Here is a 55,395-nt window from a genome sequence, read left to right as displayed (position 1 = left end):
CCAGCTTGAAGGTGGTAGAAACACAGTGCCCTCCCCAAGGCTATCAGCAGGTGGGGCCAGGAGCCCTGGCCCACCCAGAAGCTCTGTGGACGGAGAAACACCCTTTGCCACCACCACCATGTTCCACTTCCCTGGTCCCCAACTGCCACTGGATGTCACCTAGTGGGTCTCCCTGCTGCCTTTCACTCTCACCATGGTCTTTGAGCTGTTTATCCAACAGGCCCTCCGTTGCTGATGTGGTCCTGCAGGTGAGAGGTGGCCTGGGCCAGGGGCATGGGAAGAAGTGACAGAACTTGCTGCCACATTGGATGAAGAAGGTGGGGACCAAGACTCTCCACGGCTTGAACGATGAATTGCCAAAACTGAGAAAGATAGTAAAGGAGAAGACTTCTGTCTTAGCCAGTAGAGCAGCTAAAACTAAGAGGAAAAGAAATGGAAGCCTTGGGGATAGAAATGGTATTTAAAGCCATATGGAATGTACAGGGTCTCAACAGAGAGAGGTAGGAAAATGGCTCCCATCACGTGTGTGAGAAGGTACCTGTCAGCACTTACCCCTCATATAGCCACGTGTGACCTTCGGTCAGTGACAGGGCCCCTCTGAGCCTGCTTCTTAATCTGGAATGGGGATAAAGGTGCCTTATATAAAATATTAAATGAATATTAGGTACTATTCTGGTCTATTGAGTTTTCATGTACTCCATACACTATTTACCAGTCTGCATGGTGTTAGAATACAATTAAAATAATCCGATTTAAACAGATACATACACTTGCATTATTCAAATGACCTAGTGTCTCTTGATCACTGAGGAAACTGGTTAGCTTTCCATCTTGGAGGGGTGACAGGTGTGTTGACACTTTAATCCTAGTCTAGGCTCTCACACCAAGTGACTTCCGTGGAGAGTGAGCAGGCTCTTTACCATAAGCCTAGACCAGTCCTGTGTCCTGACATTTTCCTGTACACGCTGACGGACTTGCTACAAAGGGGGGATAATGGGGAAGTCCATATAGAGGTTCCCCACATCTGTGTGTCTGAGGATGTCTGGGCAGCCCCTCCACTGCCACAGTTCCTCTGAGGGAGGACCCAGCCAGGGTGCCTTACCGGGGTGACCTCCCAGAGCCCTTAGGGCCTTGGAGCCATTCTTAACAGGTCAACTTCGGCCAATTAGGGCGGTTTTGCAACCCACACTGAGCTGAATGCTCATAACAGAAGCATGAAGTGTCCCCAGTACAGGGCACACGGGCCTACAAGAGGCCCTGAACTTGATCTTGAGGTTACTCAACTGGAATAGCTTCTACCTAATGGATACTTAACATTTTGGTTGCTTAACGCCAAAGTACCAACCTCTAACCCGATTCTGCAAACAAACGATGGCATTTTTTCCTATACTTTTGATTTTTTTTCCCATGATAAATGTTACTACCTCTGCCCTCTTTTACTTCAGCTGCTTGTTTTGAGGGAAAGGGTAACTGTACACTGCGAAGCTACCCTGTCAGTCATTTGAGGGCCTATTTTATTGTTCAGTCTCTTGGATCAAAAGACTCGATGGGCCAAACTCCCAGCCTATTTTTAAATAGAGACCAGTGTCGTTTAAGCTACTTGGCCCGCTCAGTCCCCAGACAGGAGAGGGACAGGAGCCAGACCAGGCAAAGGGCAAGAGCAGACGAGCACAGCATTCCAAGATTCTCCATCCACTGGGCCAAGGGGGAAACAAGGGCCGCGGTGTCACTGATGAAGTAGCTGAATCACTGCTTGAATGACCCTGTCTCAGATGAGCAGAGAAATGGGCTGGTAGTAATGGACGGGTGGCCCTGGCCTTTGTCCTCAGCCTGACCCTCTCTTGATAATGTGGCTGAGGACGTGACTGCCAGGCTTAGCAGACTGGAGGAGGTCATGAAGCCAGGAGAAGGAATGGAACCAGGATCCATAGAGAGCTTAGACGGCTCGGACAGGGAGGCACATCAGACATGGGGAAACTGGACGCGGAGGCCTCAGCAAATGATAGCCAGACTTCGTAACCCATCACAAGAGTCCTTCAAGGGATGCCATCACCAGTTTTACAGAAGAACTCACAAGCCCCTGAGATCACCAACTGGTAGGTGGGAGAATAAGCTCTGAACACAGGCCAATGCCCTTAACCAGTGTACTTCCTCCCATCACAGAATTGCAGATAGAGCGCACCCTCAGAAAACAGATAAGGCATTAAACACTCCAGGATGGATCGATCCCTACTAGCGCCAGAACATTTTAAATCCAGCCACTGCCCACAGCAAATAAGATAGTTGCAGTCTGGCTGTATGTTCCACCTTGTGGGCTAAAATGGTGGTCCGTCATTTCAGATTTTTAGTAAAACCTCATGATATGATACAGGCAGGGCAGATTTTATCACCCCATTTTATAGACCAGAAAACAAAGTTTCAAGGTCAGCTAAGTTGGTTCAAGTCTTCCTGCCTCCAGAGCCTGAGCTCATTGTCCAGGTAATCACACCCAGGTTTTGTAGACATGACTTGTTTGGCTTAAACAAAAGTGAGGGAGTTTGTGTCAACAGGGATGGACTGTGTAAACAACGTCCTTGGAAGTGGGGTTACCAACCCTATTAAGAGGCAGGGAAGAGCTGGAGTTTGGCTGCCTGCGCCCTGTGCTGGCCCCGAGGGGTCATGCAGAGACCTTCCTCCCAGTAATGCTGCAGCAACGTGGACTTCCCACTAACAGGACACTGCCTCACACTGATTAGGACGGAGGGACCAGGACACATGCCTCCTAGCAAGCCAGGACCAAACAATCCCTCCGAGGAATTCAAAGCAACCAGCTTTCAATATTAAAATGATGACGTCCCCCACTGCTGTCATTAAAACAACAAACCATGAAAACAACTGTCAACTGCTGTCCTGAGCTCTAGTAATGGTGGGCTGTAAATCAAACCAATCCTCCTGCTAAAAATAACTTTTTAAAATATAGATGAAGTAGCTTTTTGAAAAGCAGTGGACAGGGTTCTTCTGCTAATGGTAGAGGAACTCCTATTCGCCAACCCTCCCACAAATGCCTACTATAAATTCTCAACAAAATACAGAAAACAACTATTTTGAAAGAGCAGCCAAATGGGAGAAACGAGGGGAGCTGATGGAAGGGAATGGCACTGGGTGTCCCCAGTCACAGCATTTTGCCTGAGGACAGGCCCCATTTGGAACCACGTGACATACTGCAATCTTACTGGCTTCAGTAACCAAAGGAAAGGGTTCAGAATGACCCTAGCACCTAAAAAGTGAAGGAATAAATCCCAGAAAGGAGATGGGGTGGGCTCCACCTTCTGTGTATAAGCCTGCCCAAATCTGTGATCCCTGAATACACACTCATACGGCAGACTCCAGTCATTTAAAAGAACTAAAGAGAAATTTCAGCTACCACCCACCACAGGGAATTCAATGTTTTAAGTCTGAGTTCAGCCAAATTAACTGCTTGCTTTAAAAACATTCTTCAGAGTTTTTACAATATGTTATTCATAATATCCAGGATATACTTCAAAATTACTATATATATATATATATAAATAAAATAAAATGTGATCCATACTCAAAAGAAAAGGCAGTTAATGGAAACTGACTTTGAAATGACCCAGATATTAGAATTCAAGATTTTTAAAGCAACTATTATAACCATATCCAAGAATGTAAAGGAAAAATGCTTATAATGAATGAACAAATAAGAATTGTCAGGTGGCCGGTTGGCTTACTGGTTGGAGCACAGTGCTCATAACCACCAAGATCGCCAGTTCGATTCCCACATGGGCCAATGAGCCGCGCCCTCCACAACTAGATTGAAAACAACTTGACATGGAGCTGATGGGTCCTGGAAAAAACATACTGTTCCCCAATATTCCCCAATAAAAATTTTTTAAAAAGTTGTCAGCACAGAATAGTAACAAAAAGAACCAAACTGTATTTTCTAGAACTGAAAAATACATAATACCTGAAGTAAATTAAGTTGATGGGATTAATAGCACATTGAAGATTAATGATGAAGCTTGAAAAAGCAGTATTTAGGGCCGGACCGCTGGCTCAGGCGGTTAGAGCTCCATGCTCCTAACTCCGAAGGCTGCCGGTTCGATTCCCACATGGGCCAGTGGGCTCTCAACCACAAGGTTGCCAGTTCAATTCCTCGAATCCTGCAAGGGATGGTGGGCAGCGCCCCCTGCAACTAAAATTGAACACGGCACCTTTCGCTGAGCTGCCGCTGAGCTCCCGGATGGCTCAGTTGGTTGGAGTGCGTCCTCTCAACCACAAGGTTGCCGGTTCAACCCACAAGGGATGGTGGGCTGCGCCCCCTGCAACTTCTAACGGCATCTGGACCTGGAGCTGAGCTGTGCCCTCCACAACTAAGATTAAAAGGGCAACAACTTGACTTGGAAAAAAAAAAAAAAGTCCTGGAAGTACACACTGTTCCCCAATAAAGTCCTGTTCCCCTTCCCCAATAAAATCTTTAAAAAAAAAAAAAAAAAGGCGGGCTTTATAAGCCTTTTCTGTAAAGGATCAGACTTTATGGGTCTATGGTCTCCATTACAACTCATCTCTGCCATTACAGTGTAAAAGCAGCCATAGAAAATGCATGAGGATAAACAGATTGGACCTGGGGTTGTCCATAGTTTTTTAAGCCCTGAAATAGAGCAGAAGACATGTAATTTGAAGAATAGAGAGGGGAGAAAAAAGATGGAAAAAATATGAGACAACATTAAACAGTCTAACATATATATAAATTGAAATCCCAGAATGAAGAGAGAGAAAGAATTAGTCAGGGAAAAAAACTTAAAAAAAAGTAATGGCCAAATTTGGGAAAAGTTCAAGAATCACAGCAGACCCCAAGCAGAATAAATACCACACAGAAGAAAACCACACCGGTAATTTCATAGTCAAACTGCTGGAAACTAAAAATAGAAAATCTTGAAAGCAGCAAGATAAAAATGACACATGACATAGGATAATGAAAATACAATTGTATGAAATACTGCAACCTTCTCATCAGAAAGAAAGAAGATAATGTAATGATATCTTTAAAGCTATGAAAGTAAAACATGTCAAGACAGAATTCTATATCCAGTGAAAACATTCTTCAAAAATGGTGAAATATTGACATTTTCAGATAAACTATAATTAAAAGATTCATTGCTCACAGACCTGCAGGACAAGAATTACTGAAACAAGTTTTTGAGGCTCAAGGGAAATGATACCAGGTGGAAACTCAGACTTACAGGAAGTAATAAGACAACCAGTCAAGTAATTTCAAAGTGGTCCCCAGTGTTCCCTCCTGATATTTATGTTCTGTATATTGTCCCCTGCCACATTGATCTGTGTGACCACCAGAATATGAAGTGATAGTGTGTGATTTCCAAGACTAGGTTATAAAAGACATTGCCATCGGTATAAATCTTCATAACCATGGACTATGCAAAAGTTTCTTAGATGTAACACCTAAAGCACAAACCACCACAGAAAAAAATAGATAACTAGGCTTCATCAAAATTGAAACCATCTGTGATTTAAACGACACAACAAAGTACAAGACAGCCCAAAGAATAGGAGAAATTATTCATAAATCTGATAAGGATTTGGTATCCAGAATATATAAAGAACTCTTATAACTCAACTATAATTCAATTAAATAGGCAAAAGGTTTGAATAGATATTTTCCCAAAGATATGTAAATGGTCAATAAATACATGAAAACATGCTAATACCATTAGTCACCAGAGAAATGCAAATCAAAACCACAATAAGATACCACTTCACACCCACTAGGATGACTAATTTAAAAAAAAAAAAAAAACAATAATAAGGATTAGCAAGGATGTGGAGAAAATGGAACTCTCACACATTGCTAGTGGGATTATAAAGTGGTGAGTGTCCATCAATGGAATATTACTCAGCCATAAAAAGGAATACACTACTGACACATGCAACATGGATGAACCTTGAAAACATAAATAAAAGATGCTAGACACAAATGGCCATGTGAAATATTACCTTTATATGAAATGTCAAAAACAGGCAGATCCATGGAGACAGGAGATTAGTGGTTGCCAGAAGCAATAGGAAGGGTAAAATGTCAGTTGCGGTACACGATTTCTTTGGGGGGGTGATGAAAGTATTCTGGGATTAGATCATAGTATTGTTTCCACAACTTTGTGAATAGACTAAAAAACCACTGAACTGTATACTTTAAAAGGGTGATTTTTATATGTGAATTATATCTCAATTTACAAAAAAAAAAAAATGCCACTTCCATCTTAACTTACTGGATCATTCACACTGGGAGAAATCAGATGTCATGAACACACTCAAGCTGCTGTATGGAGAGAAATACATGTGGTGAGAAATAGGTCTGTTGCCAACAGCCAGTATCAAATTGCTGCAATGTGAGTTCTTGGAAGCAGATCTCCCAGGTCAAGCCTTCAAATGACTGGAATCCTGGCCAATATTTTGACTAATCTCATAAGAAACCACAAGCCAGGATCACCCAGCTAAGCTTACAATTCCAATTTCTGACTCACAGAAACTGTGGAAAGTAATAAATGTTTATCGTTCTTTTAAGACACTGAGTTAGGTATGTATGGGCTAATTTGTTATGTAGAAATAGATAACTGACACAACTGGCAATGGTAAATATGTAGATGAAATAGAAAAGATTTTTCTCTTAATTTCTTTAATATACATATAATTTAACATTGTACAGTGGGGTTTATAATGTATGAAGCTGTAATACCTATAACAATGACTACATTATATATTGTTGGGCAAATGGACCCATACGGTTGCAATGTTTTTATATTTTTTGTGAAGTGATAAAATGTTAACTCTAAGTAGGTTGTGAAAAGTTAAGACTGTATATTTTAATCCCTAGGGCAAATACTTTAAAAATATAAAATGCAAAATGTATAGCTAAAAAAGCCAATAGAGGAATTTAAGTGAAATACTAAAAAGTATTTTATTAAAAGAAGCCAGGAAAAGAGAAATAGAGAAACAAAAACACAGGTGGATAAATAGGAAACATAGCAAAATAACCAATGTAAATCCAACCAGATAAATAATATTAATGGATTGATAACCCATTTCTGACCCAAATGGAGTAAAAGGGATCATATTTACCCTTCCACCTTAAACAGTGAAAACACAACATATGTAAAACAACAGATTTCAGACAAACAGCAGGCATCACAGGACAGAGAAGAGAAGCTAACGAAGTAAACCCTACAACTGTCCCAACTTAATATGTGTAGAGGGTTTCCAGGCCATGGAGAAGAGAAGACAATCCAAAACAGAGCCCAGAAGTTTCTTTGGATTGAGGAAAAGAGTATGCAGAGGTCAGAGAGGCCAAGATGCCTAAATTATGGTAAAAGGTAAGAGAGAAAAGAGAATTTCAGAGAGAGAGATATCATCAGAGATCTGAAAAAGTTTGTCTTTAGCGCATGTGCGGGAGAAACCATAAAGGCCAAGGAAAGAAGCAGCAGAAAGGAGCAGGCTGAACAAGCCACCGAGTTCGGACATGACCAGGAATATCTCATACTCCCAACACCACAATAAAAAGACCTCCTGGCACATGAGGCATCAAGTAAAGTTCTCAGAAAAGTATGGCTTCAATAGTGGGAGCCAATTAGTCATAAATGAAATGATGTTCTGGAGCCATCTAATAAAGCTTAAAAGTAATCCTTGAAAAAAAATCCAACTATTTCCAAGTAACTGTCACAGAGCAAAGCTGAAAAATATTTAAAGCAATATAAGTGATATAAAACATCCAACAATGTAAAATTTACAACGTCTGGTATCCAATCAAAAACTACCAGGCATGTAGAGAAGCAGGAAAATATCTCCCATAAGTGAGAGGAAAATCCATTAATAGAAACAGATTCCAAAATGATTCAGATGATAGAATTAGTAGGTAAGAATGTTTAAAGATTATAAATATAGTCAAAAAAGGTTTTAAAAATGAGCACATTGAGGAGAGAAAAAAATGGAAGATATATAAAGAAGATCTAAGTCAAAATTATAGAAATTAAAAATACTGTGAGGTGAAAAAATACAGTGAATGGGATGAACAGCACATTGGACATTGCAGGAAAAAAGATCAGTGAACTTGAAGACACAGCAACAGAAACTATACAAAATGAAACACGGGAAAAAGAGACTGGGGAAAAAATAAAGACAGCATCAATGAGCTATAGGTCAATATTGAGTAGCTTAACATATGCAATTAGAGTGTCAGAAGGAAAGGGGGGGATAGAAAAAGTATTTAAAGAAATAATGACCAAATTTTTCTCCAAAACTTTTTCAATTTTTGAGAAAAATATAAACCCCAAAACCCAAGAAGTTCAAAAAATTCCAAGTATAATAAATATGAGGAAAACCGCACTAAAGTACATCTTAATCAAATTGTTGATCAAATAAATGATAAAAAAATATATATATATAAGTAGCCAGGAGGGAACTCTTAACAAACTCATTTTACAAGGTCAGCATTACCCTGATACCAAAACCAGACGAGGATGCCACAAGAAAGTTAGAGACCACTATCCCTGATGAACACAGATGGAAAAATCCTCAACAAAATATTAGCAAACAAAATTCAACAATACATTATTAAAAGGCTCATACACCATGATCGAGTGGGATTTATTCCAGGGATGCAAGGATGAGTCAACACCTGCAAATCAAGTCAATGTGATCCACCACATTAATAAAAGGGATGGGGGAATCATATAATCACCGCAGTAAATGCACAAAAAGCACTTGACAAAGTTCAACATCCATATTTCCCTGAAATATTATACCATATTTCCCTGAAAATATTAATATAAGACTGGGTCTTACAGTAATTTTTGCTCCAAAAGACGCGTTAGAGCTGATTGTCCGGCTAGGGTCTTATTTTCGGGGAAACACAGTAATAGAAACACTCAACAAAGCAGGTATAGAAGGAATGTACCTCAACATAATAAAGGTGATATATGACAAGCCCATAGCTTAACATCACACTCAATGGTGAAAAGCTGAAAGCTTTTCCTCTAATATCAGGAGCAAGACAAGGATGCCCATTCTGCCCACTTTTATTAAACATAGTATTGGAAGTCCTAGCCACAGCAATCAGATGAAACTAAAGAAATTAAAGGCATCTGAATTGGAAAAGAAGTAAAACTCACTATTTGCAGATGCCATGACATTATATATACAAAAACCCTAAAAACTCCATCAAAAAAACTGTTAGAACTAATCAATTCAGTAAAGTTGCAAGACAAGATCAATACACAAAAATCTGTTGCATTTCTATACACTAATAATGAACTATCAGGAGAAATTAAGAAAATCCCATTTATAATTGCATCAGAAAGAATAAAATACCTAGGAATAAATTTAACCCAAGGAGGTAAAAGACCTGTATATTGAACCCTACATAACATTAATCAAAGAAAGATGACACAAATAAAAGGAAAGATATTCTGTGCTTACAGATGGAAAGAATTAATGTTGTTAAAATGTCCATACTACCCAAAGCAATATGCAGATTCCATGCCATCCCTATCAAAATTCCAATGGTTTTTATCATAGAAATAGAACAAACAATCCTAAAATTTGTATGGAACCATAAAAGATCTCAAATAGACAAAGCAATCTTGAGAAAGAAGAATAAACCTGGAGGCATCACACTCCCTGATTTCACACTACATTAAAACAATATGGTATTTGCATAAAAACAAACACATAGAGCTATGGAAAAGAATAGAGAGTCCAGAAATAAACCCATACATGTATGGCCAACTTAAAATAAAGGAGCCAAGAATAAACAATGTGGGAAAGGACAGTCTTTTCAACAGATGGTGTTGGGAAAACTGGACAGCCACATGCAAAAGAATGAAACTGGACCACTATCTTACACCACACGAAAAATTAATTCAAAATTAATTACAGACTTAAATGTAGGACCCGAAACCATAAAACTCCTAGAAGAAAATACAGGCTCTTTGACATAGGTCTTAATGATTTTGGAACGTGACACCAAAAGCAACACAAGTATAAATAAACAAGGGGTACTACATCAAACTAAAAAGTTTTGCACAGCAAAGGAAACTATCAACAAAAGGAAAAGGCAACCTATTCAATGGGATAAATATTTGCAAAATCATATCTGATAAGGAATATCAAAATATATAAAGAATTCATACAACTTAATAGCAAAAAGTCAAACAATCTGATGTTTAAAATAGGCAGAAGACCTAAATACACATTTTTCCAAAGACGACAAAACAGATGGCCAACAGGTACATGAAAAGATGCTCTACATAATTACTCATCAGGGAAACGCAAATCAAAACTACAATGAGGAATCACCTTACACCGTTTAGCAGGGCTATCACCAAAAAGACTAGAAATAACAAGTGTTGGTGAGGATGTGGAGAAAAGGGAACCCTGGTGCACATTAGGTGGGAATGTAAATTGATGCAGCCACTCTGCAAAACAGTACAGAGATTCCTCAAAACCTTCCAAACAAAACAAAACAAAACTACCATATGATCAAGCAATTCCACTTATGGGTATTAATCCAAAGCAAAAACACTAACTTAAAAAGATCTCTGCACCCCCATGTTCACTTCTAAATAACCCATGGATTCAAAAAGGAGAAAACAATGACAGAAAAAACTAGAAAAAACATTTTGAATGAAAAGAAAATGAAAACATGACGTGTCACACTTGTGGGGTACTGTCAAAGCACTGCCTAGAGGGAATTGATAACATTAAATGCTCATATTTCAAGTGAAGACAACTCACAAATAAATTACCTAAGTTTCTACCTTAACAAATAGAAGACCTAATTAAAGTCAAAGTAAGCACAAGAGGAAATAATAAAGATAAAAGGAGCAATATCACTGAAATCAAATATAGAAATATAATAGAGAAAAGTTAATTAAGCCAAAAGCTGATTCTTTGAGAAGAGCAATAAAATTCATAAACAACCATACTGATTAGAAGGGGAAAGACACAAATTATCAATATCAGGAGTGAGAGTGGGCATATCCCTACTGATTCTACAGATATTAACAGGATATTAGTATAATATTACAAACAAGTATATGCCAATACATTTGAGAATTTAATTGAAATGGAAAAATGCTTTGAAAGACAATAACTACTAAAGCTCAGTGAAGAGGTCACACATAACCTGAATAGCCCTGTATCTATTAAATTGAATTTATAGTTTAAAATCTTCCCACAATGCAAACTCCAGATCTAGATGTCTTCAATGGTGAATTCTACCAAATATTTAAGGAAATATTACTAATTCTACAAAATTCTGCAAGAAAGATGAAGAGAATAAAATAGTGCCTCTATGGGGGCATTTCTCTGATACTAAAACTAGAAAGACATTATAAGAAAACTACAGACCAGTATCCCTTATGAACTTTAGATATAAAAATTTTTAACAAAATTTTAGCAAATTGAACCCAACAACATATTTAAAAAAGATAATATATCATAACCAAGTGGGGTTTATTCCATGAATTCAAGATTGGCTTAGCTTTCAAAGAATAATCAGTGTCATTCACATCAACAGACTGAAAAAGCGGAAAAAAGATGCAGAAAAAGCATTTAACGGGGCAGCCGGATGGCTCTGTTGGTTAGAGCGAAGCTCTTAACAACAAGGTCGCCGGTTCAATTCCCACATGGGATGGTGGGCTGGGTCCCCTGCAACTAGGATTGAAAACGGCGACTGGACTTGGAGCTGAGCTGTGCCCTCCACAACTAGATTGAAGGACAACGACTTGGAGCTGATGGGCCCTGGAGAAACCCACTGTTCTCCAATATTCTTCAATTGAAAAAAAAAACAACAAAAAAAAAACATTTAACAAAATCTGACATCCATTCATAATAAAAACCTTCAGCAAATGAGCAATAGAAAGGAACTAACTCAATTGGATAAAGGGCACCTACAAAACAAACCTAAAACCAACATCATACTTCATATTGAAAGAAATCAGCATAAGATAGGAGGATGAGAAAAAACCGTTCATTCAGAAATCCGTATTTCGGGTTGTGCAGGGATGAATTTTGCTCATGATCCCCCTAAGTATTGTTTTAATCAACTATCACTGACATTGTCAGATTTTTTTTTATCTTGTATGTGCTTATGCTTGTAAGTATCCTTAAAATCCTTTAGATATGAAAATAAATGTACAAATTCTAAAGTACCCACAACAAAAGAATATAACGGATGGACTAAATAAACAGAGACTGAATTACTAAACCTAGAGAGAGCTGAGGAAATTATCCAGATTGTAGCACAGAGATGGAAGTATGAAAAGAGATTAAGAAACAGAGAAGACAGAATGAGAAGGTCTGAGCTGCATCTACTAGGAATTCCAGATGGAAATAACAGCGCCTGCCACCGAGGCTTGTTCTGAGCATTAGAAGAGAAGGATAAAAGCTAACACGTAATGTCACCACGTGCCAAGGACGCTCTGTGCGGTCATCGCTGTAGGATATAAGAACTGATAAAAATGTCCTCAAGTCAGTAGACTGAAATCATGGTACATCCATAAAAACGAATACGAGGAAGCTCCTACAAAGCACGAGGCAGATCTGACAAGTGCTAACATCAGGGGATCTTCGAGATACGTTGTTCACTGGACAAAGCAAGGTGCAGGCCAGTGTGGGCCTGTTTCTGAAAGTGATACGGACAGAAGCCTCACCCTTGCTCAGACGTCTCTGGGAAGCCGTAAAGATGGTAATAGACACTGCTCAGCAGGGAAGCGGGGAGGAAAGAGACAGACTTCACTGTGGGCGCTTTCGTTCTGTTTTTAAAGTCATGCCTACATCAAGTAATAAAAATCTGTATTACAAGAAAATTTTGCCAGGCAGTGGGAATAGCCAGTGCAAGGCCTGGAGGCAGGAAAGAGCAAGTATACACCAGGTGGGGTCCATGTCCCCAAGAAAGCCCTGCTGTTGACCACAAACTCCAGGCCACAGGCCAGGCTCTTGGCCCGTGCTTTCTGGGGGCTGGACGAGGCTGCCCAACTCGTCCCAGACACCCTCCTCTCGGGGCAAAGGTGCCTCAGGCCAGTGCTGCTACTCCTGTGAAGACAGACCCACCTCCTCCTTTTTTCCATGGAAGGAAATTAAGGTAAAAAAAATGTCATTTGTCATCATTCCTGAAGTAGATGACACATGATGTGGTAAAATCGACTGGGGCAAAGACCCAGGGCTGCACTAGCAAACGTGTGAGGTGGAAGGCAAAGGAGGAAGCAGAAATGCACGGTTATTTCCTTCTGGGAGTAGTATATCCTGTCAATATCCAAAATAACATTTTTGAAGGCAAGAAACTGGAAATACAGGCCTAAGTCTATTAGTTAAAGCTGAAGATCACAACTAGAAGAACTAAAAACGCCTTAATTTTCCAAATTACCCAGGGGAAGATAATGATAGCAAAAAATGAAAAGCAAAGAAAACAAGATGGAAGCATAAGAAAGGGGATAATATGAAAAAGGTGAAAGTTAAGATCAAGAATCTGGAATTAATGTAAGTGGGATAAATTTAATTAGAAGAAGAAAAAATATTTGACCAAAAAGATAAATCCAACAACCACTTATACGAGTAAGTGACTCACAAAGTTCCAAAGTAAAGTTCGAGCAAAGATGGACCAAGAAAATACGCATGAAGAGAAAGCAGGGGCATGATATTCACATCCAACCAAGCCAAATTTTGGTAAAAAGCATTAAGCACAACAAAAGTGTTTCATAAAGGTGAACCCATCATCCACACTGAATATTTCATTATCCAACCCAAGTCGTGAATCGGGGTTACTTTTAGAGAGGGGAACGCGGCGGGGGGTCCTCCACAGGGACTGCCCATAATTGTGTATGCTTGACGACAGTGTTTTCAGTTACCATTTCAATAATTCAAAGTTATGAACCTTTACTGTCAAACATATCAAGCCATATAAGCAAAAACTCAAGACAAGAATAGATAGAAATAAAAATGTAGTTGCAGAACTCCACCATCTCTTTCCGTCTTTGACAATGCAAGCAGGAAGAAACACGTGGAGAGAGAAAGGCCAACACCGATCTTGCGCTTTCCCAATACCACCTCTAACAGCGGCGTCTCTCCTGCAGGAACGAACGACGCCACCAAGTGTCCAGTAGACCAGACCCGCTACCTCCATCCCTGGCTCCTGTCCTTTTAACCTACATACCCTCAGGATCCATCCATTTCTCTCCATCACCTCTGTCTCCACCCTGATCCAAGATAACTACCATTGTGGGCTGGGCGGTTAGCTCAGTTGGTTAGAGTGTGGTGCTGATAACACCAAGGTTGCCGGTTCGATCCCCATATGGGCCACTGTGAGCTGCGCCCTCCTTAAAAAAATAAAAAGATACTACCATCTCGCCCCTAGATTATTGCAGGAGCCTCCTAACTCACTCGAACCCACCTTCCCCTTCCACCTCTCATCACCTGCTCTGCACATCACGGGTAGAATGATCTTTTCGACATAGAAATATTCTTGTACCACCCCCTCTGAATGGAGTGGACCAAGGCTTCCTGTTGCTCTCCAGATAAGGCAGAAATTTGTGCAAGCTATTTCCTAGACCTGGACTATTCACTTCCAGGCTCTCTGTCTCATTAATGCCAACTCTGCTCAACTGGCACCTTGTCAGGGAAGCTTTCTGTGACCCACCGCTTTAGCTCAGATTCCTCTATTCTATGCTCTCAGAGAACCCCATTCCTTTCCTGCATAGTATCTATGCCATTAGGGCTATTATTTGATTAATGTCTGCTCCTTGACATTTCGCCTTTTCACAAGCTCTCCCCTCACAGCTTGGCAGCTTAATTCTTCAAAGGCACAAAACAAGTGTCTGAGAACTCCAGAGCATGTTTAAAAGGGCTCACCTGATTAGGTCAGGCCCACCCAGGATAAACTCCCTTCTGATTAATCCAAAATGAACTGGCTTGGGGCTGTAGTTACATCTGCAGAATCCTTTATCTTTGCCAGATAATGTAACCTAATTGTGAAGCACTATCTGATCATATTCATAGGTCCTGGCCACAGTCAAGGGGGCTATACAGAGCATGTGCACTGGGGGCAGGAATCTTAGGGACCGGTTTAGCATTACACCTCCTAAAATGAGAACCAGGTGGCACGTACCAGCAGGAGCCAGGGGAGGGGCCCTGGAGGGACTTTGAAAGTTCTGGATCAAGGAGACTGGGCTGTAAGGTCAGATACGCAATAATTCATTGACTTGTGGGGCACTTTCTGGGGATGTGAGGCTTAACACCCAAAAAAGGACCCAGGACATAGGGCAACCCTATTGCTCCAGTAGCTCTTTGAACCTGGAAAAACTAGAAAGGATCGAGTAGAAGAATAAAGAGGCTGAGTGAAGCAGGCATGCTGATTTGGCTCTTTTGTGTAAGGCCAGAAGACTCACCAGAGCCTTCTGTGCTCCAGGGGGACCCAGAAGACAACCCACTCTCCACGGTCATCAGGAATGCCCTGAAGAGAAAGCCAAGCACTGCTAAAAAGTTCAGTGGTGGCTATCCTCTGCGGGCCAGGGCTGACAGAAGGAGAGGTGGTCCCAGAGCTGGACTTGTTACCTGTCGTGTCATCTGGGGGTGGCACCTCACTGCAAGAACCAGGAAAGCATAGTTGCTTAAGGCCAGCCAGGTCGGAGAGGGGGACAGGGGAGCTTGGAGTTGTGAGGCAGCTAAGAGAATACAATGCCTCCATTATGTTTCTATTTTTGCTACAACGAATGACCATAAAATCAGCGGCTTAAGACAATACAAATCTATTATTTTCCATTTCTGGAGGTCAGAGTGCAACACTAGCCTCATTGGACTAAAAGCATAGTGTCAGCAGTGCTGGGTTCCTTTCTGGAAGCTCGAAGGGAGAATCCAGTTCTTGTCTTTCTGACTCGTAGACGCTATCCACACTGGCCCCATCCACCATCGTCACAGCTAGTAAGGTTACAACTCTGACCATTCTTCCAAAGTCACATCTCCCTTTCTCTGACCACAGCACGGAAAGGCATTCTACTTTTAAGGATTTATGCGGTTAGTTTGGGCCCACCAGGATAATCCAGGACATGCCCCCATTCTCCAGGTCCATACACTTAATCACACTTGCCAAGTCCATTTTTCCATGTAAGGTACACACATAGTCACGGTACCAGGAATTAGGAGGTGGACATCTTTGGGGAGCCATTACGCTGCTCTGCCATAATCACCCCTGGCCCCAAAAGATTCACACCCATCCACGTGCAAAATACATCCACCCATCTGAAGGTCCCCACAGGTCTCAACCCAATAAGGCATCAACTCAAAAGTCCAGAATTGCATCTAAATCTTGGCAACTTAAAAGTCCCAAATCTCCTCATCTCCAACTTTCACATGAGTCAGGCTCTTAGGAGGTTCTGTCCTGGGGCACGATTTCTCGCCAAGGGTGGAGCTGTGAAACTAGAAAAACAGTTTATCTTCTCTCAAAATACAATGGTGGGACAGGTGTAGGATGACAAGTAGAGACATTCAAAAGGGAAGAAAGTGGAAGGGGAAAAGGAGTCACGGTCCCAAGCAATTCTGAAATCCAGCCGGGCCGATTCCATTAGGTTTCAAGGCCTGGGACTAAGCCTCCACCTGCCGGGCTCACCACTCCACACCCCACGTCATCCTTTCCTTTTTCTGAACGGTAGCGAGTTTGCAGCTAAGCAATTTTGTCAGTCTGTTTCCTGCCTGCAGACTTTTGGAAGGGGGTCCAATGCTCGCTTTCACTTTGTACTCTGCCCCTTTCAGTCCAGCTAGCAGTGGGTCACCATGTATGTCACAGGGATGCCAGCCAGGAGAGAGGAGGCTCCTTCACAGACAGTCCTTTCCTAGGTAATCACGTCTCTATTTTTAGCTTCTGCTGAGACAACTGAAGGGAGCTGAGCCACACGTTTAATCTCTTCAAAGAGGCTTTTATGTGATAACTACTCTGACCTGAGCCAATTTTCAGACCTGGGACCCACACTGGTTGAAAAAGGGGCCGGGTCCCCAGGAGGAAGCCCCTGTATAACATCACAGCAGATATGCAAACTATGCGAATTCTCCCCAGTCCTTCCCCAGAGGAAGCCTAGCCATTTACTTGGGGGACTGTACCCTGGGGGAGGGGATACAGGGTCTGAGTTGACAGTGATATCAGGGGCCTCCTGTCATCACAATATCCCTTGTTCAAGTGGGGCTCACAGGGTCAGGCACCACACAGAGCCCCCACGAAGCCCAGCTCAGTGGGCGCACTGGGTCTGTGAAGTCCCCTAAAGGTCACTGCTCCAGTCGCTGCATGTGTAATTGGTGTCGATATACTTGGCAGTTGAAGTGCCCCCCACGTTGGGTCCCTGGGTGTGGAATAAGTGCTATCATGGTGGGAAGACCAAACGGAAACCTCTGAAACACACACACACACACACGCACAGACCATCCACCGAGGCACAGGCACTGAACAACAAGCAGACAAATGGCCTCAGCAGGTCAACACTAGCCAGCATTCACATCGGCCACCCTAGAACTGGCACAACAGGTACACGAACAAAACTGCCATAGTGGCAGAGGACACATATGCCCCAACAGAACAGACGCCCACTTATCAGGACCGATCTAGCTGCCGCTGACTGTCCAACTGGTCAGCAACCGAGACCACTACTGAGCTCCCAGTATAGCACTGGTCCCTCAGAAGACCAGCATGGATCCCTTCCCATCCTCGAATGTCCAGTGGGTCGTCCTCATGGGGACAGATGCCAACAGAGCCTCCACCAGCACCACCTCCCAGGGGCTCATAGAGCGCATGGTACCAGGCCTGGAGTCCCGCACAGCTTAGCATGTGACTGTGGAGGAGGTGCAAGTACATCCACCATTGTGGGAGCCACCGGCCGCGGCGGGTACCGTGCCACCCGGAAGCAGCCTCCCAGAAAGCTGGACTGGCCTTCTAAAGGCACAGCTGAAATTCCAGCTGAGGAGACACTCTCAAAAGAGAGGTGCTATCCATCAGGATGCTGTTTTTGTTAAGTCAGAGACTTCTGTCTAGTTCTGAGTCCTCATAGGAAGGATACATGGCTCTTGATTGAAACAACGACTGGCAACGTTGCCCCACTTGCCATTTTGTGCTTGCCATGCCCCAGCTCTGGGCTCTACAGGGTTAGAGGTCCCGGTCACCAAAGGGGTGACCAGGAAGATTCCTACCACAGTGCAAGTTCCAGCTGCTGCCAGGACAGCGTGGGCTCCTTCTGCCCAAGGACCAGCAGGAGAAGAAGGGACTCGCCCTGTCAGTAGAAGTAATTGCTCAGCAGGAGGAGGCTGTTTTTACACAATGGGGACCGGAACAATGTGTATGGACCCAGGGGATCCACTTGGACACTTCAGGTATCCCCCCCGCCCCTCTGCAACTGTAACCAGTCGTGTGCAGCAACCGCAGGCTGAAAAGGGTCTGACTCTCAGAACATGTTCTGACCCTTCAGAAGTGAAGGTTTGGGCCACTCCACCACGCAGGCCACCGACACATGGCAAGGTGATTGCTGGGGCTACGACGAATGTAGAACGGACAGGGGAGGAAGGCGCACGCGCGCGCGCGGATGAGCACAATTTTCAATCCCAACGTCAACGGCAGCAAAGGGAGCAATAGTTCACCTCACAGACTTCCTCCTTCTGTGTTTCCCCTAAGAAAGGCCCACAGAAACCACAGAATTGCTGCTCCCCAAACGTGTGCAGGGAAGCAGAACTGAAAACGTGCCTCACTGACCTCCAGCTATAACTGTATAACAGACTGACAGCCCCAGCTGCTGAGCTTGGAAACCCACCCTCCGTTTTGAGCTGAGGCCATGCCTGCCATGGGCCTCTCCCAGCCAAGGACATAGGACAACAGGAACACCGAGGCAGGCCGGTTCCTGGGAGACCCGGACTCCTGCCAGCCAGCACAGCCTGGAGGAGCCCAGACAGCGTTGCAGAAATTTCCTTAGGCGGCGCAGCAACCTAGGGCGCTCCCAGCCAACTTTGTCTTCCGCTCTCCTTCACCGGTTTAACTACATCTAGGTCGAAGGCTCTCCCAGCCTGGACCAGCTCCCTCATTTTCTCTCACACAGGTATTTCCCTGCAAAAACCCTTGGACATTTAATCCCATCTTGGGATGTTACTTCTTGAAGGTCCTGGACCAACACATGGAGCCTTATGAAGGGATGGCACCAAGAAAAACAGGGAACGTACAGGACATGTGATGTGTGTGAACATGTAGAAAATATAATCAGAAGAGGTTTTATTTCACTCTTTTGGAAAGATTGGAAAAATTAGTGATAGATACATAGAACTGAGCAAGCAGAAAATGAGGCAATTACCAACTCCAGAAAAAAACCAGTATTTTAAAAAGAAAAAAAAAATCACTACCTGGCTCAGCTGTGATAATAGTGGCACAGTCATAATAAGGTCAATACAGAATACTGACTGAGCCACAAATGGAGACACAATTAGATGGAGAATGCGGAGGGAGGCGAAGTGGGAGGGTCAATTAGGGAAGAACGCTACAATTTCAACCTTTATAACTGGGACATGAACATTTAAAATCCAAAAATTATAGATCAAGAAATAGAATAGTGTAAATAAACATCAGCATTCATTTATTTTTTAAAAAGTACAAATGTGTAAATACTGGAAGAGTCTGGGGAAATGAGACGGGTGAGGCAGGAAACTGAGGGTTTTCTTACAGCCTGGAAATACTATTTAATCTTTGAACATTTTACTTGAAGGAAAAAAATTAATATAAAATGAAAACATTACATACCAAAACCTATTATAGTTGTGCTGATGAAATTTAAAATCTACATACATCATCTGTTTTCTGGGTGACATACATTAACAATATTGATCCTAGAGGAGGCAGGGGGAAAAAAAAACAGAATGGACCAGTAAGTTAGAAAAAATTGAAAAAGAAGTTAAAAATCTGCTGAGTGAAAATACTCTGTATGATACTATAAAGGTGGGTACACGTCATTACACATTTGTCCAAACCCATAGAATGGACACCAAGAGTGATCCCCTAATGTAAACTATGGACTTGGGGTGACAAAGATGTGTCCGTGTAGGTTCATCCATTGTAACAAATGTACCCTCTGGTGGGAGAAATAGATAATGCAGGCGGCTACGCCTGTCTGGGGGCAAGGGGTACAAGGGATATCTCTGTGTTTTCTTCCCCATTTTTCTGTGAATCTAAAGCCACACTAAAAAAAAAAAAATAGCCTTACAACCGATTATCTGCCTCCTGTCCTTAAAAAAGACATCTTACAACAAATGTCAGTGAGAATGTGGAGCAACTAGAACTCGTCTCTCACTGGGTGTGGGAGGGTAAATTGGTACAAACGCTGTGGAGAAATGTTGAGCAGTAGCTATTAAGCAAATGCATATCCTGTGACCAGCAATTCCCTCCCCTGGCATACAACCAACAGAATCGAGTGCTTATGTCCACCCAAAGACATGGGCAACAATGTTCAGCTTGATTTGTAATAGGCAAAAACTGGAAACAGCCCCCAAATCCATCAACAGGAGAACGGGCAAATAAATGGTGGTATGTTCATAAAGTGAATATACAGCTATAAAGAAAGCTCCCGGATGGCTCAGTTGGTTGGAGTGCGTCCTCTCAACCTCAAGGTTGCCGGTTCGACTCCCGCAAGGGGTGGTACGCTGTGCCCCCTGCAACTAGCAACGGCAACTAGACCTGGAGCTGAGCTGCGCCCTCCACAACTAAGACTGAAAGGACAACAACTTGACATGGAAAAAGTCCTGGAAGTACACACTGTTCCCCAATAAAGTCCTGTTCCCCCTCCCCAATAAAATCTTAAAAAAAAATTAAAAATAGAATTACTATATGATCCAGCAATTTCACTATTTCACTTCTGGGTATATATACAAAGAATTGAAAGCAGGGATTCAAACAGATATGTGTACATCCATGTTCATAGCAGCATTATTCACAATAGCCAAAAGGTAGAAACAATCCAAAAATCCATCAATGATGAATAAACAAAATGTGGTGTATACATATAATGAAATATTATTCAGCCCTAAAAAAGAAGGAAGTTCTGACACATGCAACAACATGAATGAACTTTGAAGTTATTATACTAAGTGAAATGAGTCAGTCACAAAAGGATAAATATTGTAAGATTCACTTACATGAAGTTTCCAAAGTTTCCAAGTGCATAGAGATGGAAAGTAGGGTGGTGGTTTCCAAAACCTAGGGAGAGGGAGGAATGGGGGGGCTCCCGTTAAATGGGTAGAGAGTTTCAGTTTGGGAAAAAGATCAAGTTCTGGAGATGGGTGGTGGTATGGTTGCTCAACCATGTGACTGTCCTTAATGTCACTGAACTGTACACTTAAAAATGGTGAAAATGATCAATTTCATGTCATGCATATTTTAGCACAATCTTTGAAAAATGAGGAATCTGTGTAGAAAGGCTGGCTGGCCCACAAGCAATCTCTCCTCTCTAGTGTTGGGTAACTCTTGGAGGGGGGATATAGGGAGGAAATCTTTCTGCTAAAGTGAGGTACAGAGAGGGTCACTTGATTGGAAGGCAGAAACTGAAGCTCTGCTCTGAAACAAGCCGTCTGTTGTGGCTGAAGCTGTTCAAGTCGGGTTACATTGCCTCTGAGCTCGTGTTACCCCTTGTAGCGAACCTCTCTTCTTCTTTAAACCCAGCAGGAGCAATATACCCTCTCTCACAATCGCTGATACCCTCTGGGAAAAATGGGTTTATGGTCTTTTATAACCAGACATGTGAGTGGGTCCATAAAAAAGAGACAACAAGCAGAACGAGAGATACAGGATGACCCAGGATTAATGAAATAGATCAAGAACTCAAAATACGCATTACAAATGTCCACAAAGAAATAAGAAAGGATGGTGGTCACATGGCAATTATAGTGAAGAACGAGGTGAAAATACAGAATTTGGGAAGCTACAATAGTCGGAATAAAGCAACAGATGGAATAAATAGTGTAACAGGACAACTGAAGGGGAAAAATTAGTAAAATAGAAGATTCAGGTTGAGAAAGTCTCCCAGAAGGCAATGGGAGGAAACAGAAGAAAAAACAAAAGGTTGGAAACAGAAGAAAAAAGTAAGACATATGGCAGCCAAAAGTTGAATGTCAACATCCATACAATAGTGTCTGGAAGGAAAAAATACAAACAAAAAAGCAAACATATTTCAAGAAATAATATCCAAGAATGTTGCAAAATTAAAGAAAGATAAAGACAAAGGCTCACTGAGTGCCTTTGGGCACTCCCACCTCTGGGCAGTTACGGTAAAACTTTGGAACATCAAAGGTAAACAGAAACACAATTTAAAGCTTTCTAGAAATTAAGAGCAGTTTACCTACAATGGAAAAGGAGAAAGTAGGGTCAACATCAGACTTCTCAACAGCGACACCAGAAGCAAGAAGACAAAGATATTCTGAGCTCTCAGAACATTTACTATGCAAAGGACCTCAATGAAACAATGTTGGATAAAGTACTTCAGTAAGGACATAAATCAATCCAGGAGAATGTGAAGCTATATGGGAAACAGTTTGAGAAAATACCTGGGTTGAGTGACCGGATGGCTCAGTTGGTTAGAACGCGAGCTCTCAATAACAAGAGCTCTCAAAAGGTTGCCAGTTCAATTCCATGAGATGGTGGGCTGTGCCCCCTGCAACTAAAAATTGAAAACGGCGACTGGACTTGGAGCTGAGCTGCACCCTTCACAACTACATTGAAGGACAACGACTTGGAGCTGATGGGCCCTGGAGAAGCACACTGTGCCCTAATATTCCCCAATAAAATTAAAAAAAGAAAAAGAAAATACCTGGGTAGTCTCTGTGACTAAGAGGGAGGAAAAGAAGGGAGGTGGGGCACATATCTATAACAACCTTGAACCAAAACACTGGAAATGAACATGGCTGGAGAGCAGGAGATGGAAGAGTAGGGCGGGGAGGGGAGACCAGAAGAAGAGAGAATGCACAAGGGTTCTTTTCCTGCCTTTGGAAAAGATATAGATATAAATTAAATAAACTGATAGAAAAAAATCAAACATAAGCCCTGGCCTAAGTTAGAGGCAACCAGCAGAAGAATAAAATTCGAATGCATGAACTTAAAAAAACAAAATTCAATGTATGCAATTAAAGGCAGAAATGGGAGAAAAAGAAAAGCCAAAGAAAATGGAAGGTGGAAAATATAAAACAAGAGGCAGAAATATGTCCAAATATAAAATAACTACAATAGTTACAAATATGTTAAAGTCTCCAAAGTTAAGACTCTTGGATTTGGGTAAAGGGGAAGAGGAGATCCAATGATATGTCTTCCTAAAGAAACATACTTACAGCAAAAAGATAAAGACTGAAAAAAAGAATGAAATTCTACATATGAGAAATATCTGTTACAAAACGTAACGTGGGGCGATGAAGGTAGTCTCAACAAATTTCAAAGGATTTAAATAATGCAAACAAGGTTTTGAGATGACAGTGCAATTAAGGTAAAAATCAGTAACAATGGAAAAGGAGGTCCCTTTTCGGGTGATGAAAATGTTCTGGAACTAGATAGAGGTGATAGTTGCACAACACTGTAAATGTACTAAATGCCACAGAGTTGTACATTTAAAAAAAATAGTTAAAATGGCAAATTTTATGGTTTTTATGTGTATTTTACAATTTTTAAAAACTCAATAGCAAAAAATACCGAGGAAACCCCATGTTAATAAAATAATACTCTTCTCAATAACTGATAAGTCAAAGGAGAAAGCACAAAAGAACTCAGAAAACTGAGTGATAATGAAAATACAACATATCAAAATTTATGAAATGAAGCTAAAGTCATCCTTGGAAGGAAATGTATAACTTTAAATTCATTTATGAGAAAATAGACTGGAAAAAAAAAATCAATGAATATTCATCCCAGGAAGTTGGAAAAAGGACAGTGCACTGAATCCCAAAAAGTAGAAGGAAACAATACAACTATCAAATAAAATTAATTTGAACACAATACTGGGGATGTAATTGTACAGCATGGCGACTATAATACTGTATTGATATTTGAAAGTTGCTAAGAGAGTAGATCTTAAAAGTTATCACAAGAAAAAAAAATCTGTAACTATGTATGGTGAAGGATGTTAACTAGACTTATTGTGGTAATTATTTCACAATACTATGCCAATAAAGCCAGTGGTGATCTTTTTGCTAGTAGATAGGGTTGTGCCTTCAATTTGTAAAAAACACAACATCTGTGAAGCACAATAATGGGAGGTATACCTTTATTGAATCACTGCGCTGTACACCTGAAACTAATGTTGTATGTCAATTACACCTCAATTTAAAAATATAAAAACACAATGCTGAATGTCAATAAAGCCAAAAGTTGGTTCATGAGAAAGCCGAAAATAATTGATAAACCTCAGATTAAGAAAAAGATCAAATACCAATAATTGAAGTCAGGAATAAAATAGGGCCTTCATTGCACTATCACTGCCCAAAATACACGCCATGAAACCTAATCATAAAGAAACCATCAGATTAATCTAGACTGAGGGACAGTCTACAAAATAACCCGCCTGGATGCTTCAAAACACCAATGTTATCACAAACAAATTCTGTCTGAGAAACTGTCTTCCAGGAAAGGAGTCAGAGACCTCTCAATGAAACACAATGCGTGATCCCGGACCCTGAAAAAATTGCTGTGAAAGACCTTGAGGCCACTGGCATAATGTCAGTGAGTTCTGTAGACAGTTTTACCTTGGGTAAGCTTCCCAATTTGGTAACTCGTGTTGTTGTGTGACTGCCCTTGGTCTTAAGGAAATACATACCGGATGCAAAGAGACATGATGTCTGCCACCTATTCAAATAGTTCAGGTTCAAACGGACCCCAGGGTATTTACCGTGTTTCCCCGAAAATAAGATCCAGCCAGACAATCAGCTCAAATGCATCTTTTAGAGCAAAAATTAAGACCCAGTCTTATTTTACTATAAGACCCACCAGTCTTATATCAATTTTTGCTCCAAAAGACGCATTCCAGCTGATGGTCCGACTAGGTCTTATTTTGGGAGAAACACAGTAGTTCTAGCTGGAGGAGCCTCACCTCACAGAGGCCCAAAGCCAACGGTATGTCTTGACTTTCTCCTGCCAGAGTCAGACTTCCAAGCCAAAGAGTCCACAGGCCCTTGGCTCAGAGCGTGGAGCCCCTCGCTATGAAATGGAGGACAGTCTGGTCCGAGGCTGTGAGGTTCTTTCCAGGCGGCTGAGCGGGGCCCACCTGAGAAGTGGAAGCCCAGCTGGGACGCCACTTGAAAAACAGGGCTGTTCCTTGGCCTGGGCACTCCCCTGTACCCAGCATTTGCTCTGGAGGAACAGAGTGGCTCCAGCTGGCTGCCATTGGCCCTTCAAGGCTCAGGTGCTTTTCAGCAGGTAAGACAGGTGGGCCTGAACTCCAAGCCAGGAGAGGCCCTGAGCAGGGAGAGCTGGGTTCCCAGCCTGGCTATCCCCGGTTTGGGATCCCTCTGTCCCCCTCCACACTACCCGGAGGAATGGCCAAGACAACTTCAACCACGCGCCTGCTCCCTCACTTTCCTGTGGGTCAGCAGGGGTCATGGAGCCACCTGAACATCCCTTCTCTGCTGTTCACCGGGGTCAGTGACTCAGTGACAGACCTTCACTTGTCCCCAGGTGGGGTGGGTCAAACTTGGCTGCTTCTGGGGAGAAGCCCTGAACCCCACCAGACCCCCTAAACATTGGCTTGCGACTGATCCCAGGGCAGGCTCAGGGGCCCCCAGGAGCCACACCGAAAAGGCGTCAGCGAGGCGCTTACCTGAAGCAGGAGGCACAGCTCGCTGGCCTTCGGACCTGCGGCCCTGGTGCTGCCCGACCTCCGCAGACACAAGGCAGGACGTCCATTCCGCCTCTGGCGGTGGGGGCGTCTCTTAACTGGAGGACCTCACCCATGAGCCCCGCCCCTCCCCCGCCCTCTCGCGTGGGCGTCCATCTGCCCGCAGGTGGTGGAAATCAGCCGTAATTAGCGCCAGTAACACCTGTCCTGCCCTGCGGGGCCCTTGACTCCATGCTCCCCTCCTGGACACCCAATGCCGGGTGGGGGCGGCCACAGGGATGCAGGTAAGCCAGAGCGAGGCTCTCCCTTCGAGTGGGAGGCTGGAGGCTGCTTCCTTGGGGGCGGGAAGGGGATGCAATGCCGGTCTAGCACTGAAATCCACACACTGCGATGGACGTGTGGGTCATCTTTGTCCCCTGCTCCCCAGAGACCTCACAGCAATGACAAGTCAGCTTCCCTGCCCTTCCTGCTCTGCAGAGGGCTGTCCCCATCTCTTTCGAAATCTCTTTGCTTTTTATCCTTTTTTCTCTTCCAGCAGCTTCACTCACCTCATTGGGCCAGAGTGACAAGCTTGGCTCCGACTCCAGGCACCTTGGCCCAAAGCCAGCCTCTGGGCACCAGTACCCTCTCCCTCGCGGGCTCAGTGCTGGCCCACTGTGAGCACTCCAATAGTAAGCGAAAAAGATGCTTTAAAAATCTCCATTCCCGGCCAGCCCGGTGGCTCAGGCAGTTGGAGCTCCATGCCCCTAACGCCAAAGGCTGCCGGTTCCATTTCCACATGGGCTAGTGGGCTCTCAACCGGTTGGATTCCAGCAAGGGAAGGTGGGCTGCGCCCCCTGCAACTAACAAGGGCAACTGGACCTGGAGCTGAGCTGCGCCCTCCACAACTACGATTAAAGGACAACTTGACTTGGAAAAAATCCTGGAAGTACACACTGTTCCCAGTAAAGTCCTGTTCCCCTTCCCCAATAAAAAAAATCTCAAAAAAAAACTTTTAAAAAGTCTCCGTTTCCTGACACCAGGCCCTCCACAGCTTTGCTCCTTCCCCCTCCCCACCCCCACCCCCACTTCACCCATCGGGACTCAGTGGTCACTCACCCAGGCCCATTGGACCCAGCGCCTCCTGCTCTGGAGCTGTCCCAGGACAGATAGACCCTCCCTACAGTCACACACAAACTCTCTCTCCCCCCCACCTTCCCCGCTCCCCCTCACAGGGTGGGTTTGTCAGAAAGCAGGCTAAAGGACCACCTTCCCTCCCCAGCAGCACTCAGGTAAGGACACGAGATTGGGGGACAGGTATGCTTTATTAGTCAGTTCCCACATCTGACTGTCTCAAAGCAGAATCAGACCACCCACCTGTACTCATTTCTACAAAGAACAGGTTAATGGTGCTTCTAATAATGACCCAGCCCCACAGCCTTCCCAAGACCGCCCTGGAGCCTGAGACAGCACAACTGCTGCTACCGTGATTCCCCCAAAAATCAGCCCTAGCATGATTTTCAGGATGACATCCTCTGAACATAAGCCCTAATGCGTCTCTTTTGGAGCAAAAATTAATTTAAGACCGGGTCTTATTTTCGGGGAAACAGTATTCTGAGGCCTGGTCATTCTGGCCCCCACCCACTCCTCTTGACCCCTCACCTGGTGGGGGGCTGAAAAGAGCAGACACTGTCAAGATGGAGTCTCACCTGGTCTTCTGCTGAGCACTAGGCCCCACAGGAACAGAACAGGGAGCCCTGAAGTGGTAACTTAGCCCTTCCCACGGCCCTGCCTTCAGGAGGCCACATCCTCTCGGATGAAGAAAATAAGGCACGGTTGTGAAAGGGGAGCAAAGCCAAGAAACTGGGCCGAAGATGGGTGTCCTCAGATGCAGGTCACAGGCCCCTCACCTGTCCTTTCTCTGAGACTTGCCCCTAGGCATTTTGGTCTGGGGTGGGTAGAGGTGAAGGCGGTAGGAGAGCCACTTCCAACCAGCCCACACCAGAAGGGCTGGGGCTGGGGGCCCCGCGCGAGAGGAAGCCTGGCCCCGGCCCGTGCGCCCCACGGTCTCTGGGTGTCAGAGTGATGGCCACGTGGCTCCCACTCCCTTTCCCAAGGTCCTCAGGCCCGCCCGGCTCCGGGAGGTGTGGTGCTCAGACGACGGCGGGGCTCAGCTCCGGTAGCTCTTGAGCAGGTGCCCGGCGATGACCAGCCTCTGGATCTCACTGGTGCCTTCATAAATCTCGGTGATGCGGGCGTCACGGTAGTGCCGCTCAGCCGGCATCTCTGTCACGTAGCCCATGCCACCCAGGATCTGAATGGCCTGAGGTGGAAAGCAGGGGCTCAGGAGGGAGGAGACCCCTCCCCCCACTGTGGGGAAAGACGGGGGCAGGGTCAGCCTCACAAAAGGACCAGCTGGGGGAGGGGCAGCTGGCACACACGGGCTACACAACCCCTGGGCCCAGAAAGCACATCCGATCCGGGAGGGAAACTCACCTGGTGGCTGATGGCAGTTGCGGCCTCTGATGCAGCCAGCTTGGCCATCGCTGCCTCCTAACCATGGGGAGGGGAGGCGTGTCAGAAACTTTACTTTGCGGGGAGCCCCTAGCACATGGCCCCTCAGCAGGGAAGGGCCTGATGAGGCTTCCCTTGGAGCAACAGGCCCACAGGCCTAAAGAACTGGGACCCCACTCGGACTTCTCCCTCAGTCCCTCCGCCCAGCAAAGGGCCAACTCCTGGGGAGACCCCTTCCCCACAGGCACCTTGGTGAAAGGCTTCTTATTATCCTTCAACATGGCAGCGCGCCACGTCAGCAGCCGGGCGCTCTCCAGGGCCACCGCCATGTCCGCCAACTTGAACTGCAACAACCAGGCCAGCCCGCCAGTCACCAGACAGTCACCAGACACTGCCCCTCCCCTCCAAGCACAGGAGGGAAGAGAAGGGGCCGTGGAGCAGGTGAAAGCTTGCCCCCCTCCAGCATCCAGGCTGGGCTCCAGAAGTCTCCACCTCCTTACCTGGATGGCCTGGAGCTTGGTGAGGGGCCCCCCAAAGGCCCTGCGACTCTCGGCATAGTTCACAGCACAGTCGAGGGCAGCCTGGGCGATGCCCAGAGCCTGGGCGGCAATGCCAATACGGCCCATGTCCAGGGTTTGCTGTGGGGACACCCCTGTCAGCGGCTGGCCCGCTGGGGCCCAGCGTCCCCAACCCCACTGCCGGGCTCACCATGGCTATCCTGAAGCCCATCCCTGGCTCCCCCAGCAGATTGTCCTTGGGGATGCGACAGTCCTCAAAGATGAGGTTGCCCGTGGATGAGGCCCGGATGCCCAGCTTGTCTTCCTTCTTCCCCAACGAGAGCCCGGGTGTCGGCATGGGAACCAGGAAGGCACTGATGCCCTGAAAGGCAGACAAACCCAGTCAGTGACTTTCCCAGAGGCTGCCCTCAGCCACGCCCCTTACACAAACCACACCACACACAAACCAGTCCCTTCCCTACACTCCCCTCAGGACCTCGGGCAGTGACACCCTCTGTTGGCTCCTCAGGCCAGGGAGGAAAAAGGACAGTCCCAACGTGCCCCAAAGCAGAAACAGATCCATCGGGCCAAGGAGATTCGGATCTAGAAACGACGAAATGACTGTAGGCCAGAGGTCTCACTGGCCCTCCCTCTGGGGTCCCCACCTTGTTTTGCAAGGATCTGTCGGTGCTGGCAAAGACCACGGTGGCTGAGGCCTCCCAGCAATTGGTGATCCAGGCTTTGGTGCCATTCAGGACCCATGAGTCACCCTCTGCCCGGGCAGTGGTGGAGGCGGCTCCCGCGTCGCTGCCATTCCCTGTTCCATACACAGACTCAGAATTCACCTCCACCACCACCCCACCACCCCAAAATACTGCTGCCAACTCAGCAGGGAGCCCAGCCTCATCCCCCAGCTGGTGAGCATGACCAGGCTCCAAAGAGTCAGGGGCTGGGCCCTGAGAGAAAGCTCCAAGGTCACGCCGGCTCCCAAAGCTTTCAGAGCAAAGCAGGGTGTGCAGCAGCTGGGCAGCTTCAGGCCAAAGGGACCTCAGTGCTAAGCATCCCTCCCAGCGCAGCTGAAGTGACCATGGGCTCCTCGGCAAATCCCAGGCAGTCAGAACCCAACCACCAGCGGCTCACACTGAAAGCCCGGAGCGATGAACAAGTGACCCAAGTCAGCAGAGGCCCCAGCTCCTGCCTGTTCCCGGGACAGCCCAGCTTGTCTGAGCCTGTCACCCTGATTCTGAGGTGGGGGGACGGGGAGACCGCTGACCCACTGTGGTACCTGGTTCACTGAGGGCAAAGCAGCCAATTTTGTCACCCTTGGTAAAAGGCGTGATCCACTGCTGCTTCTGCTCCTTGGAGCCAAACTTCAGGATGGGCCCCAAGTAGAGGGACTGGGGACAAAGGGGAGTCGTCAGAGACCTTCAAGCCCAGGCGCACCTGCCCCCCTTGGGGTGGACCCCACCCCAAGGCCTGTTCTCTCCAGAGCCCCACGTGCAGGGCCAAGTCCAGAGGAGGTCAGGGGCTGGGAGCCAAGGCCTGGCTATGCCCCAGATGTGGGGCCACATGGCTGAGTGCCGGCCCACCCACAGGAGTCCCAGGGTCCTGGGGGGAGAACTTACGTTGTTGACACTCATGATGACTCCGGTGGAGGCACAGCCCCGGCTGATCTCCTCCATAGCGATGGCATAGGCCAGGTAATCGAGGCCAGCACCGTTCAACTCCTCGGGCACGTCCATGGCCAGAAGCCCAAGCTCACCCATCTTCTTCACCTGCCCAGGGAAGGATGTCACAACCACAGCTGGGAGCCAGCGCCCAGCCTCCCCTGCCCCTAAACCTCCTGATCTTGAACCCGTGTCCACAAAATCTCAGTTCCTGTGGCCCCACCTCCCACACCCTGATCCCTGAGTCCAGACACTGAACACCCAGCCTCAGCTGACATGTGCGCGACAACACCATTCATTCAAGCCGTCCTGCCCCCACACTCGACACTGGCTCACCTCCGTCCACAGCCACAACCAGTAAGCAGGTAGAAGGCACAGGAAGCCTTCTGGGGCCTTGAGCTAAGAAGCATAGTGCCAAACTGACCTTCTTTCAGGCCCGTAAGCACACCACACACATCCCCCCCCCACCACAGGGCCTTTGCACATGCCATTTCCTGTCAGCAATCTACTATTTCCTACTTCCCTTCGGATCTCAGCTCAAGCATCGCTTCCAGGGGCTGCCACCTCTGCCCTTCACTAAGTCAAACCTTGTGATCACACACTCTTGCAGCACCTGTGCTTCTCCTCTGCAGTGCTTATGCAGCGGGACTGTCACACCGATTACTGTGCTTGTTTTGATTGAGGGCTTTCTCCCTGACCACAAGGGCAAAGGCTCAGTGCTAAATCCCCAGCGCCAGGAAGTGAATGAATGAATGGTAAGGGCTTGGGATTTTTGATTTGGAATAACCGTTAATAGTAATGGTGAATTACCAAGTGCCTACGATATGCTAAACTCTGCATGAGTGCTTTGTGTGTGCTCTTTCGTTTGTGTCTCCCTATGAGAACGACGCTAGGAGTAAACATGACGCCACAGGTGGGGAAACCGGAGCTCAGAGCTTATCAGTAGTGTCGCTTATCAGAAGTCAGGCACTGACTTCTGGGTTTTAACCAGCTCTGCTTACAGCCCAGCTCTGCCCTTCTGAACTAGGACCAATTCCTTAGCCTCTGTAAGTCTGCTTTCCACCTGAGAAATATGGCCCACAACAGAACCGACCTAGCTTCAAGGAGAAACAACTAAAACAACTGCCTCTAGGGAGCAGGACCGAGGGGAGAGGGGGCCGTTGGTTTTCATTAGCCCTTTTGAATCATTTGATTCCAGCAGACATGTTCTTATACTCTTTTGACTTAAAAGAGCCAGCTAATAAGAATGTTTCCAGTATTTTCTCTAATTAATATTACTTCTGTGATTTAAAAAGTCTTATACCCTTTCCCTTAATAGTACCTACCTCACAGAATGAAGGACTGAGACAATACAGATAAAATGCTGAGCCCACTGCCTGCACAGCATTTATTATGATTAAGTGCTTCTCTGAACAGTAACGTATGGGAGGAAAGGTGGTGCCTACGGACCTGCAGCACTTCCGTTACGAGTTGTGTGCCCCTCTAGGAAACTGCTTATGAGATTCTGCCTTGAAATGTTCCCATGGGAAACTGTCTTGTAAGACTCTACACTTGGGGTCCGGGCCTTACTCACCTCAGGGTCTCCCGTGCATAACACAAATGGGGACAGAGTGTTCGTGGAGTGGCACTGACCTACTGACCCCGAAAGTGCTGATCAAGCTCCACAGCCCCAAGGCCGACACTGGGCCGCAGTTCGGAGCGGAAGGAGATAGCCAGCATGTGGGAGGCAGGATGACAGCCCCCCAAAGATGTCTGCATCCTAATCCCCGGGACCTGTGAATATGTCTCCTCAAGTGGCAAAAGGGACTTTGCAAATGACAGTAAGGACCTGACGTGCGGGGATTACCCTGGATTATCCGGGGGCCCAATGTCATCACAGGGGTCCTTATGAGGGAAGACAGCAGAGTCAGAGAAGAAGATATGACGATGGAAGCAAAGGTGACAGGGACACGAACACTGGCCGGAAGGGGGTTCACGAGCCAAGGAACGCTGGCAGCCTCTGGAAGCCGGAAATGGATTCCTCCCAGCACCTGCAGGAGGAACGCAGCCCTGCCAACACCGGGATTCTAGCTCAGCAAGACCCACTATGGATTTCTGACCTCCAGAAACGATCAGATAACAAACCTGTACTGTTTGAAGTACAGGTTCACAAATACAGCACTACACGGGACTCAGGACTGCCAGCGATGTGTCATTTTGAGAACCGCTAAGAAGACAAACATTTTGTAGTCACTACACACCTGGAAGAAGTGGAGGTGACGCTGCTCAGAAATGCTGCATCACCTCAGCAGGCAGGAGTCGACTAGGGGTGGGGAGTGTATGCAGAGCTCTGCATGGGATCTGGGGACTCACAGAGCCCTGTGCCAGCACGAGCGTGGCCTCACGACAGAACCCCTTTCGAAGCGACGCTTAGGGCACCTAACACACCTGTTTCAGGGTGAAAACAGTGTTTTAATAGAGAATGCTGGGGATGGTTACGAGCCTGGGCCATATTCCCCCAGGTGCTAGAAATACACAGGTCTCCCAAGATTCACGCTCAGGCCCAGACAGGACCTCGCTGGAAGCCCTTCTCTGTCCTACCAAAAAACCTCCAATCATCTCCCCCTACAAACGCCACCAGACTTCCCTGGACAAAGACACGCTCCTCTTCATCCTATCGCTCTTCAATAACCAACCCTGGTATAAATGATTCGTTGATCACCCCATGACTCCACCTCATCCCAAGAAACAAAAAGAAAACCAAAATTCCCAGGGAGAGCGTGGGCAGAACAAGGATAAGCCATCTTCCTTTTGTAGGTGCGGGAACTCACGTGGAGATGCGCTACCGCCAGGAACCCACTCCCCCCACCCCCCCACCCCCGCCCACTCCTACCCCTCATCCCCCGAGTCAGGCCAAGTTGAGGCCACAGGAAGGCCAAAGTCTCGGCACTCTCCTCTCCAGAGGGGGACACCATTTGCCTCTGGCTCTCGATAGTTTTCTCTGTGCTACAATAAAAAGTTGTACTTCACCATTACGGCACCCATGTGACTTCACTAGCATGCACCATTCCCCCTTCCCCTCCTTCTTTTTTCCTCGCCATCAGTTTTCTTTCAAAACATCTACCTCCATCAGTGACAGGAACAGCATTACCACTCACGATCACTCTGGAGTTGAGCCAGCAAATTTCAATTAGATGGGGTGCCGCCCTCAAATACAGGGGCTGGTCTGCTTGAGCACCAACTCGTCCCTCGCATCACTGGGCCTACCGTGTTTTCCCGAAAATAAGCCCCAGTTAAGATCGTCAGCCAGACGGATGCATTTAGTACGTTATGACGAAGTTTCAGAAGAAGATGACATGACTGTATTTGAATAAATGTAGATTGTTGTACATGAAAAAATAAGACATCCCCTGAAAATAAGCCCTAATGCGTCTTTTGTAACAAAAATTAATATAAGACCTGGTCTTATTTTCAGGGAAATACAGTATAAGACCTGATCCTATTTTCAGGGAAACACGGTATATACAATCAAGGCCTCTCCCAGTTCACCAGTGATGACTGGGGCTGTTTCTCTCAACCTTTTTCATTCTGAAATAGATCTCCGTATTTCTAGCAATATGGCACGGCCAGCCACAGGAACATTCTAGAAAAAAACTGGAGACAGAAGCAGTAATAGAGGCAAAGTATACTCTCTGAAGTGTATCCTGCAGCATGGGAAGAACAAGAGTGGCAGTGGAGAGCAGAGGAGAACCAAAAAGGAGAAACCAAAAACAAAATGAAAAGCAGTGGGAAAAAAAGAACACATGTCCAGATGAATACATCATTTCTGATCTAAGCACGTTGATGGTAACTGGCTAGTAACAATATCCAGGCTCCCTAATATTTTAGCAGAAAAGCCTGACCTTGAGAGCTAGCTCCAGGGGCACCTCTTAGAACTACCCACACTGGTCACTCTCGGTCCCCTGTGTCTGTGACGTAAGAACCCAGCCTTGCATCTTAAAAAGAGGCAAATCACTGACTAGGCCAAGGCTAGGAATCTCCCCCCTCCCAAGAGAAAATGTGAGAAAGGGCCGGACCCCTTTCCTCCCTATGACGAACAGAACAAGCCCTCAGCACCGCTGCCTTCATATTTGGGAAATGTTTAGAGGGTCCTTCATATAAAAACAATGCTTCAAGTCACTTCTAAAGCTCAGGTGTAAAACAAAAATCAAATCAGGAGCATTTTCTCAAATCCTTTGAGATTTTGCTTCCCAGCAATTGTTAGTCAGTTTGGCTCAAATAAACTCATAAAAATTCAAAAAAATCAAAATAAATCTAGCCCGAGTATGCCTATGCTCGCTAGAGTCAAACTAAGCCCTGTAACGAAGACCTTTCCTACCTTGTTGAAGATCCGCAGCTTAGCCAGGGAAAGACACCCCGCTAACCACCTCCTCCAGTCGGCACTTTGCGCTGGAGTGTGTGCTACGTGCTGGGATGGTAAGGACATTTGGGATGACTTGACGGGCGGATCATCTGGTTCAATGCAATCAAATCCAGCAAACGTTTGTTAAATGTCAAGCACTTCTGGAGTGCCAGGTGACAGGCTGGACAGGGAGATGCGAGTGTGAACAAGCCCTCGTCCGTGCCTCCAGGAACTGACCGTCTGAAGTAACTGTGCTCTAAGACAGACACGACACTGCAAGAAGCACTGCTGGAGAATTACGGACTGTGGCTGGAATTGCTCCTGGAACACAGGGAGATGAGCTCCGGTCGGGAGAAACAAAAGGAAGTGGCATTCAGGAGACATTTCCAGGGTGGAATTAACAAGAGTCAGAGAGTATGAAGAAGAAAAATGGGGTAGGCTTCTAGACGTTTTTAGGTGGCTAACTAGATCAGTGTTAGTTACCACCATCTCTGAGGTAGGGCAAGGGGAAGACGAGCAGGTTTTGCACCTGATATATTCAAGTTACGCAAAAAATATTCTCTAAGTGAAGAAGAAACTGGGTTCTGTTTTATACATATAAATATACACGTATTCCAGGCTGGGGAGTCCAAAATTGGTTGGAAACACCATGCTATTTCCTATTTTCCTTTATAGCAAAATAGCATCAAAAATTCATAATCGTTTCTTTCATTTTTTAGTTCGGCCCCAGGAAGACTAAAGTTCAATTTAGGTTGTGAAACCACCCAAGTAAACAGCAAGTGGCACGGGGTTTACAATTAGGGCCACCTAATTCTTTGCCCGCCCTCCTCTCAATCTTCTCCCCTTGATCCTTCCCCCATAAACCCACTTTTTTGGGGGGAAATTCTTCTGGAAAAAATGTTAGAAATCACTAATTAAGCACCTACTAGAAGCCAGGGAGTGGCTCAGAGGTCGCTCTCTGGCTCCTCCAATTCCAGCTGTGTGACTGTTGAACAAGAAACTTAACCTCTTTGCTGGTTCAATTCCTGCATGAGCTGGTGGACTGCACCCCCTGCAACTAAAGATTAAAAATGGTAACTGGACTTGGAGCTGAGCTGCACCCTCTACAACTAAATTGAAGGAGAACGATTTGGAGCTGATGGGCCCTGGAGAAACACACTGTTCCCCAGTAAAATTTATTAAAAAAAAGAAAAAAAAAAAGAAACAACCTCTGGGTTCATTTTCCCTATCTGAAAACTGGGTAATTTGGGTAATTATCTCAGAGTATTGTGTTGAATACTCTTTACTGTATTAAGTGCCTGGAATATAGTAACCCTCAAATGTCAGCTATTCCTGTTTTTATTATACTATTATTATTTAAAAATATTCACGGTGTTATTTTGAATTTTGCAACCTGCCATATTATGTGTGTCTAGTTCTTTGATCCTTCTGCGTGCTTAAGCCCTGGATTGTCTTTGGTAACTGGGAACTTAGCACCAACAGGCTTCAATCCTTGGCAAAGGGAAACAAACACTGAGTAACCTCTGTATCACATCAACCACCAGAGCCCAGTTCCTGTGGGATAGTGACAAGATCAGAGCCTGCATCTACAAAAAGGGAGTTAATAACAGCAAGACTCCTGATAATCTAATGAGGTTACCGAAGTGAAAACACCTTGTCCAAGATAAAATAAAATACAGATGTGCTATCAATGCTCTGAACAGTCGTGTATCAGAAAACCCTGACTGAGCAGCCCGACCTTGCCAGAAGGAAAAAAGGCTGATGTCCATGACCTTTTCCTTCCACACTCATTTCTGCCAATATTTAGGTGGATTAACTTGCAAATTCCCCATCCCCATGAAGCAAGTAGGAGATTATAAAACCAGAAAACTAGTTAAGAGTAGGCTGGTAGAAAGTCTGCTTCTGCAAGGTCAGAGGCATCACACTCCCTGACTCCAAACCATACTACGGAGCTATAGTAATCAAAACAGTATGGTATTAGTGGAAAAACAGACACACAGACCAATGGAACAGAACTGAAAGCACAGAAATAAATCTACACGTATATGGGCAACTAATTTTCGACAAAGGAGCCAAAAACATACAATGGAGAAAAAAAGGCCTCTTCAACAAATGATGTTGGGAAAACTGAAAAGCCACGTGCAAAAGAATGAAACTAGACTGCTGACACCATACACAAAATTAACTCAAAATGGATGAAAGACTTGAATATAAGACCTGAACCAATAAAATACATAGAAGACGACATAGGCACTAAACATACTGAACTTGGTTTTAGAGGGGTTTTTGAGAACTTGACCCCAAAGGCAAAGGAAGTAAAAGCAAAAATAAATGAAGGAGACTACATCAAACTGAAAAGCTTCTGCACAGCAAGAGACCATCAACAAAGCCAACCAAACGAGATATTTGCAAATGATACCTCTGATAAGGGGCCAGTATCCAATATAAAGAACTTATACAGCTCAACAAGGAAAAAACAAATAATCCAATTAAAAATGGGCAGAGGACCTGAACAGACACTTTTCCAAGGATGACAGAGAGATAACCAACAGATATACGAAAAGACGCTCACCGTCACTAGTTATAACAGAAACGCGAATCTAAACCTCGAGATACCAGCTCACACCTGTTAAGAGTAGGTAGTATCAATAAGACAAGAAATACGTGTTGGAGAAGATGTGGAGATGAGGGAACCCTTGCACACTGCTGGTGAGAATGTTAACTGGTGCAGCCACTGTGGAAAACAGTATGGAGGTTCCTCAAAAAATTAAGAACAGAGCTACCACCAGACCCAGCAATCCCTCTTCTGTGTATCTACCCGAAAAATTTGAAAATAATTATTTGTAAAGATGTATGTACCTCTATGTTCACTGCAGCATTATTCACGGTGGCCAATACATGGAAACAACCCCAGTGTCCTTCGATAGATGACTGGATAAAGAAGAGGTGATATATATACAATGGAATAGTACTCGGCCATAAGATGAAATAGTGCCATTTGCGACAACGTAGATCTTGAGAGTATCATGCTAAGCAAACTAAGTCAGATGGAAAAGGACACGAACCATATGATTCCACTCATATGTGGGATAAAACAAGAAGGCAACAAATGAACAAACAAAACAAACTCATAGATGTAGACAACAGAGTAGCGGTTACCAGAGGAGAAGGGGTGCAGGGCGACGACAAGAGAGTAAAGGGGGTCAAATACATGGTGACGAAAGAAAACTAGACTTTGGGTGGTGAGTACACAATGGAATATACAGATTTTGTAATATAAAGTTGTACACCTGAAATGTGTATTTTATTAACCAATGTTACCCCAATAAGTTTAATTTTGAAAAAAAGTCTACTCCTACTGCCAGCTTTCTTGTTTAGAACAAATCTCTGTCTGTAATATTAATAATAATTTGAGAAAATACAGGAATCGTACAGGACAAATAAGTAGTTTGTCGTATGGCAGGAAAAGCCCCAACACACAGCTATGTCTGGGACAAATGCTCTGGAGGCAGCACCTCTAAATTATTCCTGCTTTTCAATGGCCTATTTGCTTAATTTTGAGTTTTTTCACACTGATGGCACTGAATGACAAGGGCAGTGCTACAGGAGGTTACCTAGAGCAGTGTGGGGGTGGGCGGGACGGGGGACTTCCCTGCCTGCCAAATGGGCTGCTGGGATAACCACGTGGATAGTGGATGGAGAAGGGTTTTGAAGCCGCCAGACTTTCAGCGTGAATTCTAGCTCCACAGGCCACTAAACCTGGGAAAATCACGTAACCTCTCTGTGCCTCAATTTTCTCAACGCTAATGAAAATATCAATAGTATTACTAGCTCCCAGGCACCATGAATTCGACATACATTACTTCACTTGCAAGCATTCCAAAATGGAGATGACATTTGCAGGTGGGAGTGTCCTTAAGATTAAATGAAATGACACATGTCCAATGCTTAACACCTAAAATGGCTTTCTGGGCCCAACTAGTTTTGGTGCCCAGAAAGCCATTTGCCTGCTCCGTTTTGAGCTCCTTAGGTATTCCCACAGTCCAGGCACAGAACCCAACACACTGTGAACACACAACACTTACTAAGCTGGAAAAGTGGCCCCAGAGCCTAGAAGACATGTGAATGGTGACCACATTCAAATTCCTCAGACTGAAAAACAGGTACAAAGAGGCCGGAAAGGTTCACTCTGTCACCAGTTACTTATTTAGCAAATATTTATTGACTATTTACACCATTTGCCAGACGTCTTGCCAGGCCAGGGGATCCGGCAGGAACTTGTCATTACACGTGTTCTGATACAAATCGAAGAACACGATGGCACAGCAGACAGACATGGGTTCACGCCCTAACTCAGCAGTTCACTGACTCCATGATCTTGGGCACATTATTCAACCCTCACCAATTTGAGTTTCATCAATTCTACAACAGGGTATATAACAACAGTACCTTCACGTCACAGGGCTGTTAAGAGGAACAGATAAGCTGATACTTCTCAAGCGCTGAGAACAGTGCTTAGCACGAGGAAAGCATGCTGACTACTATCAGCGCTGACTACTATAACGTCATTAGCATAATGCCTGGCACACAGTAAGCATGCCAACCACCCACCATCACTACTGTCATTCCAAAAGTTACATCCTGGCTATAGGCCTTGTGCTGGCCAAGGGACACCTCCAAAGCATTTTCTGGGTGCCAGGACCTGCCTTAGGGTTTTCTGACTGGAATCTCAGTGCGTCTCTGGCTGTCACTGTCACCACTCAACCAGGAGCCGAGGGCTGATCACCGTCATGGGCTTCCGAGGTTGGTACTCTCACCTGAGGCCCTGGGAAGCGGTGCTCCTTGTCCACCTGGGCCGCGATGGGAACCAGCTCCTTCTCGGCAAAGTCCCGGCATGTCTGACGCAGCATCTGGTGTGTCTCGGGCAGCTCCACCGACTGGTAGATAGTATGTAACTGACGACACAGAGCTGCCAGCAAGAAGAGCGGGAGTTAGGGGAAGGGGAACGCAAGAGGTCTTGCGTAATTAGTAATAAAATAATAACGGTGGTGATCCACTCACTCAGTGGTTCTCTACGGGGGATGATTTTGCCCGGCAAGGGACATTTGGCAATAGCCATAGACATTTTTGGTCGTCACAACTGAAGGGGGGGAATGCTATTGGTATGGAGTGGGTAGAGACCAGGGATGCTGCTAAACATCCCCAAAGCACGGGACAGACCCCACAACAAAAGGATTACGGGCCCAAAATGTCAACGGTGCTGTTGTTGAGAACCCTCCCCCTAAATGCTTACTATGCTTGCTTCAATCACAACTGTGATCTCAGGCAAGGATCTTAACTTCACTCGGCCTCAGCTAAATACAAAATGTGGAGGACACAACAGAATTAAGTGTCTGGGGGTGGGAGGACTAGACAGCTACTAACTATAGCACTTCGCATGTGGCCTGGCAGAGACTGCTCTCCATGAAGTTCCCTTTATTGTTATTCAGAGTGAGTGGGTCTCACCAGGCAAAGGAAGCCCGGGCCATCGGTGTCACTGCTGCTCCAGCTGGAGAGAAATAAGATGGGATAAGAGCTAACATTTACTAAGCACCTGTTACAGGCCAGGCACTGCGCTAAGCGTTTTACACTCCCTGTGATTTCATCCTTATGACTCTATTGGAATAGTAATACATTATTGAGGCCATTTTACACAGGGGCCAACTGAGGCTGGCAGGAGGCGAGTGTCTTGCCCAGCCAAGGTCACAGACGGAGTGTGAGTTCAATTTCAGGCCTGGCTCCGGAGGAAGGGCGCACCCTGAATCTCCGCTGGGGGTGAAATGAGGGGAGGGTGATGTGTATGCAGCCCTGTGAACTGGGCTGGGGGTCGGGGGGTCAGAGCAGGAGTCGGAGGAGTTAGTGCAGGTCGGGCCGCGCAGGCGCGAGGAGCGACCCAACTAGGGCAAAGGTCGCTCGCGCTCGCCGAAGGGGCGCCGCCCGCCTGCGGCGGAGGAGACCCAGCCGCGGGGACTCCCGCCTGCGCGGCCAGCCCCGGATGCGGAACCGGAGCGCACTCACCTCCACGGATGGGGCCGCAGGCCCGAGCGAGGAGCGCGGCGGCGGCCATGAAGGACACTGGCGGGATTCTCCTCAGCTCCCACTCGAGCTAGCGTTCGAGTTAGACAGGGCACTCTGCGTGGGTGACAGGCAGGCCCCGCCCCTCACGCCTCGGGGGCGGGGCCGTCGCGCGCTCACCCTGGGGGCGGGGCCTGCCGCGGCTCCTCCCACACCCCCGCCTCACTCCTTGGAGATAAAACCAAACAAAGTCTTCCTGGTTCGCGGTCTCCGAAGTCGGTCCCCATCCGTTCCTAAAACTCTTGGATGGTGGGCTCCTCTCTCCTAAAATACAATTTCGTAGCTTAAAAAGCTCTATATGACTTTCCCCCACCTCATGCCCACCATTCCTTTACTGTCTTCACTCTAGCCACACAAGGCAGCTTTTCTCTAACACCCCTAGCTTGTTCCAGCCTCTAGGATTTTGCAATCACTGTTCCCTCAGCTAGAATGCTCCTCTTCATTCAGATTTCACTGAGGCCTACCCTGACCCCAGAAGGCCAGTGCTTCTCCACCTACTCTGCATCCCATGGTTTATTTACTTGTGGCACTTAGCATCTGAAATCTTATGGAGAACCCCACTAGGTAGTCTGTAAATTCCTCGAGGGGGAAACGGTCTTGTCTTGCTCTGTGCTTAATATTTAGGCCTAGGGAATTTGGTTGCTGGGAGGGAGATTTCTTTCCCCCAGAGGTTTGTGAAGGTGGGGGGAGTGCTGCTACTTCCCTGTGCCACTGTAGTCCTAGCTGTCTCACCCCCAATTGTGGGGCAGAGCCGCGTGGAAGCAGGGGGCACTGCCCTCTAATGCCATGCATTTGGTCTTTAGCATCCTCCTCAGGACGCTTTCACCCTGCTCAAGAAGCTATGGTGATTTCACTTACCTGGCAAGTCTTCCCTCAGCACAGGGGCAAGTCAGACTTCCACACCCTGCAGGCACCCACACATCCCTCCAGCTGCCTTTCCCCACCAATAATTCGGCCAGGTATCTGTCCTCAGCACTGACCCACGCGCCAAAAATTGTCTTCTGTCATGCCCTTGCTCTCCTTCCTGGAGATCAATCAAAACATGCAGCGAGGTCTTTAATATGTTACCTTTTCTTTAAAAGAAATGCTTCAATTTAAAAGAGCCTCTACTTCATGGTACTTTAAAGCCAAACGAATCACTGTCACTGGCAAATGCTGAGGTCTTTCTCACCTTTCCATCACCCCCACCCGGTCACCAGCCCTGGGTGGAGGGAAAAAGGGAAAAGTAGAAGAGAGGGAAATGCTGAGTGGAATTTGTGGGCAGAGGCTTCACAGATGCTTCAGGTGCCCCAGACCATCTAAACCAGACTTATTATAAAATTGTATTGTTTGCGACCTTAAACATGGATGTTTCATATTAAAGGTGTGCAAGCTCTCCAACAGAGACAGAAAGCACTTACAAGGGGCTGGGGTGAAAGGAGAGAACTGGCCACACACACCAGGAACTGGAGGGAACTTTTTGAGGCGATGGAAATGCTCTGTATGATGATTGTGATGGGGTAATAAGACTGTATACATTTGTCAACACATTAAACTATATTTTATTTTTAATTGGGTAATATTGGGGAACAGTCTGTTTTTCCAGGACCCATCAGCTCCAAGTCAAGTCGTCGTTTTCACTCTAGTTGTGGAGGGCGCAGCTCACTGGCCCATGTGGGGATTGAGCGACCTTGGTGTTATGAGCACTGCGCTCTAACCAAATGAGCCACTAGGCTACCCCTAAACTATACTCTTAAACAAGTGGAATTTTACTAAAGTACACCTTAATAAACCTTTTTAAATATGTACATAAATTTTTAATTCTCAAAGCCCCCCAGCAAAATAAAGCGAAAATATTAAACCCAAAGTCCAATACTGTTCCCCAATCACCCTAGAAACCAGCTATGTTCAAACTATTTCCAGAAAGGCCTCCCCGACTCTATACTTGTTCCCCGCCCCCAGTAACATAAGGGGCCCAGTCAGGAGACGAGAGGGTACACATACTGTGAAAATCTTTTATTTGTCTCTTGTGGCAAAATAACATTGTATACAAATAAATCACCCAGTTTACTTTGGACCCAAAGACAATACAAACTGGAATGAGGGTCTTAGGCGAAGGGGAAAGAGGAGGAAGAGCAGACCCGGTCATTGATGTTTCTTATATTCTGTGAAAAATAGATTTACAGGGAAAAAATAGACTTTCAAAACTTCAATGACTTTACATGATCCTTTGTAAAACAAGGGGTAAATCCACCTCCAGCAGCTCCGTCCTGCCCTGCGGCTAAGACGTTCCTGTAACAGAATGTGCGTAACAGGATGTCTGACAAGTAGGCTTCCACACCAAGTACAGCAGCGCCCTCTACATGTATCAGGGAGCCTCGTGCACCAGCAAGGAGTCTGCTGGAATTTTTAGGGCTGTCCCCATTCCCCAAACCTCGTTGACATCATAGTGACAACGGCCACCAGAGAAAGTGACTTTACAGAGGAAAAAGAGTACCCTGGGAGCCTACCAGGGTGGCAGGACACACCAAGGCAAGACTCACCCTATTTGTACATTAGACACAGCCCATTAAACCCACTCCACAGAGGACTTCCACTTCAACTGAAAAAATAAGGGGAGGATTCCCCAGTCACTGCCATTTCAAGAATCTCCAGTCTATGGTTAGTTAGCCCGAACCTCCTCAAATCACCACCGCTATTTGGGAACCAGATGGCCCAGACTCTGGGTGTCTTCAGGAAGTCCTACACGCCCCTGAACTGCCTTCACAAGACAGCTTTGAGCTAACACATAAGGAGAGCCTCCTTTAACCCAGAACTACTGTTAGTTGTTATTTCTTCTGTTTACTCTTTAGAACATAGAATTAAATAAACCAGGATCTTCTTTGGAGAAGCTAGAAGGGTGTCTTAGCCCAAAGGCTTCACAGGAAAAGAGAGGCTCTCTCCCAGGAGATTCCAAGGCAGAGGGACGAGAGCAAGACAGGAGAGGAAGGTAGGGGTGCAGGCGGCGGGCCCCGTGGCACCAGGTGGGCCTGCCAGTCCACTGGAATGTATTCTCTCCAGGAGCTGCCTCTCAGACGCCAGCTCTGAACAACGGCACAGCCTCCCACGCAGCGAGTTTTTTTCCCTCCCATTGTATCACCCAAAAGATAATGGCTATCAACAAACAGTCCAGATTCCTTAATAACACGGCCTCCTGATTCAACTTCTGATTGGTTCAGCTCCTTTCAGAAAAAGTATGACTTCCAAGTCTCTCTCCAATTCAGGTACAAAAGCTTGAATTTCAACCTCACCCTGGTGAACACCCCAGAGTAGCAATGCTTCTCAAGATTTCCTGAGTAGCTAGACACAAGAATCCAGAGTCTCAGGTAGAGAACACGAGACCTTCCGTCGTAAAAGATGGCAAACCCTGTCCTGCTGGGCAGTTTGAGCACTTGGCCTCAAAATGGTCTCCAGTGAGACTAAGGCAAGCTAAAGGGGAAGAGGACTTAGCACTACTCGCGCCAGAGTGCCTGCCTCTTCTGCCCTCCGGGTTCTCCTCCTAGCAAAAGCTAACACGGCAGATAGGAGCCCACAGTGGACAAGACACAGTCTGCCCTGGGACACACTTCCAAGACACACTCTACTGAGCAGAGTTCTGGGCAGCTCTAGAGACCACCTCCTAGATGATAAATATCAAATGTAGAAACTCTCCCAATCAGCTTGTCACAGAGAGAAGGGGTGATTCTGAAGCTCGACAAGACACACAGAAGTGTCAGAGGAGGCACGATGAGAAACAGGACCGGAGGCAGTGCTGTGTGTCCACAGACGGGGAGGGAATGAGGACGAGGCAGCTTCCCCAGCAGCATATGGGGCAGAGCCCCACGTAAGGCACCTGGTTGGTAGTCGGCTCCAGTTCTGAGATTCCCTGGTCTGCAGGGTGCCCGGTCTCTTCCTTCCCTCAGTGGCTAGATCCAGTGCTGGCACACAGGGCTGAGCCGGGGTTCGCTCAGTGAGAAAGCTGTCGGCATCTGGCAGAGCCCAGACTCTGGCCTGGCACAAAGCACTGGGCCAAGGTTCAAGGCCACTCACGCTCTAGAATCCAAACTGGGAGCAACACTAGTCAGTGAACGATCAGGGGCTTCTGCGGCCAAGTGCTGGCCCTTCTTTCCCTGGCCCCACACAGCCTTCCTCCCAAGCGCCCAGGGAAACAACTCCCCTGTCACAGTTACAGTGACGCCGCCCGCACACACAGTGACTATTACCACATACCTGTGCCCTTCCTACTGCCCCCTTCCTATCGAGGCTAAATCCTGGCAATAATAATCGAGGGTTGAGCACCTAAAGCTACCCACACAGTCACACACCGCAGGGAGCAAAGGAGATGAAAGTCTATCCAATAAAGGCCTGAGGACAAAAGCAGCAGGATGTGCAAGGAAGCTTTTCTGAGAACCCACCTCTGATTGGAAGAGGAGAAACAGGCTGAGGGGCCTAACACCCAAAACAATTCCAACTAGCATTTGAAGGATCAGCTAGATATACATTACTTAGATCTGACCTGCCAGGATGGTTCCAGAAACTGCTTCAGTAGAAAGGCAGAGAGGAAAATCCTGAAGAAGCAATCTACAGAGTTTCGGAGGCAAAACCCCATCAAGAGCCAGCCCTCCAGGCCATGCTGTGCAGAGAAAAACCAAATGCCTCGTTTAGGGATCTGCTGGTTCATCCTGGCCCCAACACGAGCCAGATGCGCCCCGGGAGTTATTAGTACTATCAGAAGTCTAACTGCACATCACATACTCTGGGAACACCTCTGACATTTTATAAAACCTCCCAAAAAGAAGCCTAGAAAGCAAAAAAAAAAAAAAAAACCACACACACACACAATGAGGCCTGCTCCGGCCTTGGCCTCAAAAGGTACTATTGTTCCAAGAGCAAAACTGACACATTCTATTTCAGGAGATACTCAAAAGAGAGGAGTTGGGAGATGCAAACCGAGGTCATCTTTCCTCCAAAATGAGAACAGGAAGGCACTGCCAGGCTGACACCTTGCTGGATCCCCAGGACTGGCCGAGGATCCTGGAAGCCAGACAGGTAAGCAGGCCTCTCCCTAAAATGGATCATTCGGCTTGGCAGCCTCACCAATCCCTAGTGCCTCGACTCTTGGCACCACTCCTCCCCTCCACCCCCTTTCAAGTTTCTTTCCAGTTGGTTTACAACTATGCACAGGGTAAGGTCAGATTGTGCTGATGGCAACACCGGAAGTGATGAGAAATGCCTGAAGAGGCTGACCTTGCAGCTTCCCACAGCACCTAGGAACCTACAGAAGAGCTGCTAACCGGCAGATGGGCCGGCCAGAGCTTTCTCACCCAGGCACAGCTCTGCCACAGAGACCCGGGCTCGTCACGTCAACCAGAAGGCAGCTATGACTACATGAAAATAAACTGTCTTTTTTATCTGGATTCCAAGAGCTTTTCCTAATCTTTTACTTTTACTATAGTACCTCTGTGACCTAAGGGGTGGGACAGAAAGGGAAGAAAAAATACTGGGAAAGGAAACACAGCACTGCTTGGCACCTCTCTTGGAGCACAGGAAACTGCCACCCCACCCTTGGCTTCCTGGGGCGAGGCTCCAGATGTGTGTTGACTAACAGCAGCTTCAGCCACCTTCATGTGCCAGGACCTCGGGCCACAGTAAAGCACCTCCCCTGTTCGGTCCTGCAGCAGTTACTGGCCTCCATTATAGGCATAATCAGCCTTGTTGTGCATTATCAGCTTGTTCTCAACAAAGTAGAAGCTGTCAGAACGGGTCTCGTAGGGATTTTCAATCATCAGACGAACTGCAAGTCAGGGAAAGAAAAAAAGTGTAAGTCTGCCCCATGGGCTAGGTGGGAACTAGCATCCTTTCTAAAGTTCATACGCTGGGCCTTCTGGAAAATGTGAGGACACGCTCCCAGAATAATGAAGTCAGAACAGAGGGAGCCAGCTTTTGAGAGCTGGGGAGAAACCGGTTACCACAGAGGTCCCCACACTGAACATGATACCTACTTCAAGACCAGGAAGCAAACAACTCTCTGACAGTCCCTCTTTGGTGATCCCCAGCCTGGACTCTGGGTCAGCACCCCTGGAGAATGGGCTTACCCTTTTACCAACATGGCCCATAGCAGCTTATTTACTCAGGGCTTCCAGTCTGTTCCCCTAGACATTCTGGTCCAAATTCAGAAAGCTGTGCCTCACTGTGCCACTGCCCACAGACACCCCTGGCAACCAAAGGAATTCAAGGTGTACATGAGTACAGAGGGTCAAAGCGTAAGGAGACTTCTCCAGAGATGGATCAGGGTATTAACTAGGAATGATTCAGCAAAAGGTCTGCCTGTCTTGGGATCCAGATTTAAATCTCCTGTTTGTTCAGGCCATTACCCAGACCTCTTTAACTGGGAGAGTCCAGAGAATTAAACAGTCACTACCTCGGTCAGTCTTGAGTTAATAATTACATGCTATTTTGAGTCCTCTGGAGGAAATGCTATTTTTCACCAGTTCTAAAAAGGTGAAACATTGTTTCAAGTCCTTTGAACCCACCCAGGCCAAAGTGGTTTGGTCTAAATCCAGAATGTGACCTTCACTGCAGTGTTTAGCTTGCCTGGTTTCAAGAAGTTATATTGCCTTGGGTAAAAACTTGAAATGCTATACATAATCTTTTCTCTCAAGTATCTACACAGCCCAGCCCAGCTTGAGAGCTGAGTTCAAACCAGGCCCAGCTGCTGTCATGAACACTGTCCCACATCTTTGCAATCCTCATTTTACCTGGGGACAGCATTGCCACACAAGTAGAGTACCTGGTTGTGAGAATATGACAATTTTAAGGACCTGGGATTCTGAGAAAACCAGTCATTATATGTAGATCCTTCCTCACAACGCAACTAAATAAATCCCACCACTCTCCATAGGACCCCTCTCACATCCCCATTGTTTGGGATCAGTTTCCCTAATTCCTAATGGAGGCTGCAGCCCTGAGATAGCTAGACCAAAGTCACTGAAACTGCAAAAGCCTGTTCTTTCCCTTTAATGAAGTCACTGTCTTCCCTTGCCTAGCCTTCTCCCTCTGGTGCATTCCCCAGTTCTTCCAGCGCAGTACGGGATTTCTCTTCTAAGACAGTGTTCCATCATGTCACTCGCTCTGCTCCAAAACCTGTAAGAGCCCCCTATTTCCTGGTGGACCTATTCTAACAGTTTATCTAATCCACCTTCTGCTGGCAGAGAATGAGCCAGAGGAGGTCCTCAGACCTACAATTCTATGTAGCCCCTGTTTCACATCTAGCTGTGTTTAAGGAAAATGTGAAGGGTTAACAGAGTGCCAAGCCAGGAGCTGAGGGCTCCTACACAGTGGGAAACCGTGACTCACAGTGGAGAAGAGAGGAGAGGCGCTTATCTCCTCAGGCCGCAGCTTTCCTGCGCCTCCTCATGTCGCCCTCAGTCCCGCCCTTTCCCATAGCAGGCACCTAAAAGGGACAGCTGGTATTGAAACCTTCCCTGTGCCTTCCGAGTTTGAAACATTAGGAACAATAGGAAATGAGGAGCCTGAGGGCAAATGACAAGTGATGCATCAGGTTACGGTTCCCTCCTCTGCCAAACGAGGGCGTTGGACCAGATGGATCTCACGGCTTGTTCCTGTCACCCTAAGAAACTAGAACGCTCCATGAGTCAGGGTGTACGTACTGACATCCTCAGAAAGCTGGGGAAACTCATAGATGTGTTCACAAGTGTTCCTGCTGCTGGGGATACAGAAACCAAAATCAAAGTCAAAGTTTTTCAGCAAGCGTTCCCGGAAGTAGTGCCGCTCAATCATCCGGAAGTTTGACACAGGTTTGTCTCCCACGGTGAACTCCACCCTGCAAAAATAAACCTCTGTGAGCCCTACTTTGCCTCCTCCTGCCCCGAAAGACAACCTCCCAGAGACCATCCTTTTCTGTAAACAGCAGGATGTTCTCCCCTCAGAGAATACTGGTACTCACGTCGCCCCGACTGTCCGGAGGCGGAGAAATGCTGGTGTGAACTGATAGCGGACGAAACGTCCTGCGCTGAGGTCCACATCTCCACCTTCCTCCTCTTCTTCCTCTTGGCCTGCAAGTGCACACAGAATCTGGAGCGCACCCTCTCGGCACCACCCACCCAAACAGCACAACCCATGAGCAGCACCGGCACGAACAGCAGGATGGCTGATGGGCACTGTGCTGAGCAGAACCACACCGTGAGGTGTGCCTGTTCTCTCCATTTTACACATCAGGAAGCTCAAGCTCAGAGAGGTTAAGTCACATGTGCAAAGTCTCCCAAACAGTAAGTGCAGGGGGCAGGGATTTGAATCCAGGTCCATCTCACTGAGGGCCTGATGACCAAGTTCACGTGCTAGTCACTAACCAAAAGAATGAGACTACGAAAGTTGAAGCTAGTCAAAAGGCTCCTTCAGAGAACGTAAACCTTTCTGACTCGCAGCAAAGACAAACCCCGAGAAAGAACTGTGGTATTTAAATGGCAGACACTGACCTACAGCCTTGGGGTACTGTACTTCCTTGGATGAACACCTATGCCAGGCCACACCAGCCCAACACTGCCCACCCGGGAAAGGGTGAAGCAGATGGGCAGTGAACCAGTATGTGGGACCTGAACGAGGGTCCACAAGGGTGATGATGGTCCTTGGTTTAGTCCATTCTTGAACCCAGGAAATGAAAGATTTGTAAAATGAATCGCAGAACCGTTCTAATGAGGACAAAGAGCTATCTCCCTCAAGTAGCCACCCAGTGTCCAGCAAGGATATTTTCTTCAGGTCTAGGCTGAACCTGGGTACGACACAAGAGAAGTCTTTGTCAGCATCAAACATCTCTGCCTGTGACAAGTCAAGAGCAACTGGGCAACCAGACTGAGCAGGGTTCGTACCCAAAGACTCTGGAGCCCTGGCTCCAACAATATGATTCAAAGAGAGGCCGGCCAATCTTCTCAGAACAGCTCATCAGAACAAGTGCTGCTGGAGGGTATGACTTGGTGTGAGCATGTTCCAAGTGAATCAAGGTCCTTAAAGGTAAAGACTGGAGAGGTTGAAAAGCAAAGTATTTTGAGAGTCTCTGCAACTGAGTTCAAAGCCACATACCTGAAGTAGTCCCGGGATCCGTGAAACATCCTAAGTACTGGGACATGTGGCTTACAGATGTGAACTCCACAGACCCAGGAAGCCAGCTGGCCCTGACCCTCCCAATTCAAGCTAAGTGCCCCCAAGCTGGAGCCTTCAGGCACCTTGGTCAGTACTAGATTATAGCTGCGTAAAGACTACTGGGTGGGATGACGAGACCAGGGCTCTGGTCGTGGCTGTGCAATTAACCAGAGCTGAGACTTTCTCAGGAAAGTCTTTTGACTTACCTGGGATACTAATACCTGCCTTACCAAATTTACAAGCTCTTTCTGAGTAGCAATCAGGTGGGAAAAGCTCTGCAAAACAAGTTATTAATACAGACGCCAGTTGATACTCTGATGGGTTATCTTTGCTGGTGTTCTAGTAACTAACTCCAGGGGGTGCTAACTGTTCAGTGATGGACTCCAAAGACAGTGTGGTTCCCCAACCAGAAATGAATCACCCTGGAACTGCATCACAAGCACAGGAAACACCTATTCAAGGCTAATTTAAGGAATCCCAACTAGATGAGTTCATATGCATGGGTTTTCTGTTCATCCAGAAAATGATGGAGATTAAAATCCAAACTAGGACCTACTGGAAACTACGAGACACTATTTAAAAGAAAGAGAGGGAGAAGAGAGGTGACACTGTCTCATGGTCTGGACTGGAATCCTCAGTGTCACCTTCCAGAGTGCCCCAGAAGTCAAAGCTCATGACAGCTTCATTTCAAGGATTCCTTTCCTAGGTGGAGGCAATATGGTAAGATGAAAGAGCACAGGACCTTAGGAAAGTCACTGGGAAATTCTGGGCCACAGTTTCCTTATTTGTAAAATGGGGATACTAACTCCTCCCAGACGTGTGAGGATTTCATGAGCTGATGTAAACAGAAAGCTGTGGAACACAGTGACCAGCACAGAGTAGCTACTCAACAAACACCAGCCTTTCAACACCGTTTCAAACCAGCACGACTGGCAGGCCGGGCTTCACGACGTGATGGAAATGGGACACACTGGAGTCCATGACACAGGATGCAATGGCACACAAAAATTCAAACTTCAAAGGCCTTTTGCTCCAACTATTAAGTGACCGCTATGATATAGAGGCTTACCTGAAACACAAGGTTTGGCAATCTCAAAGAGCACCGTCCCTGTCTCCAAATCTCGAATTTTGAAGCGGGTGAAATCAATACTGTAGATGTTGTCTTCAGGTTTACATAAATAATCTGAAAATGAGAGAGAGGGAACAATGCCATTAAATAACCATCCAAAACTACCGTTCATATTCCTCTCAAGTTTTTAACCAAACTCAGGTTTCTTCCTTACACAATTCACTTAAAACAAACAAAAAAACTTCCTCTTATGTTATAAGCAAAAGTTCTGTGGAGAGTACGAGGGGATCCAAGAAAGAAAAAAAGAGCATGGACTTGGCTTGGATGAAAGATTATCATCACACGTTTAGAAACAGGGATTTTAAAAAAAGGAGATTTCTTTGGAAACACGTCAAAAATGGCCTACAAACTTTTCATGAACTGTCAACAAAAGGGATGTCACAAAAGGGTAGAATTTTTTTAGAAATCCATTTTTAAACACATACTGATCTAATGGCTAATACAGTGCTTGTTTACCAACCTTGGGTATCACAAAGCAGAGATTGGCAAACTTATTCTGTAAAGAACCAGATCATAAATAATTTAGGCTCTGCGGCCACTCAGTCTCTGTCACAACTACTCAAGTCTGTCACTGTAATGCAAAAGCAGCCAGACAACACGTCAATGAATGGCCATGGCTGTATTCTAATATAACTATTTATGGACACTAAAATATGAATTTTATATAACCATGTGTTGCAAGATAGTATTCCTTGCCCCCCCCACCCCAACTATTTGAAAATGTTAGAACCATTCTTAGCTTGTGGGCTGTACAAAATCAGGTGGTGGGCCATACTTACACAGGAGGCAGGACAATTTGCCAGCGAGAGAGGGCATCAGGCCAAAGTGAAATAGAGCCCACAACAACCTGAGCAGCTAGTCAACATACTGATCATGGAAAATTTCACTGATTTCTTTCTGGATGACTCCTGACAGCATCTTCTCCACAACTCATTCTGGCACTTTCATCTTATCTTGCCTGCTTGTGTTAGTTGTTTCATGTTTTACAAGCTGTCTCTCCAGTAAGATGGCAAATTTGAGAGCTACTGATTATTTTGTAACTCCCAAAAAGGCTGAAATTGGTTCTGCCTTTCGAGGGTACTCAACAGATAACTTGCTGAAGGGAACAGAGTTTAAGAAGAGTAATAAAATCCAGAGGTCACCAAGCCCTGACCTGTGGCTTTCTCCAAAAGCTGCAGAGCATGGATCCCAAGCTCCTACACAGGGCCTGAGTGCCCACAAAGAATGCTGCTTAGGGCCAGGCATTAGAATGGCCTAATTCAGCCCTGGTATCAGGAGAAAGCATGAGGTTAGGAAGACCAGCTGATAAGCATTTGTGTACCTTCAGAGCCCCAAATGAAAACTGGGTCAGAACAAAAGCGGCTTTTTCACAACGTTTCAATGAAACTGAATAGCAAGACTTTCTAAAGATATACTCAGGGACGCAGAAGACAGTCCCAACCCAAACAGTGGTGGGAAATGGGGACATCAAAATATCCAAAACCAAATTAAAACTATTTTAGGAGATGGAAATTCCCTTTCATTCAGTCTGGACCAAGGCCCTTCCCACAAATTCCCATCCCCAAATCCCTGGAGCTGCCACCAGCTCCCTGAGGTACACCTGAGCAGCCCTGAGCTGATCACGAAAGCAACCCAGCAGGTAACACTATGGCAGCCTCAGCCATCAAAGGAGTCCTGGTACTGCAGAGTTAGAAGTCTGGGCCTAACCAGGTGACCGCAAACTCTTGAGGGGAAATAGCAGCAAGAGAAAAAAACGTCAGGGCTTGGCTTGGAAGAGAACTGAAAAAGAGAGGAGATACAGGGTAGTGGGTGGGCAATATATTTCTTCCCACCCATAGTGTTCCTCCCGAAAATAAGACCAGGTCTTATATTTTTGCTCCAAAAGATGCATTAGGGCTTATGTTCAGGGGATGTCCTCCTGAAAAATCATGCTAGGGCTTATTTTCCGGTTAGGTCTCATTTTCGTGGAAACATGGTACCAATGAAAAGGTGTAGTAGATGGTTGCATTTTATGCCAGAAACTCATTTCTGAAATCCTGACATAATTCTTAATTCACTAGAACAAATGTCCAAGGCAGGATTCCCATTTCGGATTTTGTACATACACTGAAACTTTACTAATTTTTTTTTAATGTGGCAGAGTTTTAAATTTGCGTGAAATGCCATGACAATGAGTTTGAGGAAGAACACAAGTGCACACAAGGGAGCAATGCTTGGGGCCAAAACGGGTAGGGGCCAAGGTAGGCTGGAAAGAGAGGAGAGGCTGTCAGGAGCCGGAATGGAGGGAAACGCAGAGAAAGCAAGTAAGGGTCTGGGCTGGCAGAAGCTGGGAGTAGACAGGGAAAGGGAGCCGGAACTTCACTGATGGGTGGGGGGCCCAGTTACCAGGCTCAGGAGGATCCGGTTAAGCTAAGAGGCCCCCTACCAAGGAAGTCCAGCTGAAGAGGGGAACGGCCCAACCTGAGGGCTCAGCTGGGGCCGGCCAAGGAGAAGCCCGGTGTGGCCGGACCTTGGAAAATGCAGTCAAGCTCAAGAGGAACCGCTTCCCAACAAGGTGTAGGTGAGGGTGGGAGCGCAGGCCCGGCACGGCGGAGCGGTGGGCAGCGTGGCCTGGCGGCCGGAGAGGAAAAGGTGGACCCCGAGCAGCCAACTCCGCTGAAGGCTACAAGGAGCCCGGGGCCCTGCGCGAGGGGAGGGCGCAGCCGGTCCCGCACTCACTCTCGGTGACCCGGCTGAGGCGCAGGACGTGCTCGGGCCGGATGGTGTCCAGAGCCAGTAGCTCCTGTTCCGTGACCGCTGCCCCGATGCCGTCGTCGGCCGCGTGGTGGGGTGCCTGCCGCCGCGCTTTGAGCCGGTTCAAGACGCCGCCGCCTGCCTTCTTTTTCTCCTCCTTGCCAGTCACCAGCCCCCGGGGCCCAGCCGTCGACCCAGCGGCCGCCGCCTTCGGGTTCGACCCGCTCATCGCTCCGCCGCCAAGATGGCTGCCGCCTCCACAGCGCCGTAACTATGGAGAGCGGGGGCGTGGCCTGGGATGGCACCTGGGGAGGGGCGGGGCCTGGAGGGCGGGGCCTGCGGGGCCGCGTCAGGCCGCCCTTTCACCAGTTTTGTTACAGCCAGGTAATGGGCCCTAGGGATGTCTTAGAACTTTGTACCTCCCAGACACTCCATCAGGCCCCCAAAGTCACCCCAAATGTTTTAAAGAAGATCTTGTACGGTCAAGTGACTCGTCATATAAATTGTGGTCAAGACATCTTGAGAAAATGTTTTAAAAAAAAATAAGCTGTCGGAGAAAATGTTTTTAAATCTGTAGCACAGAAGGTAAGTTAAAATAGTGCTTGTTATGCAAAGGCAGCTTTCCAATTAGATTGTCATTCCTAAACCCTACTGTGCCAGGCTTTGGACTAGACACTGGGCCGGGCTACAGGGAATATAAGAATATGAATGAGGTTAGGAATTGGGTCTGCCTTATTCACCATTGTACTGGGCAGTCTAGTTAATGCCTGACACGTGGTGGGTGCTCAATAATGATTGATTGAATGAATGAGCCCAGTAAGTATAATGAACCAACCAGAGGACAAACCAGAGTGCTGACTGCTGTGACAGAGGTACAGCAAAGGTGCTACCAGAGTATACAGCAGTGGTCTGGGGGGTCGGGGAGAGGCTTCACAGCGGTGACCTCTGCACCGAACCTTGGTAGTTAACCATGATTTCACCAACTGGACAAGATGGGTGGGGGGTGGGGAAAGGCTGCCCCCAAGTGACCTCTGCTTTGGAGGCCTGGGTCTGACTAATGCAAAGTGTGTTTGCTAAGTCTGATTTCACCTCTCAGCCAAACAGGCCAGAATGAAACTCTCCCCTCTCCACGTGGTCAGCCTCAAGACTTCATTTATGCCAGCCTTGCTGGGTCCCTCTCACCTGATGGGAGGGGCTGGGGAGGGGTTGACAAGCCTAGCCTCATTCCTGGACAAAATCCAAACCTGACTCCACCCCAGTTGCCCAGCCAGGTGGAACAGTATGTGGCCAAATTCCTATCTAAGTGCTGTCTGTCCTGTGTTTGAGAAATTACCACTGGGTG

The 55,395-nt window shown here is 46.4% G+C and overlaps 2 protein-coding genes across 2 annotated transcripts; both read right to left on the bottom strand.

The window, feature by feature from the left end:
- Nucleotides 1-27,158: 27,158 nt before the first annotated feature.
- Nucleotides 27,159-41,124, bottom strand: ACADS (acyl-CoA dehydrogenase short chain). The gene is made up of 10 exons (XM_033098449.1): nucleotides 40,982-41,124; nucleotides 39,742-39,893; nucleotides 30,502-30,651; nucleotides 30,162-30,273; nucleotides 29,542-29,693; nucleotides 29,088-29,258; nucleotides 28,880-29,017; nucleotides 28,628-28,723; nucleotides 28,362-28,418; nucleotides 27,159-28,188 (listed from the first exon to the last, which is right to left on the bottom strand). Exons 1-10 carry the CDS (start codon nucleotides 41,028-41,030, stop codon nucleotides 28,036-28,038), a joined length of 1,230 nt encoding a protein of 409 aa, XP_032954340.1. The 5' UTR covers nucleotides 41,031-41,124; the 3' UTR covers nucleotides 27,159-28,035.
- Nucleotides 41,125-43,018: 1,894 nt separating this feature from the next.
- UNC119B (unc-119 lipid binding chaperone B) lies at nucleotides 43,019-54,310 on the bottom strand. Its single transcript, XM_033098016.1, has 5 exons — nucleotides 54,039-54,310; nucleotides 51,261-51,374; nucleotides 49,002-49,110; nucleotides 48,706-48,878; nucleotides 43,019-46,829 (listed from the first exon to the last, which is right to left on the bottom strand). The coding sequence occupies exons 1-5, from the start codon at nucleotides 54,280-54,282 to the stop codon at nucleotides 46,717-46,719; spliced, it is 753 nt and encodes a 250-aa protein (XP_032953907.1). The 5' UTR covers nucleotides 54,283-54,310; the 3' UTR covers nucleotides 43,019-46,716.
- Nucleotides 54,311-55,395: the final 1,085 nt, after the last annotated feature.

The sequence above is a fragment of the Rhinolophus ferrumequinum genome, chromosome 25 (assembly GCF_004115265.2).
Source record: "Rhinolophus ferrumequinum isolate MPI-CBG mRhiFer1 chromosome 25, mRhiFer1_v1.p, whole genome shotgun sequence".
NCBI lineage: Eukaryota > Metazoa > Chordata > Mammalia > Chiroptera > Rhinolophidae > Rhinolophus > Rhinolophus ferrumequinum.
This window is presented reverse-complemented; position numbering and strand designations above follow the sequence as displayed.

Bases quoted from the DNA above. Each gene is read 5' to 3' on its own strand.
- ACADS (XM_033098449.1), bottom strand. From the start codon at position 41,030: ATGGCCGCCGCCGCGCTCCTCGCTCGGGCCTGCGGCCCCATCCGTGGA. The intron at 28,419-28,627 runs GTGCCTGTGGGG...CCCCATGGTTAG, and splicing joins ATAAGAAGCCTTTCACCAAG to GAGGCAGCGATGGCCAAGCT. The intron at 28,189-28,361 runs GTGAGTTTCCCT...TTTCCACCTCAG, and splicing joins CAACTGCCATCAGCCACCAG to GCCATTCAGATCCTGGGTGG.
- UNC119B (XM_033098016.1), bottom strand. From the start codon at position 54,282: ATGAGCGGGTCGAACCCGAAGGCGGCGGCCGCTGGGTCGACGGCTGGG. The intron at 51,375-54,038 runs GTGAGTGCGGGA...TCTCATTTTCAG, and splicing joins CCTCAGCCGGGTCACCGAGA to ATTATTTATGTAAACCTGAA. The intron at 49,111-51,260 runs GTAAGCCTCTAT...GTGCACTTGCAG, and splicing joins TGCCAAACCTTGTGTTTCAG to GCCAAGAGGAAGAAGAGGAG.